At 41.5% G+C, this 72,089-nt stretch overlaps 2 long non-coding RNA genes across 2 annotated transcripts; one reads left to right on the forward strand and one right to left on the reverse strand.

Annotated features, from left to right (window-relative positions):
• The first annotated feature begins 1,892 nt into the window (after nucleotides 1-1,892).
• On the forward strand, nucleotides 1,893-40,170 carry LOC106573626 (uncharacterized). Its single transcript, XR_001321391.3, has 5 exons — nucleotides 1,893-2,013; nucleotides 2,480-2,562; nucleotides 2,683-2,744; nucleotides 2,863-3,027; nucleotides 39,956-40,170. It is a non-coding gene; the product is annotated as an uncharacterized LOC106573626 (long non-coding RNA).
• Nucleotides 27,247-40,048, reverse strand: LOC123727818 (uncharacterized). Its single transcript, XR_006759749.2, has 3 exons — nucleotides 39,556-40,048; nucleotides 30,487-30,557; nucleotides 27,247-29,402 (listed from the first exon to the last, which is right to left on the reverse strand). It is a non-coding gene; the product is annotated as an uncharacterized LOC123727818 (long non-coding RNA).
• Nucleotides 40,171-72,089: the final 31,919 nt, after the last annotated feature.

Consider the following 72,089-nt stretch of genomic DNA (forward strand, 5'->3'; position numbering starts at 1 on the left):
CAGTCATCAAGCCAGTCCTCCCCAATTAAGATGCCACCAACCTCCTGTACTAGGAAGTCACTTCTGCCTCTCCCAAGTTAGGCTACACTTTGCTAACTCATGAGACACAATCAGCTTAGTTAACACTTAAACTGCTGGGCCTCGCTACCCCCTTAACTACGCCAACGTGCAGCCATTTTGACTGCATCATTCTAACAGTCTAATAATTACATTTCATATATGCTGAGTGTACAAAACATTAGGAACACCTGATCTTTCCATTAATTTAATTTGTTAAATCCACTTCAATCAGTGTAGATGAAGGGGAGGAGACAGATTAAAGAAGGATTTCTAAGCCTTGAGACAATTGAGACATGGATTGTGTATGTAGAAGAATGGGCGAGACAAAAGATTTAAGTGCCTTTGAACAGGGTATGGTAATAGGTGCCAGGAACACCGGTTTGTGTCAAGAACTGCAATGCTGCTGGGTTTTTCACGCTCAACAGTTTCCCGTGTGTATGAAGAATGGTCTACCACACAAAGGACATCCAGCAAACTTGACACAACTGTGGGAAGCATTGGAGTCAACATGGGCCAGCATCTCTGTCGAACACGTTCGACACCTTCTAGAGTCTATGCTCCAACGAATTGAGTCTATTCTGAGGGCAAAAGGGGGGGTTGTAACTCAATATTAGGAAAGTGTTCTTAATGTTTTGAACACTCAGTGTATGCTATCAAAAAAAATAACCCTTTGGTTGTGTTTACAAAGATCTTGGGTAACAGAATACGAAGACAATTTTTTTCAAAGAACAGAATAGCATTTTTATTTTTTTATTTCACCTTTATTTAACCAGGTAGGCTAGTTGAGAACAAGTTCTCATTTACAACTGCGACCTGGCCAAGATAAAGCAAAGCAGTGCGACACAAACAACAACACAGAGTTACACATGGAATAAACAAACATGCAGTCCAACAGAAAAAAAGTCTATATACAGTGTGTGCAAATGAGGTAAGATAAGGGAGGTAAGGCAATAAATAGGCCATAGTGGCGAAATAATAATTACAATTTAGCAATTAAACACTGGATTATTTAATTGGAGTGTTTAATTTAACTGGAGTGTTTAATTTATATTTACATTAGTTACATTAGTTTCAGAGGAGGCTGCTGACTTGAAAAACTGAGGAGGACGGGAGACCCACGGTATAGGCACAGAACGCACGGAGACGTCAAAGTGTATTTCAAAAATCGTCAAAGAGTCATTATTTTAACATAAAGCATTTAATAAAAGACATTTATAGTACAATATTATAGGGAATGAGAGGGCAACTTATACCGTTTAAGGAAGGGATCACAGCAGTGATTGAATGAGGGTATGAGGCATGAGTTGAGGTGGTCAGAGGCTTGACCTCAGTGCAGGACAGGACTTTACTGGGAAGACAAAAAAACAATAACACAACACACTACACAGTTAGACAAAAGAACTAAGAATGAGTTTGTTCAAGCAAGGAGTAAAATCATTGATGTGTAATAATGTGATTGTGTTTGTGTATGTGATTGACTACATACAGTAATGAGAGAAAATTGATAGGGGTACTCACAGTGCTTAGAGAGGAAACATTAAATGTAACAGTGGATGAGCGGGCAGATGAGTCTTGGCTTCAGTTCATGTCAGGAGAGAGTTGACATTGGTAGTGGAGTGCAGGGACGTCGCTAGGCCTATTATAGGGGGGCATTAGCCCCCCTAAAATATTCATTACCCCCCCTAAATAAATCAATATATCAGTCAATATATTTTCTCTGTGATTTTTTTTTCTTCGTCAACCGTTCCATCGCATCTTAAACTTCTTACCGGGCGGGCACTAGGACCTGGGGGGGCTGCTGCACGCGCTAGTGACAGTTAGGTCAACTTGAAACTAACATTTTGGTTAACGTTAGCTACTGCTGTGGCTTGAGGCTGCTAGCTAACAGTAAACTGACAGGAAAAGGCTCTGACAGGACGGATTCATGCAGATAGGCTACGATGTGAATTGGAGGTAAGTTAGAACAGAGAGAGAGAGTTCACTACTATAGACTTTGGTCATAATCAAAGCTATGTTGACCAATGTTAACCATTTTATGTGAGGCTGCTTGTAAGTTACAGTGTAACAGACGTTGCGAGCTAGCTAACGGTAACGTTAACTGTGTCTTTTAATTAAATTTGACATAAGTTATGTGGCGATGATATCTAGTTAAAGTTGTATTTAATGTGGTTTTGTTATCTGTGCCAGGATATAAATGAGACAGATGATATCTAGTTAACATTGTATTTAATGTAGTTTTGCTATCTGTGCCAGGCTATAAATGAGACAGATGACGTAACATCATGCACATATCTTTTCATACTAAATTGCTTTCTTTCAGTAGGCCATTGCAAAACAATTATCAGTAGGTAATGTGTGGAAAAGGTGACATAGTGTTGATCCCAATGTCATTGTATTATCCTCAATTTCTCAACTGTAGGCTAGCTAACGACTAATGTTAGATGGATATATGGAAATTCTTCAAGAGAGGCAGTGCCAGCAGCTCTGCCGAAGGCCAATCCGGTGAGAAATTAAGATTTTACCAGTTTAAACAAACAAATTAAAACTTAAACTGATTAATCACCTATTAAGCCTTGAGTTATTGTACATATGAGTTTAATAACAATACATGTCAAAACACAGCAGACAAGAATGAGGGAAAGAAACTGGAGGCTGACAGGGCTGAGGGAGCATGGCTGATGAAGGTTAGTGATATACAAAGCAAGAAGATGTTTAAGCTTTCAGTTAAATTTGTACAGCATATGACAGCATATGTCTTACTTTTGTTAGGCATAAATAAATGATGTTCATGATATCTTAAAGGGTCATGCAGAAAGAGGCTTCTATGCAAGGCAGAGATAAACATGCGAGCTGTATAAGTGAGAGAGAGCAAGCATGCCCAGAGAAAGAGGGACAAGAAACAGATCCAGAGAGAAAGGGACAACAAACAGATCCAGAAAGGGAGGGAGAACAAACTGTTCCAGACAGGTAGGGACAACAAACAGATCTAGACAGGTAGGGAGAACAAACAGATCCAGAGAGAGAGGGACAACAAACAGATCCAGAGAGGGAGGGAGAACAATCCGATCCAGACAGGGAGGGATAACAAACTGTTCCAGACAGGTAGGGACAACAAACAGATCTAGACAGGTAGGGAGAACAAACAGATCCAGAGAGGGAGGGACAACAAACAGATCTAGACAGGGAGGGACAACAAACTGATCCAGAGAAAGAAAGTAATCAAGCCGCTGCAGCAACACCTTGAAATGAGAGAGCTATTTGGGTGACAAAGACACTGGGCCCAGACAAGTGAAGCTGAATAACTACCCACACGAAAGTTTCGGTACACAGAAAAGGGCATTTCAGCACTGCTGGTTTGAGAAATACAATTGGGTAGAGTACTCTGTCCACAAAAACGCAGCTTTCTGCTTTCCATTTAGAGTTTTTGGCAAAAACATTACATTTGATGATTTTTGTCAGCAATGGCTGCAAAAATTTGAAAAAAGCTTTGTTTATCCTCTCTGGGCTAGGCGGGACGAATTCGTCCCACCTACGTAACAGCCTGTGGCGCGATTTTCAAAACCTTAAAAATCCTATTACTTCAATTTCTCAAACATATGACTATTTTACAGCTATTTAAAGACAAGACTCTCGTTAATCTAACCACACTGTCCGATTTTAAAAAGGCTTTACAACGAAAGCAAAACATTAGATTATGTCAGCAGAGTACCAAGCCAGAAATAATCAGACACCCATTTTTCAAGCCAGCATATAATGTCACCAAAACCCAGAAGACAGCTAAATGCAGCACTCACCTTTGATGATCTTCATCAGATGACAACCCTAGGACATTATGTTATACAATACATGCATGTTTTGTTCAATCAAGTTCATATTTATATCAAAAACCAGCTTTTTACATTAGCATGTGACGTTCAGAACTAGCATACCCCCCGCAAACTTCCGGGGAATTCGCTAACATTTTACTAAATTACTCACGATAAACGTTCACAAAAAGCATAACAATTATTTTAAGAATTATAGATACAGACCTCCTCTATGCACTCGATATGTCCGATTTTAAAATAGCTTTTTGGTGAAAGCACATTTTGCAATATTCTAAGTACATAGCCCAGGCATCACGAGCTCGCTATTTAGACACCCTGCAAGTTTAGCACTCACCATAATCATATTTACTATTATAAAAGTTTGATTACCTTTTGTTGTCTTCGTCAGAATGCACACCCAGGACTGCTACTTCAATAACAAATGTTGGTTTGGTCCAAAATAATCCATCGTTATATCCAAATAGCGGCGTTTTGTTCGTGCGTTCCAGACACTATCCGAAATAGTAAAGAAGTGTCGAGCGCATGGCGCAATTCGTGACAATAAAATTCTAAATATTCCATTACCGTACTTCGAAGCATGTCAACCGCTGTTTACGCCATTTTTCTCGTAGAAAAGCGATAATATTCCGACAGGGAATCTCCTTTTCGGCAAACAGAGGAAAAAATCCCAAAGGCTGGGGCGGTCGGGTCACGCGCCTAAGCCCAGTGTCCCTTGATCGGCCACTTGAGAAAGGCGATAATGTGTTTCAGCCTGGGGCTGGAATGACGACATTCTGTTTTTTCCCGGGCTCTGAGCGCCTATGGACGACGTGGGAAGTGTCACGTTAGAGCAGAGATCCTTAGTAAATGATAGAGATGGAAAAGAAGTTCAAGAAATGGTCAGACAGGCCACTTCCTGTAAAGGAATCTCTCAGGTTTTGACCTGCCATTCGAGTTCTGTTATACTCACAGACACCATTCAAACAGTTTTAGAAAATGTAGGGTGTTTTCTATCCATATGTAATAAGTATATGCATATTCTAGTTACTGGGTAGGAGTGGTAACCAGATTAAATCGGGGAATGTTTTTTATCCAGCCGTGTCAATACTGCCCCCTATCCTAAACAGGTTATCTTCGGTAAACATGAAATGGCACAAACACACAGAGACAGTGTTGTGGCATGGCAAAGCTACCAGGCAACTAGCAGTCATGGGAACATTGCTCAGATTTTAACATCTGCCCATGCTAGTGATATTGCAGAGAGAAGGGAGTATCTGAGGAGAATTGTTGCGGTCACCGTTAGGAAGAAAGGGAAATTCTGTGCCAATGATGAATCTATTGAAAGCACAAATAGAGTGAACTTTCTTGAATGTATGGAGCTTTTGAAGGAGTTTGACCCTTTTCTGCAAAGGTACAATACTCCATCAAATGCGACGTATCTATCTCCAGAATCTCAGAATGACATGATCGAATGCTGTGCTCAAGAGATTATGGACACCATGGTCTCTGAGATGTCAAAGTCTGGAATGTATGCCATTATGGCGGATGAGGCCAGGGACAGGCACTCTGAACAGTTGGCTCTGTGTGTTAGGTAAGTGACAGAGGGGACAGTTAAGGAGTGTTTAGTAGCACTAGCAGATATCAAGTCATTTGAAGCCCAATCGATAGAAAATGAGTTGCAACAGCAGCTCCAAATGAGAGGGGTAGCAGGCCTAAAGTGCGTTGCACAGACCTATGATGGTGCAGTTGTCATAAGTGGGTCCAAAGGAGGTGTGCAAGCACATTTCAGAGTGCTGCATCCAGAGGCAATTTATGTACATTGCTATGCTCATGAGCTTAATTTGGTGTTGTGTCATACTTGCAGGGCTATTCTGGAGGCTGCTGAGTTTTTCAGTTTCTTGGAGAATGTGTATTCGTTTTTCAGTACATCCCTAGTTAACCACAACAAGTCCAAAGAAGCTCAGTCCAAACTTGGAATAGCGTCAGCTTAACTTGTACAGCTCTCAAACACTCACTGGGCATGCCAGCTGTGTTTCATAAATGCAGTGCTGGACACTTTAACTGCTATTTTGTATGGTCTATCTGCCATTGGATCCCCCATGGCTGTTGGTCTGAGAGCAAAGCTTCATAAGTTCTCCACCATGTATTTGCTACTGACATTTCAGTCCCTTCTTTCTATAACTGAGGGACTACATAAGTTCCTCCAGAAAGAGACTGTAGACCTGGCAAACGCTTGTTTCGGCAAACAAGCTGCATGTGACACACGAATAAGCAAACACACAGATGCATTTGCCACAGAACTTTATGACAGAACCAAAGCACTCGGTGGAATTCACAACATTCCAGAGGCAGATGCAGCAAGAAAGTGCAAACAAAGGAAAATGGGAGATTTTGTGGTGGAGACCTCCTTGGGTTTAGGCACAGAATTGTCATGTTCCCAAACAATGAAAACAGAGTTGTTGCTCCCCTGCTTGGACAGGACGGATTGTGAGCTTGACCAGCGATTCTTGACTGTAGATGTAGGTCTGCTTAAAGGCATACAGGCATGCAGCCCCAACTCAAAAAACGTCCTTGACACATCATGCTTAACTGAGTTTGCCAAGCACTACGGCATTGATGTTAAAACAGAAGAGATGTTGGTGGCCAGAAACTTTCTTAACCGGAAAAGAGAGGCTGGATGTCCTCCCAAAGATATGCTTGCTGTGTATAACCTCCTGGATGATCATATGTTTCCTTCTGTGAAGGAAATAATTCAGGTTTCCCTCACAATTCTTGTGAGCAGCTGCTCCTGTGAAAGGTCCTTTAGTGCACTGCGCCGGCTGCACTCCTGGTTGCGTAAGACAATGGGTCAGAGAAGGTTTGCAAGTCTTGCAGCTATCTCCATTGAGGGTGAAGTGCTTGGGCCGCTAAGCCACAATAGTGTTATTGAGGTAGGAGGAGGTACACTTTGATGCGTCCACCCACAAAATAAGCATCAAAAGAGAGAAGCAGGAGGAGCAGTTCTGTAATATAGGTTGTAATATTTGTTTGGGATCGTTTTTAAAATGTTATTTAGCTCATTCGTTGAATTTAGTTTTTCCCCATTGTGGATGATACTGTTTAAGATGTTCCATGTGTCTGAATTATTGGGTTAATTTTGAGCAACAATTAACAAAAGGGTGAAATTTAAATAAATATGTTTTTCTAATGGTGTAATATGACCTGTATGTCTTCACATTTCTCTCTCTCAAAATAACATCCAAAAAGTATTTGGGCTAGATAGTACAGCCATTTGTGTGCCTTTTGTTGGTGTTGGATGGATGGGGACAGAGTAGACTTTAATTTCTTTATTTGGATAGAATTTAAGTAAGTCATATTAGATCAGTGTCTAACAAACTATGAGACAGGTATACTTTTAGTCAACCTTGACCAAAAATAACCTTATTTTGATCGATTTTACACCCGTTGTTACTATAAAACAAATCTTGGGGGAGTATGCCCAGACCCCCCTAAAAGAGGCTTAACCCCCCTATCCATGAATCTCTTGTGACGTCCCTGGTGGAGTGGAATGGTCATCACTTCTTAAATCAGGGAACAGGAGGGGACTTAGCTAGAAATACAAAAAGCAGATATATTCCATTACAGCTGCGCCATTGTAGGTTTGAACAACACGTTTGTCCATGAAGTTAAACAAAGACTGTGCATCTCGCCCACATGACACATCAGAGTAACCCAAGAAACGTTCCTGAATAAAGCCCTGATCATCCACATACCTGGCGATATCTGACAACGGCAAGCAGACTGGTGGCACCATAGGTCCTAGAGTTGGGGGGGCAATTTTTACCCCCTGGGGCCCAGAGTTTTTCCTTATCTGTTAACCTAACCAGGTAAACTCTCTGGACCCTATACAGGGGTACTTGTTCATATTAATTATATTTAGACTAGATAAGGTGGGGGATTTCCTCTACCCAGACACAGAGACAACAACTGATAGACAATAGAACTCACAGGGCTGAGCTTGCTTTATGCATGTTTGCATCATGCAGGCCTATGCAGCTGTAGGCCTTATAAAAAATGTACTTACATCTGTCATCACTATTATGTTGATTGATTCATTCCAGTTAATAATTTTGGATTGAAAACGTATTCAAAATGCGCATGTGCCTCGAAGTGTGAGGGGGTATCAGTCTGAATATAACATCCAGGCCTCGATGATGTCCCAGCAGCGTAGCTGTGGTGACTGAAAGATAAAAAAGTAAACAAAAGACACACATTGATATTAATGTCCTTCGAATATTGCATTTTTACTGGCTATTGCTAATTGATGATGTTTCTCCCTGTCCAATCCATTACAAGTCCACAGTGGAAATATACTGGACTCATGGGAATTTCAATAGACTTCAACCAAAATTCAAACTTCAACCACATAAACTAGGTACAGTATGCATACAGACAATACTTTTATATTTATAAACGACTCATTGACAGTTTATAGTAATGATCAGACTTAAAGCTACTTCAGCTTTGACCATGTGACCTCAGACATGTTATTTGACAATTTCACTGGTCAATATTTAGAGTATGTTTTTAATAAATCCTCATTACTATCCTAAATGAAGGGCACCAGCATATGTCTATACCCAAGCCAAATGTTTTGGCGCCACTTCAGAATGTAGACCTCCTCCATATTCTCTGAACTCCCAAAGTTACATAGAAACCTTTGTATTACTTCTGGATACTGTTGACATTGTGAGTAGATGAGATGGACAAAGCAATAAAGTGTGTTTGAAGCTTTAAGGAATTTGACCGTTTACCTACCAGAGGAGCAGAAGACCTGGAGTACCCAAAGGCAGGCTGCCGTCCTCCTGGTATATTTTATATTCTGTATCAGCAGAGTCAGTGTCAGCAGCACAGCATCGGCCTTCTCTGCCTTCATCTCAATACGAGGGTCTGACCGAGACACACAAAACACCACAGACACAGCTATGAGTAACCCACAGATCTACTGAAAACTGACTGACCACCCACTGACACTGTTTGCACCGATGCAAATATTCACATGCTATGATGTAGAAAAAGTTATCGAGCAAAATAAATGTTTGATCAGTGGAATTAAAACAGTTTGTGTATACTTGTCATAGGGGTCGTTGAATGGAGACCAAGGCGCAGCGTGTATAGTGCTCATTCTTTGTCTTTAATGAAATCACTTTAACAACAAAACGACCAACAACAGTCCCATCAGGTACACTAGACTAAACGGAAACAACTACCCACAAACCCCAAAGGAAAACAGGCTGCCTAAGTATGGCTTCCAATCAGAGACAACGAAAGACACCTGCCTCTGATTGGAAACCATACCCGGCCAAAACATGGAAAACTAAACATAGAAATAGAATTCTAGCACGATCCCACCTAGAAACAGAAAACCACCCAAAACGACCACCTGTCACGCCCTGACCACTCCACTATGGCAAATGACCTCTTACAATGGTCAGGACGTGACAATACTGTATGTTTTGATTATTTCATCTATCACTTAAAATAACAAGAAAACACTTCTCAGTGAGAATCACCATAATGACATGAAGGCATTAATAAATGCTGCTTGGTAGCATGAGGGCAAAATTTGCACTGAATGATATGCAATGCCAATGATCATAAATTGTCAATTTGCTTGAATGCTTTCTTGGTGCTTTTACACATGTGAATTGCCTGTCGGTCCGAGGAGTGGAAAAGATTGCTTAACCAGGCACAGCAATCCTAGTTTATGAACAAATATCACAGCAATTAGTGTGGAAAAAGCTTCAGTGGCATTATTGGATAATGCCTTGTGCATAAATATTCCTAGCTGGAATTTTTTATGATTGGAGGACACCCATTAAATGTGAAGTGTCCCGTCAAAGGAATTCATTAGATGACTGTACTGTATGTTTTGGAGCGCAGACACAACAGGCTCATCAGGCCTTGGCGTGAGGAGCAAAGCTTTCCTTTCATCGTGAAGCAGATGAGACCAATAAATACAGTATGTGCTGTTTAGCAATAACATAATGAAAGCAATAAAATAAAGTGATTTGGGATCTAATGCAAATAGTAATGCAAGCTCAAATCAATTTTATCACACAGCACCATATAAAATCGACTGTTGCTTCGATGTGACCTTGCTCTCGAGTGGAAACACAAATGCATTTCCCAAAAGCTAGCTGGGGACCTTTGACATGGATGTCTAAATTTGCTGGTGAATTAGGTGGAAAGATCACAACAACTCAGCGCTGAAATTTGACCGTTGCTTCTCATTTTTGTGGAAATAGCATGACACCAAAATATGTTTTTAGAGACAAACAGCTGCTGATACCAGTTACCATAAATGCTTCATTAGTTTGGGTTGGGTAAGAATAAACATCTCAATGAATATGAATGGAGAAAGCCTATCCCCCAGCATCGCCCCTCACTCCTCCACTCCCCCCCACAAAAAACACCCTTGCCTTTCGTGAACTAAAACTCACACTTGACTTTTTCCTACTAGCACTGACTAAAGCTATACTTCATTAAGGAAATATGTTCATACTATGACTGAGATATGTGGCTGTCTCACTTGACTATCTTAAGATGAATAAGTAAGTTGCTTTGGATAAGAGCATCTGCTAAATTACTAAAATGTAAATGTAAAATGTCTATTCCTCCCTATTTTTTTTTATTTTTTTAATTTAACTAGGCAAGTCAGTTAAGAATAAATTCTTATTTACAATGGCGGCCTACCAAAAGGCAAAAGGCTTCCTGCGGGGACATGGGCTGGGATAAAACCTAAAACTAAATTAAATAACAATATAGGACAAAACACACATCACAAGAGAGACTACACAACACTACATAAAGAGAGACCTAAGACAACAACATAGCATGGCAGGAACACATGACAACACAGCATGGTAGCAACACAACATGACAACAACATGGTTCCAACAACTAGTGGCCACATGTCACTAATGAAGACATGAGGGGTGCATCCATGTCAGTTAAGTTTTGTCACATAATGGATAACATGGTTTGTTAGTCAGATAGACCTGTTGGCCTAGCCTTTCTATTTAAAGCTGACACCTCGGCCAATGAGGAGAAAGCAATGATGTCTCAATTTTTTGTTGTGTTGACATTCTAAGATGGAAGCTAAGAAAATCAAGCTACCTACAGTGTTGAAAGGTTAGGATCTACGAACCATTTGACAACCTCTCACTACAACATATAACTGAGACAAACAGCATCTTTCCTATGCCGCTCTGTCATTGCTCATCCATATATTCATATGTATATATTCTTATTCCATTCCTTTACTTAGATTTGTGTGTATTAGGTAGTTGTTGTGGAATTGTTAGATTACATGTTAGATATTGCTGCACTGTCGGAACTAGAAGCACAAGCATTTCCCTACACTCGCAATAACATCTGTGTATGTGACCAATACAATTTTATTTGATATACTGTACTTACATGACAACAGCTAAATAAATACCCCACTTACGATTCCTCTATTTTTGTATAATTTCACGTTATTGTAAACTATATTTCCACTCCAATCATTCAGTCGGAGCCTCACCTCTATGTCTGACCTTGGCCAGGAGGTGCAGCACGGGGAGGAGGATAGGGAAGTTGGGGGACTCATGAGGGCCTCGCTGCCCCCCTTCGAGATCATGTAGGTGATCCGTCAGTCTGTGCCTGGAATACACACAACACGGTGGCTAAAGGCAACTAAACCAAAAAAGGGTAATTGACTGTAGATCTCAAAGGAGAGTAGAGGTACTGTAGCGTTATATATCTGCATGTAATGACTATGAATCTGTTCTATGAAACTGAATCAACAACGAAGACTCACCAGCTGAAAGCAGCTCATCCAGCATGTTGACGATACTGAGGTAGCTCTCAATGTCCCCTGCATTCTGTGGGGAGAAAAGATCAACACTGCATCAAAACCTCAGCCAGGCTGCTGCTGTTGCTGTCTGTAATGTTGACTGTAGAGTGGCGACTTGAAAGAGAGAACTGACATTGGCATTGTTGTTACATTTCCATACCTATTTTAACTATGTGACTTTGCTCTTGTATTGCAACACAAATGCATTTCCCAAAATCCAACCAGGGACCTATGACTCGGACGTCTAATTTTGCTGATGAGTTAGGTGGAGAGATCCCTTAGGTCACAACATCCCAGCGGTGTGTGGGTCCCAAATACTGCAGCCAGCCCAGGGACAGGAAACCGAATGCCCTGGGTCCAGCAGGGGTTTGGGTGCTGTGTTTAAAAGCAGCAACAGATGACAGACCTTCTGTAGGGTGGGGTACTAATCCCCAGAGTGATGGTCTGAGTCGCAAATGACACCCTATAGAGTGCACTACTATGGGCCCTGGTCAAAAGCAGTGCACTACATGGGAAATGAGGTGCTATTTGTGATCCACCCAAGGAGCCACAGATGGAGCTTCTACCCTCTGCCTCGCTTGGCGGCTCTTTGTAGAAAGACAGCACCTAAACAGGCATGGTGGTGAAGTGTGAATGGATCACCTACACCAGTGGTTCCCAAACTTTTATAGTCCCGTACCCCTTCAAATATTCAACCTCCAGCTGCATACCCCCTCTAGCAGGGTCAGCGCACTCTCAGATGTTGTTTTTTTGCCATCATTGTAAGCCTGCCACACACACACATTATACGATACATTTATTAAATATAAGAATGAGTGTGAGTTTGTCACAACCCGGCTCTTGGGAAGTGATAAAGAGCTCTTATAGGACCAGGGCACAAATAATAATAATAATAATAATCAATAATTTTGCTCTTTATTTAACCATTTTACATATAAAAGCTTATTTGTTTAACGAAAATGGTGAACAACTCACCATAGGTTAATGAGAAGGGTATGCTTGAAAGGATGCACATAACTCTGCAATGTTGGGTTGTATTGGAGAGAGTCTCAGCCTTAAATAATTTTCCACACACAGTCTGCGCCTGTATTTAGTTTCATGCTAGTGAGGGCCGAGAATCCACTCTCACATAGGTACGTGGTTGCAAAGGGCATCAGTGTCTTAACAGCGCAATTTGCCAAGGCAGGATACTCTGGGCGCAGCCTAATCCAGAAATCTGGCAGTGGTTTCTGATTCAATTAAATTTTCACAGAACCGCTTGTTGCAATTTTGATGAGGCTCTCTTGTTCAGATGTTGGTAAGTGGACTGGAGGCAGGGCATGAAAGGGATAACAAATCCAATTGTTTGTGTCATCCGTTTTCCAGAAAGTACCTGCGTAATTGTGCACCCACCTCACTCAGGTGTTTCGCTATACCACATTTGACATTGTCCGTAAGCTTGAGTTCATTTGCACACAAAAATATCATACAATGATGGAAAGACCAGTGTGTTGTCCTTGTTAATGCAGACAGAGAGGAGCTCCAACTTCTTCATCATAGCCTCAATTTTGTCCCACACATTGAATATAGTTGCGGAGAGTCCCTGTAATCCTAGATTCAGATCATTCAGGCGAGAAAAAACATCACCCAGATCGGTCAGTCGTGTGAGAAACTCGTCATCATGCAAGCGGTCAGACAAGTGAAAATTATGGTCAGTAAAGAAAACTTTAAGCTTGTCTCTCAATTCAAAAAAACGTGTCAATACTTTGCCCCTTGATACCAGCACACTTATGTATGTTGTAAAAACGTTACATGGTCGCTGCCCATATCATTGGATAGTGCAGAAAATACACGAGAGTTCAGGGGCCTTGCTTTAACAAAGTTAACCATTTTCACTGTAGTGTCCAAAACGTCTTTCAAGCTGTCAGGCATTCCCTTGGCAGCAAGAGCCTCTCGGTGGATGCTGCAGTGTACCCAAGTTGCGTGTGCAACTGCTTTCACACGCATTGCCACTCCACTATGTCTCCCTGTCATGGCTTTTGCGCCATCAATACAGATATCAACACATCTTGACCACCAAAGTCCATTTGATGTCACAAAGCTGTCCTGTACTTTAAAAATATCCTCTCACATTGTCCTGGTTTCCAGTGGTTTGCAGAAGAGGATGTCATCCTTAATTGACCCCCCCATAAATGTAACGGCCATATACCAGGAGCCGTGCCGGGCCCGCTACGTCTGTTGACTCATCCAGCTGTAATGCATAGAATTCACTGGCTTGTATGCGAAGCAGTAATTGTTTCAAAACATCTCCTGCCATGTCACTGATGCGTTGTGAAACAGTGTTGTTTGACAAAGGCATTGTCTGTATAGTTTTTTGGGCCTTTTCCCCCAGCATTGTCTCAGCCATATCCGCTGCAGCAGGAAGAATTAAGTCTTCCACAACAGTATGGGGCTTGCCTGTCTTAGCCACTTGGGACGCTTCTAGCCCCTTGTTATTAATGGTATCTGTTGCTTTTATACATGTCTAACTACTCAAAAGTTGTCTTAATTCTAGCACAAAAAACTCCCAAGGCTTATTTTTCAAATTGGCATGTTCTGTTTCTAAATGTCTGTGTAAGACTGAAGGTTTCATGGAGTCGTGAGATAGTACTTTTTGCACATATAACACACTGTGGCTGAGGAAAGGCACTACTCCCAATATAAGTGAACCCCAAATCAATGTAGTTCTCATCATATTTGTGCCTTTTCGATGGTCCAACGTCCCTGTCTGTTCTTCGGTACTTTCCCGGGTAAGGTGGCAGTAGCTCTTCGGCTGCATCAGATTCACTACTGTCAGTGTCCATACTAAACTCAGCAAAAAAAGAAATATCCTTTCACTGTCAACTGCATTTATTTTCAGCAAACTTAACGTGTAAATATTTGTATGAACAAACACACCTTGTCTTCTCCGGACAAGCTTTTTTTCCGGATGCCCCAAACAATCGGAAAAGGGATTGATCAGAGAAAATTACTTGACCCCAGTCCTCAGCAGTCCAATCCCTGTACCTTTTTCAGAATATCAGTCTGTCCCTGATGTTTTTCCTGAAGAGAAGTGGCTTCATTGCTGCACTTCTTGACACCAGGCCATCCTCCAAAAGTCTTCGCCTCACTGTGCGTGCAGATGCACTCACCTGCCTGCTGCCATTCCTGAGCAAGCTCTGTACTGGTGGTGCCCTGATCCCGCAGCTGAATCAACTTTAGGAGGCGGTCCTGGCGCTTGCTAGACTTTCTTGGGCGCCCTGAAGCCTTCTTCACAACAATTGAACCGCTTTCCTTGAAGTTCTTGATGATCCGACAAATGGTTGATTTAGGTGAAAACTTACTGGCAGCAATATCCTTGCCTGTGAAGCCCTTTTTGTGCAAAGCAATGATGACGGAACGTGTTTCCTTGCAGGTAACCATGACTGACAGAGGAAAACAATGATTCCAAGCACCACCCTCCTTTTGAAGCTTCCAATCTGTTATTCGAACTCAATCAGCATGACACGGTGATCTCCAGCCTTGTCCTCGTCAACACTCACACCTGTGTTAACGAGAGAATCACTGACATGATGTCAGCTGGTCCTTTTGTGGCAGGGCTGAAATGCCGTGGAAATGTTTTTGGGGGATTCAGTTCATTTGCATGGCAAAGAGGGACTTTGAAATTAATTGCAATTCATCTGATCACTCTTCATAACATTCTGGAGTATATGCAAATTGCTATCATACAAACTGAGGCAGCAGACTTTGTGAAAATTCTCAAAACTTTTGGCCACGACTGTAATTGCTGCAAAAGGTGGCGCTACAAAGTATTGACTTTGGGGGGGGGATAGTTATGCACGCTCAAGTTTTCTTTTTTCTTCTTCTTTGTTTCATAAGAAAACATATTTTGCATCTTCAAAGTGGTAGGCATGTTGTGTAAATAAAATGATTCAAACCCCCCAAAAATCCATTTTAATTCCAGGTTGTAAGGCAATAAAATAGGAAAAATGCTAAGGGGGCTGAATACATTTGCAAGCCACTGTACATCTGGTTACATACGGACTATTAGTGGAATTCCCGCAACAGAGTAACCGATAATGTGATTGGATGTTAATTATTTGACTAGGCTACCTGTATTTCAACACTAGATGGTTTAATTTTATGTTTGGCAGTGAAACGAGGCTACTCAGGCGAGAAAAACAACTCACCCATTTGTATAGCTCCATGGGAAAATATAAATGGACTGTCTGATAATGTGAATAAAATCTTTTAATCTTTTTACATGTGAATCACATTTTTATTTGGCGTACCCCCGACGGCATTGCCCCAGTTTGGGAATACCTGACCTACCCGATCCAGGCCTGGAACCCTGACATTTATATAGCTGAGAGAATTCATATGATAGAAGGCATGCAAAATATTTGCCAATACAATACTGTACAGTATGTGGTGAAAAGGGAAAACTTTGTTTATAGACCAGCGGCAGTCTTATTATATTGTTGGGATGATTTTAGATCTGGAAAGGGATAAGGTGGGAGCTGTAAACTGACAACTAAATGCTAGATGCATCTCTCCTTTGCCAAGATATTCCATACCAGGAGAGAGACGTCATCAGAGTGCGCAACAGGACACTGTACTGTCTACACTTGGTTTGTTGTTTACATTAAAACTTTTTCATTAAATCGATTTTAATCCGAACTAAAGTTTTGTTACTAAGGATTCCACAACGCGGTTAGCCTTTACGGCTGGGACTGCAAGTTTGTGTTCCTTTTTTTTGCGTGGATTCCGCAAGTGATAGCTGGCTGTACTACAGACACCTGTCGTCGTCGTGGGAAAGACTCATTGTTATCTTTTCGTAAAACAACTGTTTGCAGTATAGAGCCAATCTGGATACCAAGCAGATCCTGAGGGAATTTGACAAGTACCAACAGCTTTACGCTATGGAGGAACAACACACTCCTTCGTGGAAAGATCCGACCACCTCACAAAATAACTTTAACCCGACAAAAAAAAGAAAAACAGATGAATCTACAGACACAGACGATTTACTTACCATTGAGGTAGAGGCTAGTGCTCTGGCAACAATGCAACAATGGAAAAGTTGTGTGAGGAGGTAGCAGGGCTGAGGGGGAGTTTGGAGTTCAGCCAGAGTAAAATTCATAAGCTCCAAAGAGAAAACAAGAGACTCACAGCCAAAGTAAAAATACATGATTCCAACATGGATTGTCTACTCAGGGAAAACAGGGTGATGAAGGAGACTCTACTAGACATACAAAGTCGTAGCATGCGTGAAAATCTATTTTTTTGGGGTATTCCTGAGGACGCATCCAATAATCCAGAGGGCGCGATCAGAGAATTCATGAAATCCGCATTGAAACTTCCTATAGAGACTGTAAACAAGGTGGCTTTCCACCGAGTACACAGACTTGGAGCTCGGAGCGACAAGACCAAGGGTCCCCGACCGATCATCGCAAAATTTGAACACTACCAACAAGAGGAGCTGATCAAAAGCAGAGGAAGGGAGCTTAAAGGGACCAAATTCGGTCTCAATGACCAATTTCCAAAGGAGATAAACGAACATCGTAAGAGACTGTATCCGGTACAAAGACAACAAAGGATGGATGGTAGGCATGCCTTTATCATTGTGGACAAACCCTTTATAGATGGACAGCTATTCCGAGACAGCTCCATAACACCGTGGCTTTACTAAATTCTACAGGGACTTCAGGTTACAAAAAAAGAAGGTATGGGAACTGTTTAAAATATCTGAACATTATGAAGTGGATATGAACACACGTACGCAACTACATGCTTGCTTACACATAAGGACTTATACACACACACACACACACACACACACACACACACACACACACACACACACACACACACACACACACACACACACACACACACACACACACACACACACACACACACACACACACACACCTGATCTCGCTCTCTTCTCTCACTCTCTTTCTCTCTTTTCTCTCCCTTTTCTCTCCCTCTCTCTCTATTGTCGAGAACTGTTTTATAATTGAATGTGTTTATTGTTTGTCTATCTTTTTTATGTATTTGTCTACAAGTGTTTACAACAAGCAAGGGGAATATCTCAAAATAGGGGCATTGGGGAATAATAACATATTGTACGGAATACATTTGTACTGTAGTGAAGCCGTCTCTAGAGTAATGCAAGGTCTCTTTCATGATCATGTGAAACGTCAATTGCTATGGAAATACTGGGATGTGATTTTTAATTATGTTAAAGGTAATTATGATGCAACTATGATGGTGATACGATATGGATTACAATTATGAATATTAAGGCTATACACACTACATGTTACACACATAGACACTAAAACATGCAAATTGGCAGAGTTATTATTTATTTGGACATCACACATTATAGTCTTACTCTTATACAGACATCATACACACACTCATTATATCATATCCAATATCATTCACATCAACCTACTCAGATTTGTTACACACATAATTTGTCTCAATTTTCTAACATCTGTGGCATTGGCTCATTATCAAACAGGCAGGGGAATAAAACAAATATTGCTAGAACCTATTTCTTGAATTCTAAATATCAGACATTTGAAAGCTCTAGTTTTGACCTTCATAATACCTCTGATGGCAGTATCTTTACAAGCACTAATTATGGTCAATTTAGCCTGGGAATAGTATCTAGTTATGGTAAGGGGTGACATAAGTATAGCTAGTTATAATTGTAACGGTTTGGCAGATTATAAAAAACATCAGTCTTTACATGGCTAAAAGAAAAGGAATATAACATATACTGTTTACAGGAAACTCACTCTACATCGTTAGATGAAGTTGCGTGGAAAAAGGAATGGGGTGGTGAAATAATTTTCTGTCATGGACAAAGGAACTCAAAGGGTGTGATGATATTAATTAACAAAAATGTCGATCTGAATGTGCAAATAATCAGGAATGATTCACAAGGAAGGTGGATCCTTTTGAATATGGTAGTGGATGAAAAAGAGATTTGGCTCATTAATCTATATGGTCCAAATCAGGATGATCCACACTTCTTCGAAAACATTTATACTAATTTATTGAACTTACAGGCAACAAATGATCTAATCATTATGGTAGGAGACTATAACACAGTGTTAAGTACCTCAATGGACCGTAAAGGTAATCACTCTACAAACTATCATCACTGTGCCCTTAAGGAAATCACAAATATTATGGACACATTAGAAATAGTGGATATTTGGAGACTAAAAATCCCCGACCTAGTGAGATATACATGGAGAAGACTTAATCAAGTTAGTCGTCTTGACTACTTTCTTGTCTCTTTCTCTCTTGCATCAAAGGTTAAAAAAGTTTTAATAGGAGACAGAATGCGATCGGATCATCATCTAATTGGCATTCACATAACTCTTATAGATTTTCCACATGGATGGGATATTGGAAATTGAATCAAAGTTTACTGGAGGACAACTTATTTTTAACTAAGACAAAATAATTTATAACTGAATTTTTCCAGTATAATATAGGTTCAGCAAATCCCCGTATTGTTTGGGATACCTTTAAATATACCTTCAGGGGTCACTCAATTCAATATTCATCAATAATAAAAAAGCAGTTTCTGGCTAAAGAAACAAGACTAACAAGGGAAATCCATGAACTAATAGTACAGGTAGATAGCAATAAAAATTATACTACAGAGATACAAAATAAGTTAGAGGAAAAACAAAAATAACTTGAGGAACTTATTCATCAAGAATGATCATTTACAAAAATTAAGCAAACTGGATGGAATATGGAGAAAAATGCACAAAATTCTTCAATACAGGACCACTAACAAAAAAAAAGTGCACTCGTTACTGAAGACGGAGTCATCTAGGATTCTTCAAATGATATTTTAAAAGAAGAAGCTAATTATTTTAGGCAGATGTTCTCTTTTCCGTCTCATCCTCTCCCACTGAATGAAGATTACGGTAAGGAATTCTTTCCAAATAATATAAAAAATGGAAAATTAACAAATGCACAGAAAGATCAGTGCGAAGGCCAAATTACAGAGTAAGAACTTTTTGAGGCTATTAAATCCTTTCAGTCTGGAAAAACCCCAGGCTTAATGGCATACAATGGTATATCAAGTATTTTTTTATATACTAAAACCCATTGTTAGAATGTTTTAACTACTCCTATAGAAATGGTAGTCTGTCAGGTACTCAGCAGGAAGGTCTGATTTCTCTATTATTAAAACAAGACCCAGATGGAAAATATAAAGACCCGGTCTATCTAAAAAACTGGAGGCCCCTTATACTTCAATGTTGTGATGCAAAAATACTAGCAAAATGCATAGCACTCAGAATTAAAAGGGTTTTACCAGGTATTGTTCATCCTGATCAGACAGGTTTTTTACATGGATGATACATTGGAGATAATATACGACAACTACTAGAAATAATAGAACATCAAACATATAAGAAGCCAGGAATGGTATTTATAGCGGATTTTGAAAAGGCATTTGATAAAGTAAGACTGGATTTTATTTATAAATGCCTGGATTTTTTCAATTTCGGTAATTCTCTTATAAAATGGGTAAAAATAATGTATAGCAACCCCAGGTGTAAAATAGTAAATAATGGCTACTTCTCAGAGAGTTTTGAATTGTCAAGAGGAGTTAAACAAGGGTGTCCGCTGTCACTATATATTCATTATGGCCATCGAAATGCTAGCTATTTTAAATCAGATCCAATAACAACATTAGAGGATTAGAAATCCAAGGCTAAAAACAAAGGTGTCCATGTTTGCCAATGACTCAAGTTTTATGTTAAGTCCGCAAGCTAGATCCCTGCAATGTCTCATTAAAGATCTAGATAACTTTTCTGTACTCTCTGGACTAAAACCTAATTATGATAAGTGTACAATATTACGTATTGGATCCTTAAAAATACAACTTTTACATTACCTTGCAGCTTATCTATAAAATGGACTGATGGTGAAGTAGACATACTCTGTATTCATATCACAAAAGATATAAATAAGCTCTCCACAATGAATTTCTATAGAAAACTTGTAAAAATAGACAAGATCCTGCAACCATGGAGAGGTAAATACCTGTCTATTTATGGAAAAATTGCCCTGATTAACTCCTTAGTCATATCTCAGTTTACTCACTTACTTATGGTGCTGCCTACTCCTGATGATTCGTTTTTGAAATCATATGAGCAAAAAAGATTTCACTTTATCTGGGACGCTAAACCAGACAAAATAAAACAAGCCTATCTATATAATGAATATGAATTGGGTGGGTTGAGATTACTAAATATAAAAGCACTAAACCTCTCTCTAAAAGCTTCACTCATTCAAAAGTTTTATTTGAACCCTAAATGGTTCTCAAGTAGATTAATAAGAAAAGCTTTGTTTAAAAATGGCCATTTTGCCTTTGTGCAGATTGCCATGTCTCATTTTTGATTAATTGAAAATGACACTTTTTTTCAAAGTATCTGTCTTTTTCAAACAAGCATTGCAGAGCTGGCTACAATTGCAATTTCATCCCCCTTTAAAGATAGATCAAATATTACAACAAATAGTATGGCTGAACTCAAATGTGCTGGTTGATAAAATACCTGTATTTATGGGAAAGATGTTTGAAAGGGGTATTTTGTTCTTAAATGGTATTGTAAATTGTAATGGTAGAGTTATGTCTTTCATGGAGTTATCAGAATTATACGGGAAGGTCTGCTCAATCCAAGAGTACAACCAATTGATTACAGCATTGTCCCAAAAATGGAGGAGGTGGGTGGCAGCGGGAGGAGGTAGGGAACTGGTCTGTCTGCCCAATATAAAGGATCAAAACTGGCAGAGGAATAAAAATAGCATAAATAGGAAAGTAACCAGTTTCATTTGAGGACCAGGATGTTGACAACTGTGCCATACAGATTGCAAAATAGTTGGGAAGAGATTTTTGATATACCGATTCCATGGTACAGGGTGTATGAGTTGATATATAAAACAACACAAGACTCAAGACTTTGTGCTTTTCAGCTAAAATTATTATATAGAAGTCTTGCCATCAACAAAATGTTGAATATTTGGGGCATAAAATCATTGAAGTTCTGCAGATTTTGTTGTGAGGATACAGACTCAATAGACCATTTATTTTGGTATTGCCCTCAGATAGCCTGTTTCTGGTGTCAGATTCAGGAATGGCTGAAAATGCATAGCATTGATCTAAAATTGACCCTAGAAATAGTACTGTTACAAGATCTGGAGAGACCGGGTCAGTCAATTACTAATATACTAATATTCTTAGTAAAATATTTATCTTCAACACGCAATCTGTAGATTCTATTTGATTAGATAGATTGAAATTGTACGTAAAACATCATAGCATAGTTGAAAGATATGTGTTGCATAGAAACACGAAGTGGGTGGCCAGCAGAGATAGACGGGATGGACTGAGGGAAGCTGAGGGTTGGTATGTGGAATTGGAGACAAGTGGGAGTGGAGTTGCTGTTTGAGAGAGAGAATGATGGTCAAAAGATAAAGAAAAAATGTCAAAATAAAACATAATAAAAGTATATTTCAATGACACTAAGTGGCAGTGTTTTTACAACTAATGCCGGTTTGCCTGAGGCTGATGCCATGCAGGTGTTTGTACACATGCGTATACAGACACTCTCATTCAAATAAACACATACAAGAACACACACATACATGTAATAGTGCCAGACATGCACACAAACATTTAAAGTAGGTATTACTGTTATGATTTCAGTTGTCCTTGATGTACTTTGTTTTAAATGTATTATTATTTGTATTTGTTTTGCATTGTTGTTTGCTGTTTTCTTCTGTCTTTTCCTTTTTTCTCTTTAGTTCATTCTCTTGGTTGCTGCTGCAGCATTCTGTGGCACGTTAGTGCTAGTTTGACAACCAGAGGGCATCTTTGAGAAGCATTTGACAGTCTTCCATATTGGCATTACTAGAGAATTTAAAACCTTTTTTGTAATAACATAGTATATGGGATTGATTTTAAGAAAGTTGGCTTAATTCACTTGATTATTATGATGTTTCTATTCTGAGAAAAACCCAAAAACGAAACCCTCAGGGTTTCCATTAGGATGGAATGAAAAACATATGGCGATGTATAACGTGGCGGTTGGGAGTAGGGTACAGCATAAGAGGATTGGAGGATTCTAAATGATTTGCCTTCATTAGACAACTTTGTTCCAATATTTCTGTAAATCAGTGATATTTAGTCCCATAGTAATTCGTTATGGATCCATAACGAAACAACATCTGCATTTTGAAAGACTATTTTTATCATTATTTTATTAACGAAAGCAAAAAGATGCTGATGAAGAAATACAGTACTCTACAGTATATACTTTTACATTTGGATAAAAAAAAGCATTTTGAATATGTAAGCCACCTGCATTTGTTTATTAGGCTACTGTGCAGTATGACAAGTAAACATAGCCTATAATACATACTGTAGTAAACATGGTAAAGTGCCTAATTCATTACATAAGGGAGAGCAGGCCATGTCTGTACTAGAGAATGCAGGCACCCGGGAGACCGGGGTTCAATTCCACGACGGGGAGGAAGGAGTTAGGATGTCCTTGTAAATAACAATTTGTTCTTAACTGATTCCATGTGTTTTTTCATAGTTGTGATGTCTTCACTATTATTCTACAATTTAGAAATTAGCAAAAATAAAGAAAAATCCTGGAATGAGTAGCTGTGTCCAAACTTTTGACTGGTACTTGCGTAATTAATTTGATTAATATTATGGTGTTTCTATTCCAAGAAAAATGAAAAACCCTCTGGGTTTCCGTTAGGATGGAACGGAAAATATGGTGCTGTACAACGTGACGTCGGCAGTACAGTACCTGGCTATTTAGTGAAAGAATCCCTGTGCCCTGCAGGCACGGCACTTGGGAGACCGGGGATCAGATCCCCAATGGGGAGGAAGGACTAGGCTGTCCTTGTAAATAATAATTTGTTCTTAGCTGACTTGCCTAGTTAAATAAAGGTTATACTAAGAGCATAACATTTCAGCACCCTAAATTTTCTAATTCTAGTGTAAACAATACCCAACAATACAATCCCCATGCTTGTCTCAGAGCAGTGCGAAACGGTGCTAAAATAGTTGTAGGCTTTTGCTTAAAATCCTATTGCTTCTTTAAATAATTACGATATGGTTGTCCTTGTTCAATAGAGCCATTGGACTTAAACTAGACAATTCAATTTCCAAAAGCAATTATAGCAATTACACTAGCTGTCCAAGTAATACTAGAGTGATCTATGCCCTGTGCTGATTTGTCGAACAGTAGCTGGTTGGCAAGTGAAAGTTGTAAACATGTTTCCAGAATACTTGTTATCACCATTTATCTTCCTCTTTCAGCGATACTTAGGAAGTGCCTGTTGCTAGCCTAGCGTCCCAGTCCCATTAGTCAGCAGCATCCCTGCCTACTTTTATTTGGAGCATTCCACTTTAGTCTGCCTTATCAGGGAACCTGAATAAACAGAGACACAGTCACACAGCACAGGCACAGCCACACATACAGTCCTTGTCCCAGACCCTGTGCATTCCTACCTGCAGCTTAGACAGGAGAACCTCTAGTCCGCTGGAGCTGCCAGGGGCTGCCATGCTGGGCCGTACTCGCTCTGGAGGCACACAGAGGTAAACAGAAAGGAAGATCAGACTAGAGCCAAGCCCACCTTAACAATACACACAGCCATCAAGCCATGCTAAGGCGACCATCAGCAGCAAGGACACATTGTCTTCCTGTGGATTTACTTAACAAGGAAACCCAGTGGAGCTGTGAGAGAGGGGCGTTCAGCTGTAGGCTGAAAATCTATCTCCACGGATCAATCCCTGTACTCTATTTGTTGCTGGACGTTGAGATTAGTTTCCTATAAAAAGGGCATGACAAGACTCATGGATAAAACAGAGCCTCTCACTCCACAGGAGTGTGCCCATTTTTATTTAGGGAAACACACAGGGTCTAGAGAGAGGAGTGGGTGGATGTGTGTATTATGTTTTGGTGGAGAGGTGTGTGTGGGGATGGCAGGAAGTGGACATTTGGACTGGCAAATGGGAAACAAAACAATGCACAAGTGTCATCATCTGTCTTGTTAGTGTTACGTCAGATGCAATTAAAAACATTTAGGGTGTAGGTTAGTAACTATAGAAGTCAACATGAATGACACACAATAAGAACATGAAAGACAATACAACTATCCTCTCACTTTTAACCTATGGTAAAATCTTCTGTGTTATCTATTTTGTAACACTTACGAACAATATGTCACACACATCCAGTGGTAACAAATATTTAAGAAACAGCACACAACCAACACACTGAGGATGCATAAGAAACACATTCGGTATTTGACTGCTTACAATGCCGCCTTCTTGGGCAGAATGATCGATTCACACTTACAGGGGCTAAATGTCTCACATGCATAATGGTGTTTTAAATGTCTCACATGCAGTGTTATTTAAAATGTTTCACTCGCATAGTGTCATTGGCATAGGGATGTTTGTGTTTGGGAAATATTGCATAGTGTGATTGGCGTCATGGGGAAAGAGTGGTGTAACGAATGGGTCAGTGCTATCTGGGATTCTTGAGACGTCCCTACCCTAACCCTAATCTTAACCATAACCCTTTTCTTACCTTAGCCTTACATCAACCATTTTACATTTCAACTTCAATGGGATAGGGACCAGTGGAGGCTCCTCAGAGGAGGACCTTCCTACTCAGTGAATTTCTTTAAAAAAAAAAGACATGCTTTTTAGATAAACCGTTACTTAATATATTCATGTCACCAAATAATTGCTTAAAACACTGTTTTGCAGTGAAGGTCAACAGTAGCCTCAACAGCACTCTGTAGGCTAGCACCATGGTGTAGCCGCAGGACAGCTAGTTTCCGCCCTCTTCTGGGCACATTGACTTCAATACTAAACCTAGGAGGCTCGTGGTTCTCACCCCCTTCCATAGACTTACACAGTAATTATGAAACCTTTCGTATGACGTACTCCAACCTATCAGAGCTTTTGCAGCATGAACTAACATGTCCACCCAATCAAAGGATCAGAGAATGAATCTAGTACTGAAAGCATAGCTACAGCTAGCTAGCACTGCAGTGCATAGCATGTGTTGAGTAGTTGACTCAAAGAGAGAAAAGACAATAATTGAACAGTTTTGAACAAATTCATTAAAAAAATGAAGGACAAGCAACAGAGAATGAGAGAGAGAGCTAGCTGTAGTTCATATTTTTTTCACTTTCATTTTCCTTAGCTAACGAATGCAGCTAGCTAGTTTAGCCTACTCAGACAACCGGCTCAAACAGAGAGGGATGCTATGTTACCTAGCTGGCTATGACTATCCAACACTGGGACTCTTCCAAGTCGAGGTAAGCTTTTGATTTTATTAATTTATTGCCACTGGGGACTGCCGGTGTAACTGCTAAACTACTTGTTAACACTTTACTGCATGATTGTAGCAGGTTTACTAAACGCGTTAGTTTTAGTAGCTATGCTGACTTGACGTTAGCTTTTATGGTGACAATGATTTAGGCTGTGTGTAGCGGTTAGAGGTTATGATAAGGTTTGGCTTGGAAAGGCTTTTTGCCTGGTCACAGACAGTTGATGTGTTGTGCACTGAAGTCCACAAGCAAAGGGAAATGGTGAGAGGAGGAGAGCGTGTAGATGTGAGAAGGAATTATCCAACAATCAAAGGTATAATGGTGTTCGTATGTGGCTACTATGAAAGTGAACTGAGTTTTCGTGTGATCAGGAGTGTATGCATTCCGTCGATTCTGGTGAAAAATGTTTCTTAAACGGAAGCAAACAAAACGGGAATAAACATATCTGAATTTGTCCAATAGATTCTCTTGTTTGCAACTGTTGGACTAATGATTACACCCTAGATCAGCTAAATGCAGGCAAGAAAGATTCTCCACATAATGCAAGGTGTCTGCATAACGAACTATTGAAGACAAATTTGTGTGACGCATAGAGGGGTACATTATGCATATTTTCCCATGATCATGTATGTCAATGTCAAAGGAGTTTGGGTCATTCCTACAATGCGGTTACTTTTGGACCTCATAACTTTTGGGGATGTTTTTGTATTCTATCAGAAAAAGGACGTTTGACAGTCAGAAAAACATATTGGTCAAGCTCGGGCACTTTTTTTAGATACATTTTCCAAACTGTTAGGTACATAATTCTAACAGGGTGGAACCACTGGTTTACCGGACACCCCATGAGCCTGTCATCAATGTCTATTCTTTTTATTTAATAAAACATATTGACAGTAACCCTCCAAAAAGTAATTCATAAACCTTTTTAATTTCCATATGTTCTGGGAAGCTGAGTGTTTGTTTCTTGGGCTTCAGGAATGTGACAGAAAAAGTGAAAAATAACAAATAAAATTAATAAAAGTGTCGTAACTTTACTTTCATTAATCTGATAACTGTTATTTATTTAATCCATTAACTATGTTTAGTTGTTACCCGATTAAATTAATCATGTAACAACTAACTCATTAGGAATTTGGGGCACCACAGAAGAGTTTGTTTAAAGAGTCACCATCTCACGAATTAAACTCTACGAGATATATATATATCTTATTAAGCATTACCTCTAATCATATCCTAACTCTGAACGTCGTAACCTCATGCATCAGGAAAAAAAACCTTACTCATGATTCAGTACCCCAGCAATTGGTTTATTTATTTACTAGCTAATTAAAAAGAAAACAGGATAACATACACACAATACATGAGAAGAAAGGTCCCTAGTGGACTGACAAAATATGGCAGCTTATACACAACAAATGAAGAGGGGTGGGGAGGAGAGAGAGAGAAAAACGACAGTCACTTATCAGCGATACATTCTAGGACTGTCCTCACATTAATCATATACCTGTATTAATCATTAATGTATTTATGTGTTAATGCTGTTCGCTGTTTCTCTGTCGGAGCCAATCACTTTAAGCACTCTGGTCGAAAAGGACAGTTCCATCATACTGACATGCTCTTCTGACCTCACTCAGGGTGAGGCTATATAATGTGAAAAGGATATGATTAGAAGTTCTCTTATGACTCCTAAAATCTCATTCCTATCTTAACAAAAATACTTTAATAAATGTTCATATCACACAGACAACTTACTGGATGGAAATTTGACAAAGGGATTATCCTTGCCAAATTACAGGATTTCGTTCATACAGTTTTTAATGACATCACAAAATGAAAAACAATGACATTAGTTTTCTACATCTACCCACTGACCATTCCCCAAATTCTTTGTTAGAATTATTGTTCCATTATTCACTTTTTGGGCATTAGAGTTTTGGGTGTGCAACAGTCTCTGAAGACAAAATACATTTCTTTAGCCCAGTGGTCACCAACCTTTTCTGAGTCAAGATCACTTTCGCAGTCAAAAAGCAAGCTGAGACCTACTGCTCAGATTTTTTTTTTTTTTTTTACATTAACCTGATACAAACCAGTTTTGTAGGAATGAGGTTTGGGCAGTTGGCCTAATACATTATCCCTGGATATTGGCTATATGATTGCCTGCCAATATTGTTAATCAGACCATATTATATTTCAAATCTCGAGCTTTGATAACAAAATAGATCAGTTGGTTTAGCACTTGTGAGGCACTGTGGAGCATGAATGGAAATTAATTGCTTTTTTATTTTAATGGACTGATGGTACACGAGGTCAAATCACGAGGTCAGTGATCTTCAGGTCGAAAAGTCAGAGCTCTAGAAAGATGCCCGAGTTTCCAACTTGGAATTCAGAATTGGATGACTGTTCAAAAACATTTTCCCAACTGCCTCTCACGTTCCCTGCTCTCTCCTTCCTTTCCTCCGGTGAGACTGATCAGAGAGAGGGGACAGTCTTCCACCTGATGGCGAAACTCGAGTCGCACCGCATCTGCCTCATGCACAAATTCATGTTATGACCAGAGAAAGTTAAATATTCCTTAATATTAAAATCGACATGACGAGCTGCTAATAACAATAAAACGCAGGGCTATCGATACTTGGCTACTCATTCATTGCAGCTGTGGCCTGAGCGGAAGTACGGAGAAGCACGTTTTGTAATAGTGTTGAATAAAAACAGTGACAGTGCTGAATATAAACTTAAACTCACTCATTAAAACAGCAGCTCTTCGTTGTATTCATTGACAGTCTCCCTGTGGTCATGGTTTTAAAAGTTATTAAATCTTACATAGGCTTGTAGCCTATTAAACCTGGCAGTGGCCAGGGTCATGGAAGCTCTGTAGCCACGGTGATTTGAGCTATCTGATTGGGCAGCACAGTAGGTGCACTCGATTTAGTCACAGATTTTCCGGGTCCACCGCAGAGTTTGACTCATGGGAACACTTTGCTTACCCGTTGTGCAGGACATTTGAATCAAGTGCACCTAATGGCAACAGTTCAACACGATTTAAAAAAAGGAGCACCAGCCTTTATCGTTCGTTGGCTTTTCTACAGAAATATTTGGTGATCAACTAGGAATGCCTTGAGATCAATCGCGATCGACTGGTTGGCGACCACTGCTTTAGCCAATACGAGAGTGAAAAGAGAAAGTTTCCCCCTCTAGAGATTTACAGCAGGGTGTGAACGGTGACCATCCAGCAGCTCCCCCTCTCCTCTCTGTGGGAAAGAGAGCAGCCTGGTTACTAACACCCCCCCACCAGTCTGATCTAACCCATTCTGATCTGACCCAGTCATGACAAAAGTATAAGGGGATATCAGTGAACAAATGCAGTGGTCAAGGCTACGATGGCGCTAGTGTAATGAATGGCGCTTACTCAGGTGTTCAAAATTCATATCAGACCAAGAGCTTAATGCTTCTTAAGTACTTGCTTATGAGTTTTAGCAGAATCGACAGTTACAGGGATGGTAAAAACATCTTGATTGCCGTAGCAACATCAGGGAAACTGGGAAGAAGGGAGTTGTGCTTCAAATACAGCAGTTCAGTAACATTTTCAATTGAGCCTCTCATTCTCTTTAGTTGCCAGCAGCCAATAAATTGGCAGACACAAACAGATTAGCATCTTTAGCAGACAACAGTTTGAGGGCATGAACAAAAAAAAGCTGTTTGCCATTTCATTCATACTGGTATATCTTGGCATGCATCATTCAAGACTAAGTTTAAATTGTGTGCAGTGCAATGGACATATAGTATAATGTACAATGTTGCAGGAAAGACTACTACTTTTCTATTTAAAGTGTCATTTTTATAAAACGTTTGTAAAAAGCGGCTAAATATGGTATATAGCTATAGACAGTACACAGCATAACGAAACGATCCCTAGTAACCTAGAGTTTTGAGGGTGGACTGGCTGTATTATTTCGCATTAATAGACAGGTTTTACACACAACTTTCTATCCAATCTGGGAGAGTGTGTGAGGATGTGTCACGTCCTGACCAGTAAAAGGGGTTATTTGTTATTGTAGTTTGGTCAGGGCGTGTTTTTCTGTGTGTTTTGGGGTTACATTCTATGTCCTTTTTTCTATGTTTGGTATTTCTTTGTTTTGGCCTGGTATGGCTCGCAATCAGGGACAGCTGTACATCGTTGTCGCTGATTGGGGGCCACACTTACGTAGCCTGTTTTCCTTTGGGTTTTGTGGGTGGCTAATTTCTGTTTAGTAGACCTGACAGAACTGTTTGGCTGTCGTTTTCTCTTTGTTTATTGTGTTCTCAGAATATATATATTAAATGATGAGCACTCACCACTCTGCGCCTTGGTCTACTCCATTCAACAGCCGTTACAGGATGGCTCATGTCATGCAGGTTCAGGTAGCCTATACAGGACAGTTGTATATAAAAAATGGTAGCTGATTAGTGTTCTGTTGCATTTAACATTTATTTTTCAATCTGCAATGTTTGAATGTAACTTTAATTACTGAACGAGTAATTACATTATTGCCACCCGCCAGCTGTCTAAAAATGGCAGCATTGCGACACCGTGTATAGCTTCCTGAAATGTTAGGCTTAACATGAGAAAAAGACAACCAAATAGGCCTACCAATAAAAAAAATCCATTAGCTAATGCAAAGCCCTTGCAACGCAAAGCCTATTATTGAGTCGATAGGCATGCAGCCGCATAGACATGCCACAATTTCAGCACCATGGACAGTGAATTCCAACGTTGCAGGGGACCAGAGAAACTGCGTTACGCCAGTGGGTGGTACCTAACAGGGTGGAAATTTGGAGCCTAAATTAGCCATAGCTCTGTGAGTGAACAAGACTGAGCTAACATAATGAACGCTTGGACAGGATTTTAACTTCTCTATCAAACACATTTTTACATTTTAAAATGATAATTCTCTGTAATTTATCCTAACAGGGCAGAAATGAGTGGGACATACAGAATATCCACCTGAAAAAAATTGCTAAATTAATATAAAAACACTCAGTTTTAACTTTGCACCATTGTTTTTCCACCAAAGAAATTATGACACTTCCTGAATGTGGTGTCATTGTAGGAAGGGGTTGATTTCTTAAATGGAGAATTTTAACAAACTAACAGGGTGGAAAGTGATATTAGGCACGCACAGAAAATCTTCATAATAATAAAAGACAATAATCATGAAAAAAACATTGAGAGAATTTATCTAGGACTAAAATCAATGAAGAAAGATTTTAAATTTTGTATCTTACGGCTAATATTTCTTGTGGAAGTTGATGAATAACTCCAAAAACGCCTACATACACTGAAAAGAAAGTGTTCAAAATGCATAAAATTCCCTTTTAAAGATCCATATTTTTGTGTTAAGGTAAAGGACACCTCACCTTAAATTTAAAGTCTTTTGGAATCCACATTTTACTCTAAATAAGAAGCAATATTTCCTGGGGACAGAAAAGGCACCGCACAGTAGCAATGTTTATACGAGGTACATGACACTTTAAGAAATGTTTCAGGCACCACATTCAGTGCAAAATGCTGTTCCACAAGTGGTCAGTGCCAGTAGGGATATCAGTGAAGATACAGTTACAAAAGCCTGAGTTACACACACTCTCATGAGAGAGATCATACAAAGGTGAAGTGTCCTTGCTTTTGAAAATGTATCCTCTTCTTCTTTAGGTTTCCCTTATGTTTATAGTGGTTGGGATTGACAGGTCTTTGACTCAGGCCCTTGTGAAGAGAGCAAAGTCTTGGTAGAGAGAGGGGAGGGAACCTGATGCCAAAAAAGGCAGACTCAAGCCCAATTGGTGGGCTAACACAGAAATCATTGCCTCAGTTCGTACACACCGACTTCCCCCCCAAAAAAACTCCCTTTAGAGGCCCACAGTAAGAAGATCCTATCCTTATGACATGGGCCATCCTCCCCAAGCCCTGGCTCATCTTTATTAAGTACTCATTAAAAGATCATATGAAGACAGTGTTTCATCTAATCATATGACAACACTGTAATGGGCCCTATTCCTCCTCAAAACCCAATCAATGTATGGCTCCATGGTGAAGAGAAAGGCAGAGTAAGTATGTAAGAGCTGGCTATTTCTACCATGTGAATTAGAGAAAGGATGGAGAGGAGAGGCTGTAAATTATGAGCGATGACAGCAGGGTAGGCCAGGAGGAACTTTCTGGACATAATTGATTCATTTAACTTTGTGTTTTTTCTGCAGGAATATGGAATTCTGGGGATAATACTGATCTGGTATCAGTTTAACGGAAGTCCCACTCACCCGGCCTAGGACATAAACAGAATAGGACCATGGGGGGGGGGGGGGGTTGGCATTGCCCACCCAAAATGTAATGTACACTTTCAAAAGTACTATCATGCCACCATCTTCACTACCTTTATACTTTTCAGTGTTGCAAGAGGTCTTAGAAGACAGTATTTAGCATTAAGTTTGAGTGTAAAGCCTTTGACTTCTTGAGATATCTAACAACCTACACAGAGTATACCAAACATTAGGAACACCTAATATTGAGTTTCACTTGCACCCACCACTTTAGCCCTCAGAACAGCCTCAATTCGTCGGGGCACGGAATCTACAAGGTGTCGAAAGCGTACCTCAGGGATTTTGGCCCATGTAGACTCCAATACTTCTCACAGAATCTGTTGAGCATGAAAAACCCAGCAGCGTTGCAGTTCTTGAGAGAAACTGGTGCGCCTGGTAGCTACTACCATACCCCATTCAAAAGGCACTTAAATCTTTTGTCTTACCCATTCACCCTCTGAATAGCACACATACACAATTCATGTCTCAATGCTTAAAAATCCTTCTTTAACCTGTCTCCTCCCCTTCTTCTACACTGATTTATGTGGATTTAAAACAAGTGACATCAATAAGGGATCATAGCTTTTACCTGGATTCACATGGTCAGTCTACGTCATGGAAATTGCAGGTGTTGGTAATGTTTTGTATACTCAGTGTATAGGCCTACTGTTGATGTGTCATTAGAGAGCATAAAGGGCAATTCCACGATAATGGAATCATGCTGAAAGACAGATTTTTCACTTTAAAATGTATTCCAAACAAAAACCATTGATTTAAAAAGTTTTACAAACCAGACAACTCTATGCACCATGACTACCTTGAACAATTTACAGAGTAAAATAAAAAATATTTTAAAAAAAATACTGGAAAAACTGTGCAGATGCAAAGTTTGGTAACAGAATTATGGTAAAATCTCCTTCATTTTTATTCTGTTTGCTATCTGCACAGTTCTTCCAGTAATTGTGTTTTTGTAAAAAATCTGTGAAAATTGTAAAAAGTAGTCCTTGTGCATAGAGTTCTAAGTTTTATTAAATATTGAAATCAACGTTTTTGTTCGGTATACATTTTAAAGAGTCAGCATAAATCCGTTGCCATGGAAAAGCTCAAACATAATCAACTGTTTAATCAACTGCTTTTATCTCAGTTGACTGGCCTGGCCTTAGAACTGTTTTCCTGTGACCTCTAACATTAATTAAAGGACAACCTCTATGTCCATACTTGAGGTTTGTCAGAGATACTGTAACAACCACTACTGTACATAGCACATACTGTAGCAAATCCTCTCCATAAATATGTCATCCAGATAGACACGCGTCTAGGGAAACAAGGTGCCGTATTCTCTGATAGCAGCGGCCGAGGTCAAACTCAAGGCTTAATGATGTGCTATGATGCTGGATGATAAAACGGGAAGGCTTAGCTTACCCATCCGTATCACTGATGAGCTCTGACTGATGAATGACTAAGGTGTTTTCTAACGCCATACGTATTTCAGCTGTTCATCAGAGGGTACATGTCCTTAGACGTTGCTTGCTATTGAGCTAAAACAAGACTCAAACCAATAATGTCTATCATGATGGCCAATGTTTAACAGACTGATGGACCACTTTTGAATGAACTTTAGGATTGCTTTTTCTGGATTGGAATTAGGTATCAATATACTAAAATCAGTCTAAAGAGCTGTCTTTGGCATTTCTAGCCTCATGACAACGTCCTTGAAGAGTGATTCTTCTTGTATGTCCAGTTCTTTCTATAATCTATATAAAACTATTGCTGCTTAGCTTAGAAGAAAATTCATATTAATTGATCAAAATCATCCAGTAAAAATGTGGTGTAACTCTGGACAAACTCTGGACAGGTAGATAATATATCAGCAGCTATGAACTTTCCTATCCATTTTCCATTGAATTGACATGTCATGTTTTGGCATATTTCCACAGGTGGGGGCTTGGGATGCACGTATGGCTTGTCCATGTGGTCCCTAATGTGTAAGTTGCATATGGTGCCCGATCTAAATACTAGACGGCAGTACACCTGTCCTTGCTCAATCCAATCACGGTGGTAGTAATGTTATACAAGCGGTGTACAGATTATGCCAACTTTGTTACAAAAGGTGTTTACCGTTATCCAACAAACAGATTGGGAAATAGTTGTGTGTGTGTGTGTATGGGGCTATCTATAAATAAATGGGGCCAATTTGTGACATTGGGATCGAAATTTCAAAATGGTTAGAAACAAAATAAATAGGATTTTCATGCAGTTCCACATGTATACTTAGAAGAATAAAAGTGAATATATGCAAGTTGACCCATAGGCCTAGGACAATATACTGAATAGGGATGCACCGATATTACATTTGGGGCTGATACCGATACTAAACATTTTAGAGGCCTTTTTTAAGCATTCTAGTACAAACACACACCAAAAAGCTTTGTTGGCATTTACCTATGTCCCCATTACCAATATAATCAAAACTTATTTCTTTCACTTATTGCTGTGCTGTTTCATTGTTTTAATTTGTTCAGTCTCAACCAGGATTTCATCCATACATGTCAGGCAGTGAAGTGTCAGCTCTGTCTGTCCGAGGCCTCTCTTCCTTCCTCAGTGTGCACTATCACTGTGTCCGTTTCCATCTTGTCCAGCTGTGTCTAACATATAATGTAAACCCCGTTTCTTGTCTGCATCGAAGTAGCGGTCTTTGTACCTAGCATCGAGCATAGTGGCGACACAGTAAAGAGGCTCAGAGAGAATGCCACCAAATCGCTTGTTCACAGCCTCTTGTAGAGTACTTTTGCAAGTTAACCCCAGGTCTTTGTCGGCAGTTTTTTGAGACGGCATTTCAATGCCATTACATAGGGTATCACGTCTGCTACAGACGCAGTTGATGAGCTTATTTCTTGAGTCAGTTGTTCGAATGGAGCTAGGAGCGTGTTCTAAATTGTATTTTAATGTTTAAGGACTCTTGGAAGATTAGTCCAAATGGGGACGAAAAGAGATTCAAATAAATCAATACTGAGTATATAAAATTTTGTGCATCCCTAATACTGAAAACATTTATAACACCTGCTCTTTCCATCATATAAATTGACCAGATGATTCCAGGTGGGAGATATTTTTATTTTTTTAAATCATCTTTATTTAACTAGGCAAGTTAGTTAAGAACACATTCTTATTTTCAATGATGGCCGAGGAACAGTGGATTAACGGCCTTGTTCAGGGGCAGAACGACAGATTTTTTCCCTTGTGAGCTCAGGGATTCGATCTAGCAACCTTTCGGTTACTAGTCCAACACTCTAACCACTAGGCTACCTGCCGCACCTATGATCCCTTATTGGTGTAATTTGTTAAATCCACTTCAAAATCAGTGTATATGAAAGGGAGGAGACAGGTTAAAACATTATTTTTAAGCCCTGAGACAATTGAGACATGGATTGTGTTTGTGTGCCATTCAGAGGGTGTATGGGCAAGACAAAAGATTTAAGTGCCTTTGAACGGGACATGGTAGTAAATGCCAGGCGCACCAGTTTGTGTCAACTGCAAAGCTACTGGGTTTTTCACGCTCAACAATTTACCGTGTGAATGTTCCACTACCCAAACGACATCCAACCAACTTGATACAACTGTGTAGCCTATATGGGCAACGCAGATACACATAAAGCCATGAATAGTGGTATCATTAACATTTCAGTAAAAGCATTCTTCCCCAATACATGAACACAAATATGACCAAAGAAACTAAACAAAAACACAAATGTGACCATACATTGTGTGCATCACACCAATTTGAAGCCAACATTAGATGTTGTCGTCCTCATAATAACCGCATGTGGTTTCACCGCAACAGAGTAGCGCAACACCCTTCAATTGAAGCAGCGGTAAACAAACGAAAGTGGCCACATCTCTTACAAAACTTGTTTTTTTTTTATGAAATCATGGACAATAAGGGAGCAGGAAAACGTATAAATTGGCTACAATAATTACAAGGACTTTTCAAGCACCAAATTTAGTTTCAAGGTAGGTCTATTCCAGTACTTGCATTTCTGAGCTCCACATTTAAGTTCAAGTAGGCTAATTCAGGCCCCTTGTATTGTTTAAAATTGCAGGTGTAACATGGAAAACAAAATGTATGTCAAATTATTTCATTACCAGATCATAATGTGAATAAGCCTATGCTATGTCATTTGTCATTATATCCAGAATAAGTAATAGGAATAGCGTTGGGTGTTGTGCAATAGTCTATCCTATACACATGCGCACAGTAGAATCGGTGTCCAATCCGAGGCACAAGAACATATTACCTGGGTGCTTTCTGTTATATCTAACGAGGCCATGCTGTAAATTAAGCATACAACAGATGATCAACCTCAATTCACTAGGGATAATAGATCCAATGTGGATCTAGGCACAACCGTCTTCACTGGCATAATGAATGAGACACCAAAATATTCTGGACATTCCTCACAAACAGTAACGGACTGGCCACTGGGAGCACCAGGAGAATTCCAGGTGGGCTGGTCAATCTCTGGGCCGGTGGTCCGCCTGCATTATACATGCAGGCGAACCCCCCCAGTGTTCAAACCGGCTAGCGGAAAAACTCAAATTTGACACCTAACAAAGCTCTGAATGCCTAGATGTCACCATCCTGTGGGGATTTTGTGGGAAATGGCAATCACTTGATGTTGTATACATTTTAGCATTTTCATTTGATTCTGATTGCTTTTGCCTTGTCGTTCTAAATGCTAAATTTTATTAGACATATACAAACGTTGATTAGCGAATTTTATTTCATGTCTATACAGCCATTGGTGGCAAATAGTATACATATTGTAAAACCAATGAAGTCCTTTCCCTCTCAAATTCATATTTTGTGCGGGAGAATATGGCTACAGTGATTTGCTAGCTATGATCCTCATCACCACGGTTCCTACCACTTCGCCTCTTACTAGACAACGCATTGAAACTCAACATCATGCCAACAGTCCGGTGTGAACGGTGAGTAAAGACACAAAAAAACGTGTTGTGTTGTCATTCATTCACTTGATATGAAATAGTGGGGCTGCTGCTGTGTTTTTGTAGTTCTCCAAAATTGGGCCTTTATATATTATTTTATTCATATCCAAGTTGATGGTAGGTCCAGTCCAGTTTCAGTGGATGTGAGCATTGATGTTGATGACAGGCCCAGTCCAGTTTCAGTGGAAGAGAGGAGTCAGGGAAGGCCAGGATGCCAGACAAACTTTTGATTATTTCAAGAGACCCAAGTCAGATGACCTAAAAACAACAAAATTGTTTCCACCCTATGCAGGAATAAATACAAAATAAATAAAAAACTGTGGTACAGAGGGTTTTCTGTTTTAAAGACGGCACCAATCGGAAATGGCTGTCATACAAAGAAAGCCATGTGTTCAATTTGTATGGCATTTGCGAAGTCTGACAGCAGTATTTTTATGAGTGGAATGACGGATTGGAAACATGTTCACCAAAGGGTAGAAGAGAATGAGAAGAGCAACATGCACCGAAGTAGTGCTGAGGCATACTTTTTAAGGTCCTCCAAAGCAGACATTCAAAGTCTGCTCAGTGGCAGTCAGGTGTCTGCCCACAGAGAGCAGGTATGCAGGAGAAGGCAGGTGTTGGAACATGTCGTAGACATAGTGAAAGTCATTGGCAGTTACAAGGGGATGCCGTCTGAGGCTGCGTATACATTAGAAGACACCAGTATCGATCACAGTCATTTTTTGGAGATGATATTACTGCTGGGAAAGTATGACATCTGCTTGAAAGACATTGCTGTGTTACTCCGTGAATGCTACCAAAGGATGGATGTTTGGGAGAAGAAGAGCCAGGACACGTGACACAGACACCTATCTCCAATCGGAGAAACACGCTGGTGGGCTAAGGATAGTGTTTTGAAGAAGGTCTTTTGATCCTTTGGAAAACCAGACCAGGGTCTCTATGTTGAAGTACTCCTCACACCATCAGCCATACAAGGACAGGCCAACATGAAGACAACTGTTTGGGTGAAGGCAAGAGGATTTATTGAGGCTCTTCTCTGGTATGAGACGATACCGACAGCTCAAATATTTCTTCAGATATTTGAGAACACGTCACCACTGTCCAAATATCTGCAGACAAGTGGGTTGGACATCATGTCTGCCCATCGAATGGTTGTGGCTACACAGGAAACCCTGAAAAGGCATGTCAAGAGACTGACACCATTAAGGCAGTTATAGACACATTTGTTCAGTTTGCAAATAAGAAGATCAAAAGAACAGGATGAGGACACAGAGCTGGAAGAGGTGGAAGCCACTGCCACAGAAACAGGCCAGAAAAAAGGAAATCATGTCTGGAGATGTGGCTCAAGATGAAGGTTTGACAGAGGCAGAGAGTGCCTATAAAGGCCACAATCAAATTATGGATACAGTCACAAATAGAAAGCGCCTATGGATACTGTCTCATGGTACTCTATATGCTGATCTAGCCCTTCTGGACCCTAGAAACTTCTCCCAAATAACATCCAATGGTCTTCCAGAGACAGCCCTTCAAGAGCTCAGCAAATGTTTTCTACGATTTGATAGCCGAACTGTTGACAATTTGCAGTGTGAGCTGAGGAGCCTCACTGTACAGTGGGAAAGACCGAAAAGTTCAGGATTGGAGAAATACATGACCAGGACAGGGGAGGATGGCCCTGATGGAAATGAAGGTGAGGTGGAAATGAAGAATAAATGCTGCTCATCCTGCAAAGAATGTCCACTGTGTTACCAGATGCAGACACGGTACAACCTGCTGACTGATGCATATCATATCCTTGGCCTTGGATACAAGTTCTTACTCACCCTCTCAGTTACCCAGGTAGCTTGTGAGCAAAGTTTCTCTACTTTAAAGTATATCAAGAGCAGACTCAGGAGCACTCTCTCACAGAACACCTAGAGGCCTTCATGCTGATGGCCACCAAGAAGGACATCCTAATAGCCCTAGATACTGACATGGTGATCGATAGAGTTGCAGAGAAAAGCAAGCTGTTGAGAAAATTGCTCCTCCACAAGGTAGTTGCGACATATTTCCTGTAACTTGCTTACTTACCATTATTTTACTCCTACATTTCTTATGTCTCTTTTTCTTTCTTTCATTTTTGCTATCCAATACTTTGACAGCGTGGAGACAGCCACCTGACACTGAGCAGCAGTTAGACAGTTCTATGTTTCAGTGAGTATTGTGGATATTATAGCATCTCTTTATTACTTCGGGCTTCAGGTGATGTAGATGAATCATGACTCATGATGGCTTGTGCTGCTCTCTTATAGGTTACGTTGGTCACGCCCTGATCTGTTTCACCTGTCTTTGTGATTGTCTCCACCCACCTCCAGGTGTCACCCGTTTCCCCATTAGTCCCTGGGTATTTTTTTCCAGTGTTCCCTGTTTTCTGTTACCATTTTGTCTTGTCAAGTCAACCAATGTGGTTTTCTTATCTCTCTTTTTCTAGTCCTCCTGGTTTTGACCTTTGCCTGTCTTGACTCTGAACCCACCTGCCTGACCATACTGCCTGCCCTGACCTCGAGCCTGCCTGCCGTTCTGTACCTCCTGGACTCTGACCTTGCTTATGATCTTTTGCCTGTCCACGACCATTCTCTTGCCTGCCCCTTGGATTATAATAAATATCAGAGACTCGAACCATCTGCCTCCCGTTTCTGCATCTGGGTCTCGCCCTGTGCCCTTATAACGTTCTATGTTTGGAGAGGTGTTCAACCATTGTTTTTTGGAAGGTGTACTCCCATGACTTAAAGCCAGCCAGCTGACCCTGAGCAGCAGTTACAGTTCTATGTCTCAGTAAGTATTGTGTATATTTGAGTCTCTTTTTCACTCTAGGCTTCATGTGATGCGAGGTAGTTCAATCATGACAAATACAGTGTGTTCTGTAGAAGTTTTATAACAATGTGCAGCGTTTGTGTGTGTTCTGCAGCCTTTTTAAAGTAGTACTGCATAGTGATCAATGGTTGTGATCCAGCTATGTGGTTGTATTAGGGGCTGATCGTGTGTGTGTGTGTGTGTGTGTGTACGTGCATTAGCAGGGCAGCCGTGGTGGAGTATACGGAGGCCGGTTTTGGTGGTCCGGTCTGGATCAAAGTCCAGGGCCTTTTTTTTTCTTCTTTTTTTAAATTATTTTTTTTACTCCCAGTTCGTCCCTGCTTGCAAACACCTTTTTTACAGCACTTGTGATAGTGCATGCAATGCAACAGCCCAACAGCTCTTCGTCACTTGGCAGTCATTCGGAAAATTCCTTCCTGGATCAGATGATTTGTGAAAGTATCACGGTGTAACTAATCAGCTGGGAACCAAACGTGCCTCCAAGTATTATGCATAATTGTTGATGAACCACGTTAATGCCCACATCGATTTAGGTTTTAAGTATGAAGGTAAGGTGACTCTCTTCGGTTAGCAGCATTCTATTTTGACAATTGCATTTATTTCGGATTTGTGTGCCCTAAAATGTTTTCACCCCGTAACATAAGGAGACACAAAATGTTATGTAATACTCTCTCTGCTATGCTAAGCCACGGCCATGTTTTTACTATCTTCAGAGACCAATCACAACTGTCTGTTGGACCTGTAGCAGGACCCATAGCGGGGAAACACTGACAGAAAGGATTCCTTGGACAGAATGGCTTGAATGATGTCAGGTTGGGATTAACGCTGTGAACTTTTAACGGGGAAGCAAAGGGCATTGTGAAGTTCATGGGCTAAAGAGTTGGCAGTAAGCTGGGTGGGTGACAGCAAACAATTAAGGTGGGAAAGGGGAGAGCGCTAAGGCTTCAAAGATCTCAGGGGGTCAGGCTGAAGGGCAGGACACAGGGCTTGAATAAGAAATAGGGTGGAAAAAAACTCTACTGTACATTCAACACATACACTGAGTGTACAAAACAGTAGGAACACTTGCTCTTTCCATGACAGACTGACCAAGTGAATCCAGGTGAACACTATGATCCCATACTGATTTCACTTGTTAAATCCACTTCAAATCAGTGTCGATGAAGGGGTGGAGACAGGTTAAAATATGATTATTTTTTTTTTTAAGCCTTGACACCGCTGAGACATGGATTGTGTATGTGTGCCATTCAGAGGGTGAATGGGCAAGAAAAAAGATTTAAGTGCCTTTGAATGGGGTATGGTAGTAGGTGCCAGGCGCGCTGGTTTGAGTGTGTCAAGAATTGCAGCGCTGCTGGGATTTTCACTCCCAACAGTGTCTGTTTTGTACACTGTGTATAGCTAGGCCTATATATAGTCCATCACATTTTAACATATTCAAAAACCACATCAGCTGTTGTGAAATATTATCTTGCTGTAAGCCGTTTCTAAACATGTACGTGAAATGCAACCGCTAATCAGATGAAATAAAGAGCTTATATTTGTTTCTTTAATGGAAGGTAGGTGCATGGATTTAACCTCGCCAGCCATTGACTTGCAAATACAACAATAAATCAGAAATAACTGAATCGATCTGAGGATCTAACGTACGTGTGTGTGTGTGTGTGTGTGTGGGGATAGAGATTGGGTGCTATGTGCCTGTGAGAGCAGGTGTTTTTTTAAGCGTACAGCTTATGTGCTTGATGTATAGGCTTCCTGTACTGAACTTCCTGTACTGGTGGCATCAAAATGGAGACGCCAGTGAGGTTGAGAAGTCAACCACATACTTTTTTTCTCCCTGTCACCCCTGTTGATGACACAAGCCAGGACAGCAGCCCACTGGCAGGGAGATGAAACTGGCTGTGCCGAGGACGAACCAGAGAGGAGAGCAGCCAGCTGCTGGATCAGATAATGTTATTACACCGTAAGCAGCCTTGAGAGCATGGGTCAGGTACACGCTCTTCCTCACATCAAGGAAAACACAGAGGAGGCCAGCTACACTTTTTCTCAAGTCAAGGAAACCTGTACGAACCTACAATGAACCCGAGGGGTGTGTATGTTGTAACGCATAATTATAGTGAGGGACAGGATTGATATTAAACTATTGTTTGCCAAATTACATCCCTTATTCAAAGGGAAAAAATGACAGTGGTCAGCCAATATGTGATCATGCACCAAATGGCTGACTATCATTTTAACAAAATATAACTTTATATGTAGACAGACACCTCACATGTTATTAAACATCAAAGATGTTCTCCATTTAGTTTGGCCTGTGAAATGTGTGCAGTGAAATTAATCTTCACCCCCCCAACACCAAAAAGGGCATTGAATACAGTCATCAAGCATATGCAGGCAATAAAATATGAATGGTAGTATGAGTTGTATAATTCTGAAATTTAATGGACGAAAGGGACAAAATTGTTCCTATAAAGCTACATTCATGCCTCATAAAATATTGTAATCCAGCTAAAGTGAGAATCCAAATATTTCACATCAAAGTTTGTCACGTGCTCCAAATAGTCTTACAGTGAAATGCTTACTTACAGGCTCTAACCAATAGTGCGAAAAAAAGGTGTGTGTGTGTGTGTGTGTGTGGGTAAGTAAAGAAATAAAACGACAGTAAAAAGACATTTGAAAATAAGAGTAGGAAGGCTATATACAGACACTGGTTAGTCAGGCTTATTGATGCAGTATGTACATGTGGGTATGGTTAAAGTGACTATGCATATATGATGAACAGAGAGTAGCAGTAGCGTAAAAAGAGGGGTTGGCGGGTGGTGGGACACAATGCAGATAGCCCGGTTAGCCATTGTGTGGGAGCACTGGTTGGTCGGGCCAATTGAGGTAGTATGTACATGAATGTATAGTTAAAGTGACTATGCATATAAGATAAACAGAGAGTAGCAGGGGGAGGGCACACAATGCAAGTAGTCCGGGTAACCATTTGGTTACCTGTTCAGGAGTCTTATGGCTTGGGGGTAAAAACTGTTGAGAAGCCTTTTTGTCCAAGACTTGGCACTCCGGTACCGCTTGCCATGCTGTAGTAGAGAGAACAGTCTATGGCTGGGGTGGCTAGGGTCTTTGACAATTTTCAGGGTCTTCCTCTGACACCGCCTGGTGTAGAGGTCCTGGATGGCAGGCAGCTTTGCCCCAGTGATGTACTCAGCCGTACACACTACCCTCTGAAGTGACTTGCGGTCGGAGGCCGAGCAATTGCCGTACCAGGCAGTGATGCAACCGGTCAGGATGCTCTCGATGTTGCAGTTGTAGAACATTTTGAGGATCTCAGGACCCATGCCAAATCTTTTTAGTTTCCTGAGGGGGAATAGGCTTTGTCGTGCCCTCTTCAAGACTGTCTTGGTGTGTTTGGACCATTCTAATTTGTTGTTGATGTGGACACCAAGGAATTTGAAGCTCTCAACATGCTCCACTACAGCCCCGTCGATGAGAATGGGGACATGCTCGGTGCTACTTTTCCTGTAGTCCACAATTATCTCCTTAGTCTTGGTTACGTTGAGGGATAGGTTGTTATTCTGGCACCACCCGGCCAGGTCTCTGACCTCCTCCCTATAGGCTGTCTCGTCGTTGTCGGTGATCAGGCCTACCACTGTTGTGTCGTCAGCAAACTTAATGATGGTGTTGGAGTCGTGCCTGGCTATGCAGTCGTGGGTGAACAGGGAGTACAGGAGGGGACTGAGCACACACCCCTGGGGAGCTCCAGTGTTGAGGATCAGCGTGGCAGATGTGTTGCTACCTACCCTCACCACCTGGGGGCGGCCCGTCAGGAAGTCCAGGATCCAGTTGCAGAGGGAGGTGTTTAGTCCCAGGATCCTTAGCTTAGTGATGAGCTTTGAGGGTACTATGGTGTTGACCGCTGAGCTGTAGTCAATGAATAGCATTCTCACATAGGTGTTCCTTTTGTCCAGGTGGGAAAGGGCAGTGTGGAGTGCAATAGAGATTGCATCATCTGTGGATCTGTTTGGGCGGTATGCAAATTGGGTGGGTCTAGGGTTTCTGGGATAATGTTTTTGATGTGAGCCATTACCAGCCTTTCAAAGCACTTCATGGCTACGGACATGAGTGCTATGGGTCTGTAGTCATTTAGGCAGGTTGCCTTTGTGTTCTTGGGCACAGGGACTATGGTGGTCTGCTTGAAGCATGTTGGTATTACAGACTCAATCAGGGACATGTTGAAAATGTCAGTGAAGACACCTGCCAGTTGGTCAGCACATGCCCGGAGCACACGTCCTGGTAATCCATCTGGCTCTGCAGCCTTGTGAATGTTTACCTGTTTAAAGGTCTTACTCACGTCGGCTACGGAGAGCGTGATTACACAGTCGTCCGGAACAGCTGATGCTCTCATGCATGCCTCAGTGTTGCTTGCCTCGAAGCGAGCATAGAAGTGATTTAGCTCATCTGGTAGGCTCGTGTCACTGGGCAGCTCGCGGCTGTGCTTCCCTTTGTAGTCTGTAATAGTTTGCAAGCCCTGCCACATCCGACGAGCGTCGGAGCCGGTGTAGTATGATTCAATCTTAGCCCTGTATTGATGCTTTGCCTGTTTGATGGTTCGTCGCAGGGCATAGCGGGATTTCTTGTAAGCCTTGAAATCGGCAGCTCTACCCTTTAGCTCAGTGCGAATGTTGCCTGTAATCCATGGCTTCTGGTTGGGGTATGTACATACAGTCACTGTGGGGACGACGTCCTCGATGCTCTTATTGATAAAGCCTGTGAGTGATGTGGTGTATTCCTCAATGTCATCGGAAGAATCCCGGAACATGTTCCAGTCTGCGATAGCAAAACAGTCCTGTAGTTTAGCATCTGCTTCATCTGACCATTTTTTTATAGACCGAGTCACTGGTGCTTCCTGCTTTCATTTTTGCTTGTAAGCAGGAATCAGGAGAATAGAGTTGTGGTCGGATTTACCAAATGGAGGGCGAGGGAGAGCTTTGTACGCGTCTCTGTGTGTGGAGTACAGGTGATCTAGCATTTTTTTCCCTCTGGTTGCACATTTAACATGTTGATAGAGATTTGGTAGAACTGATTGAAGTTTCCCTGCATTAAAGTCTCCGGCCACTAGGAGGGCCGCCTCTGGGTGAGTGGTTTCCTGTTTGCTTATTTCCTTATACAGCTGACTGAGTGCGGTCTTAGTGCCAGCATCTGTCTGTGGTGGTAAATAAACAGCCACAAAGTATAGCTGAGAACTCTCTAGGCAAGTAGTGTGGCCTGCAATTTATCACAATATAGTCTACTTCAGGCAAGCAAAATCTAGAGACTACCTTAGATTCTGTGCACCAGCTGTTGTTTTCAAATATGCACAGACCGCCCCCCCTCGTCTTACCAGAGTGTGCTGTTCTATCCTGCTGGTGCAGCGTGTATCCCGCTTGCTGAATATCCATGTTGTCATTCAGCCGCGATTCCGTGACATATAGGATATTACAGTTTTTGATGTCTCGTTGGTAGGATATTCGTGATCGTACCTCGTCTAGTTTTATTGTCCAATGATTGCACGTTGCATATTGACGGTAATGGCAGCTTTCCTAGTTGCCTTCTTCGGGTCCGGACAAGGCATAATTTCTGAGCCATGTTATAGCTATAGGCCTAGTTGTAGTCATACTAGCATCCAGACAGTCCCTCTGCTCTCGTTGCTCTCCATGACCAGGAGCACCCAATAAAAAGCCCTGGAAAATAACACAGGTGATCAGGTTGTCTCGTCATCTGAAAAGTTACACCATCTCCTGGGCTACTCACTTTATGATGTGAAACACATCTTGGTAGTCATTACATCCAGAGGCCCCATCTCAACCGTCATCGGTACGCACTCTACTTTTACTATAACAGCTTAAATTATATCGATGTTTCCTATCCATGCACATAACACACTAAGACAGACAGGTGTCAAATCATAAAGGATGTTCACTCCTAAATCTAGCCTACAACCTGTGGCTGAGAATGAGTAAGGCTTTGCTCGGAGGTTGTGGTTGTAAACATCAAATTACTGCTTACTGGTTCAGAAATCGCTGAAGCATATCATGTATGTTTAGTGGGTTAAACATCCAGTTCCTCAGGTCAAAACTGATGACAAGGTGATCAGATAGTAAATTCCTGTTTTGGCTCCAGCAGTTATATTTAGGTCAGATTGAAACCTAAAATCTGTCATAAAACAAAGGTGAGGAGGAATGCAGTGGCATTAGGGGGCCTAGGCCTCATTAAGGTTCACTGGCTATCTGGCAAGTCAATATCAGCAAATATCAACACCCCAAGAAAATGCTACTAATATTTCAGGAGAAAAAAAAAGTAATTTTCAATTTTATAGCATTGTTTCCTTGGGTGAGTTGTCCGTTGTTGAAAATCAATTGAGGAGGAAGACAGGGTAAACTCGACCTTGAACCACCTCCAGGCTGTCCTTACAGAGCAGAAGTGCTCTCCTAAGCACCAGCCACAGCTAATAGTCCACAGCCACAAAGCAGCAATATCACATTGCATATCTGCAAAAGCCAAAACAGAGCGACACAGTTGTCCAGTTAAAATACATTAGATGTTAAGATCCTACATTTGAAGTCGGAAGTTTTCATTCAGCTTAGCCAAATACATTTAAACTCATTTTTTCGCAATTCCTGACATTCAATCCTAGTAAAAAATCCCTGTCTTAGGTCAGTTAGGATTACCACTTTATTTTAAGAATGTGAAATGTCAGAATAATAGTAGAGACAATGATTTATTTCAGCTTTTATTTATTTCAACACAGTCCCAGTGGGTCAGAAGTTTACATACACTCAATTAGTATTTGGTAGCATTGCCTTTAAATTGTTTAACTTGGGTCAAATGTTTTGGGTAGCCTTCCACAAGATTCCCACAATAAGTTGGGTGTATTTTGGCCCATTCCTCCTGACAGAGCTGGTGTAACTTTGTCAGGTTTGTAGGCCTCTCTGCTCGCACACGCTTTTCCAGTTCTGCCCACACATTTTCTATAGGATTGAGGTCAGAGCTTTGTGATGGCCACTCCAATACCTTGACTTTGTTGTCCTTAAGCCATTTTGCCACAACTTTGGAAGTATGCTTGGGGTCATTGTCCTTTTGGAAGACCCATTTGCGACCAAGATTTAACTTCCTGACTGATGTCTTAAGATGTTGCTTCAATATCTCCACATACTTTTCTTCCCTCATGATGCCATCTTTTGTGAAGAGCATCAGTCCCTCCTGCAGCAAAGCACCTCCACAACATGATGCTGCCAACCCCGTGCTTCACGGTTGGATGGTGTTCTTCGGCTTGCAAGCCTCCCCCTTTTTCCTCCAAATATAACGATGGTCATTATGGCCAAACAGTTCTATATTTGATTCATCAGACCAGAGGACATTTCTCCAAAAAGTACAATCTTTGTCCCCATGTGCAGTTGCAAACTGTAGTCTGGCTTTTTTATGGCAGTTATGGAGCAGTGGCTTCTTTCTTGCTGAGCGGCCTTTCAGGTTATGTCGATATAGGACTCGTATAGATACTTTTGTACCCGTTTACTCCAGAATATTCACAAGGTCCTTTGCTGTTGTTCTGGGATTGATTTGCACTTTTTGCACCAAAGTACGTTCATCTCTAGAAGACAGAACACGTCTCCTTCCTGAGCGGTATGATGGCTGCATGGTCCCATGGTGTTTATACTTGCGCACTATTGTTTGTACAGATGAACGTGGACATTCAGGTGTTAGGAAATTGCTCCCAAGAATAATCCAGACTTGTGGAGGTCCACTTTTATTCTGATATCTTGGCTGATTTCTTTTGATTTCCCCATGATGTCAAGCAAAGAGGCACTGAGTTTGAAGGTAGACCTTGAAGTACATCCACAGGTACACCTCCAATTGACTCAAATTATGTAAATTAGGCTATCAGAAGCTTCTAAAGCCATGACATAATTTTCAGGAATTTTCCAAGCTGTTTAAAGGCACAGTCAACTTAGTGTATATAAACTTCTGACCCACTGGTATTGTGATACAGTGAATTGTAAGTGAAATAATCTGTCTGTAAACAATTGTTGGAAAAATTACTGTGTCATGCACAAAGCAGATGTCTGAACCGACTTACCAAAACTATAGTTTGTTAACAAGAAATTTGTGGATTGGTTGAAACACTTAGGTTGGAGTCATTAAAACTCGTTTGACCCCAATCAATTTGATTGTTATTATTTTTAGAAAGCATTTCAGGCATTGCAAGCCCTATTGCCCCAGTTTTATTGAATAGGAAAAAAAACATTTTCATAATATTTGTACTATGAACTTGAGCTTGTGTCCTCAAATGTGAGTACACCTCAGCAATTTATAACTATTTTGACCTGAAAGGTGACTTCCAGACCTTCCGAAAACTATGCAACATGACCAGTTATTGTTTATGGCCATCTCAAGATGCCCTATCATTCATCTTGTTGGTGCATGTATAACAGGTAACTTAAATCCCAGCTAATTAGCACATTAAAGGCTAAACCAGGACTTAACCGGCTCGTTGGCAGTGGGATATGATGGGAGCCACCTTTCATCAAACTGATTCCTCTCGAACGACACAGAACTTTTGGCCTGTGAATAAGTTGGTATTAATGAGAAACAATCTGACCCTAGAGTTGAATTACCCCGGCACAGGTGTCTAGTGTTGGTGACACACAAGTCAGTGTTAAGTTCAAGGCTTTTACTGACAAAGACACACACAACCCAATTACTTCTTCTTAAGGAGGAGTTGCTACCATTTCATAAAACTCTCATCCCTACAGGCCAGCAAATATGGCTAGGTGACTGACTGCCTGTCACAACAGAACTAATTCATAAAAAAAAGTTATAAAGGAATTATAGTAACTTGAAAAGTATATACACTACATGTAAGAAGTCTCCATCCTCAACGTTGTATGAAATATGAAAAATTAGTGTTTTTGTTAACTTCTTTGGGATAGGGGGCGGTATTTTGACATCCGGATGAAAAGCGTGCCCAAAGTTAACTGCCTGCTACTCAGGCCCAGAAGCTAGGATATGCATATAATTGGTAGATTTGGATAGAAAACAAAACTGTTAAAATTATGTCTGTGAGTATAACAGAACTGAAATGGCAGGCGAAACCCCGAGGACAAACCATTAAAAAAAGAAAATCAGCATACCACTGATTCCAATGGCTAGCACTTTTATTATAGGGCGAAGTCGTCCCCGATTGCAGTTCCTAGGGCTTCCACTAGATGTCAACAGTCTTTAGAAAGAGTTTCAGGCTGGTTTTTGGAAAAATTAGGGAGAAATTGTAGTTTTTTTAAGTGGCTCCCATTTTGGCTGTAGTGTTTCCAAGCGCATGGCCGAGAGAGCGCGTTCTTTTAGTTTATCTCCGGTAAAGACAATAACAATTCTCCGTCTTAAATTTTTATCATTTATTTGCGTATTAGGGTACCAAAGGATTGATTATAAACGTTGATTGACTTGTTTGGATAAGTTTATTGGTAACGTTTGGGATTCATTTTGTATGCATTTTGAAGGAGGCCAGCTAAACTGAGTTTTTATGGATATAAAGGACTTCATCGAACAAAAGGACCATTTGTAATGTAACTGGGACCTTTTGGAGTGCCAACAGAAGATCTTCAAAGGTAAGGCATATATTATATCGCTATTTCTGACTTTCGTGTCGCAACTCCCGGGTTGAAAATGATTTGTTATGCATTTCTGTGCTGGGCGCTGTCCTCAGATAATCACATGGTTTGCTTTCGCCGTAAAGCCTTTTTGAAATCTGACACAGTGGCTGGATTAACAACAAGTTAAGATTTATTTTGATGTATTGCACTTGTGATTTCGTGAAAGTTAAATATTTATAGTACGTCCAAATGATCCGCAAGAAGTTAAGAGAGGGATGTGATCTTAGAAACTAGAAGAGGAAATTCTTTCTATAACTTTATACAAGTGAGTAGTCACCGCCCCTTGAGTGGGGTCAGAGAGCGAGTCAGCCTCACGAACCACCCCTTTCTGAATGAACTGTATAAAATGGTGGGTTAAGAAATAACATATCCAACCAGAGAGGCTTTTAGCTGCAGCTCACGTCCAAAGTGGTTTGAACTCTGAAATCTCAACACATGGTAGAGATGATAACGTAACCTCCCGGACAATCACTGGTACGGCTGATAAGCTGTCTTTAGTAAATTATCTAGAAAAGCGAATTTAAGTGGGTCCATTCTCACCATAATATGCTACTCTCATCACCCCACTGAGAACCATCGACACGGCTGGCTAGCCTATCTTCAAAGAATTATCTTCCAGAGCAAGTGGAAGTAGATTGAGCTCTGTAGTTCTGTTCAGGACTACACAACTGGTCGCCGGATGCCAGCAGAGGACAGCAATAGTAGGAGACGGGTGGGACCCCTTTAGGACAATCAGAGCCTTACAAGCATGCCGCGGAAAGGCACAACAATCTTTCCAAGAAGGCCTGTTCCAACAGAGAAAATACGGCAAACCAAGGCATTTACACATAAATACATTCATGATTTCTTACCCCAAGTGGATGGTGGTTCGGGTGCAGAGTATATGATTACTGTGAGAGTAGTTTCTAAATGTACCAAAGTATTATGTCTCTGTCCCTCTCTGCCCCCTCCCCCTCCATCTCTTTTGTAACAAGACACCATATTGTGTCAGTCCGCTAGTTCTAATGTATTAAGTGTGTATGTTTATCCTGTGTTACCATTTAGTTAGCTTGTACATAAATAATGAAACCAGCGTGTGTAGTACTGAATCATAAGGCCGTGGTTTTTGCAGATGCAGGCGGTTACGACTGTTCAGAATTATGATATGAGGTCATGATTAATACATTGACTGTTTATGGATGTGATAGGTAAAGACGTTTAGAGATTAATTCTGGAGATGGTAACTCTTTAAAAACCGCTATCGTGGTGCCCCAATTCCTAATGAGTTAATTGTTACATGATTCATTTAAATCGGTAACAATTAAACATAGTTGACTAGATAAATAACAGTCATCAGATTAATGAAAGTAAAGTCACAACACGGTGTTAAACACTTGACTCATACAGTATAACCTATTGTGACTTTACAATATGGAAACAGATCACAGGGATAGCGCCATAGAAGTAACTGGGTGAAGAGGAGAAGTAAGGGCATTTGTATTGCAAAGCCTGACACGATAGCTTTCTAGTGAGGTGCATCTGAGAACTGAGTTCCCAGTGAAATGAGTTCACAGAAGCCTCCTGAAAGGAAAACTGTAGCAAGTGCTTCTTGAAAATCCAATATCTTGAAAATGTTACTTCTGACATGCAAAACATTTTGAGACCAAAATATAGTTTTTGAGTGGATATTTCTTATAATTCATGGGCCTGTAAAGATACTGGACAAGATTATACACATTTATATACATATCCATTATACTTGAATATGCTAGAGGGACATTCTGTGTATATAGTCCCAAGTGTATCTCTAAATAAATTATACTGCTGTTGTGCAACATCTTGGGTTCCAACAGGAAGTTAATTAAGTAGCAGATTTTTTTATTTTTTATTATTTAACCAGGCAAGTCAGTTAAGAACAAATACTTATTTACAATGGACGGCCTACCCAGCCAAACCCGGACAACGCTGGGCCAATTGTGCTCCGCCCTATGGGACTCCCAATCACGGCCGGATGTGATTCAGTCTGGATTTGAACCAGGGACTGTAGTGACGCCTCTTTAAAAAATATATATATATTTCACCTTTATTTAAGCAGGTAGGCCAGTTGAGAACAAGTTCTCATTTACAACTGCGACCTGGCCAAGATAAAGCAAAGCAGTGTGACACAAACAACAACACAGAGTTACACATGGAATAAACAAACGTACAGTCAATAACACAATAGAAAAAAGTCTATATACAGTGTGTGCAAATGGCGTGAGGAGGTAAGGCAATAAATTGGCCATAGTAGCGAAATAGTTACAATTTCTGCAAATTAACACAGGAGTGATAGATGATGAGTGTGCAAGTAGAAACACTGGTGTGCAAAAGTGCAAAAAGTAAATAAAAACAATATGGGGATGAATTAGGTAGATTGGATGGCTATTTACAGATGGGCTGTGTACAGCTGCAGCGATGGGTTAGCTGCTCAGATAGCTGATGTTTAAAGTTAATGAGGGAAATATAAATCTCCAACTTTTTTGCAATTTGTTCCAGTCATTGGCAGCAGAGAACTGGAAGGAAAGGTGGCCAAAGGTGATGTTGGCTTTGGGGATGACCAGTGAGATATAGCTGTTGGAACACGTGCTACGGGTGGGTGTTGTTATCGTGACCAGTGAGCTGAGATAAGGCGGAGCTTTACCTAGCAAAGACGTGCACTGAGATGCAGTGCCTTAGACTGCTGCGCCACTCGGGAGCCCAGATGTTACTGTAAATATTGCCAAGTAGGCATAATAGCTGACACCATACTGTATTCATCCTTTAGAGTATGTATCTGTTCCTTTAGGTAACCGGAAGGACATTGAAGAACTGCTTTTTATAGAAAATACGAACTTTCCTACACACCTCATTAAATAAAGAATCAACTGTAATTGGGAAGATTTACATTGAAACTACTAGGCTAGATATCAGTAAGCTAAAAATCTTGCAAGCGCAGTGGTGGCAGAGTTTATTGTGGAGACAGAAGTTGGGAGAGGCAATGGCATGCAGACTAATTAAACTGAACCCATCAATGAATTAGAATCACATATCTAAGTAGCATGTAAGCTAACATTGTGAAATTCAAATCTATGCTGGGATCCATTCTTGCACTGATACAAAAATAATCATGTCTGTGACATAAAACAATTATATGCATGTGTTACGTTCCCCAGTTTCTGTGTTGTTGTGGGTTTGTATGTGTGTGTATTTCAGGAAATGGCTTTCTGGAATCCTAAAGCAGCTGATTGGTCGGCCCCATCGCTGATTGGAGATGTGACCCCTCCCTCCTGTCAGGGGAAACAGCTGTCTATTCAATTACCAACTCCTTCTACAGCTTGATAAAAGCCAGTGTTCCTTCATCAGGGAGGAGAGCTTATTTTTATGTCCTGTGCTGGTTGATGGTCAGTGAAAGTTTTGTTGACATTATTTTGTAGCCACTCCTTCAGAGGTATGTGTACGCCAATAGGACTTAGTGTTTTTGGTTATTGAAAGTGTTCACGGAAATTATTGATAAATTATTCTGTTTCATTTGTTCCTGGGGGGGGGGTTAGGCAAGAGGACTGCGGGCATATATAACCCATAGTAAACTCAGCAAACTCAGGACACTGTCTTTCAAAGATAATTCATAAAAATCCAAATAACTTCACAGATCTTCATTCGAAAGTGTTAAAAAGCTGTTTCACATGCTTGTTCAATGGACCATAATCAATTAATTAACATGCACCTGTGGAACGGTCGTTAAGACACTAACAGCTTACAGACGGTAGGTAATTAAGGTCACAGTTATGAAAACTTAGGACACTAAAGAGGCCTTTCTACTGACTCTGAAAAACACCAAAAGAAAGATGCCCAGGGTCCCTGCTCATCTCCGTGAACGTGGCTTATGCATGCTGCAAGGAGGCATGAGGCAATGTCTGTACTGTGAGACGCCTAAGATAGGGAGACAGGATGGACAGCTGATCGTCCTCGCAGTGGCAGACCACGTGTAACAACACCTGCACAGGATCGGTAGATCCAAACATCACACCTGCGGGACAGGTACAGGATGGCAACAACAACTCCCCGAGTTACACCAGGAATGCACAATTCCTCCATCAGTGCTCAGACTGTCCGCAATAGGCTGAGAGAGGCAGGACTGAGGGCTTGTAGGCCTGTTGTAAGGCAGGTTCTCACCAGACATCACCGGCAACAACGTCGCCTATGGGCACAAACCCATCATTGCTGGACCAGACAGGACTGGCAAAAAGTGCTCTTTACTGACGAGTCGTGGTTTTGTCTCACAAGGGGTGATGGTCGGATTCGCATTTATCGTCGAAGTAAGTAGCGTTACACCGAGGCCTATACTCTGGAGTGGGATTGATTTGGAGGTGGAGGGTCCGTCATGGTCTGGGGCGGTGTGTCACTGAGCTTGTTGTCATTGCAGGCAATCTCAATGCTGTGCGTTGCAGGGAAGACATTCTCCTCCCTCATGTGGTACCCTTCCTGCAGGCTCATCCTGACATGACCCCCAGCATGACAATGCCACCAGCCATACTGCTCGTTCTGTGCGTCATTTCCTGCAAGACAGGAATGTCAGTGTTCTGCCATGGCTAGCGAAGAGCCTGGATCTCAATCCAATTGAGCACATCTGGGACCTTTTGGATCGGAGGGTGAGGGGGCTAAGGTCATTCCCCCCAGAAATGTTTGGGAACTTGCAGGTGCCTTGTTGGAAGAGTGGGGTGACATCTCACAGCAAGAACTGACAAATCTGGGGCAGTTCATGAGGAGGAGATGCACTGCAGTACTTAATGCAGCTGGTGGCCACACCAGATACTGACTGTTACTTTTGATTTTGACCCCCCTTTGTTCAGGGACACATTATTAAATTTCTGTTAGTCACATGTCTGTGGAACTTGTTGAGTTTGTCTCAGTTGTTGAATCTTGTTATGTTGGCCATGATTGTCAGTTATGTAGCTGCTCTACTGATAATCTTAGTGCATCCTTGCTGGGATGACACAAATCTACTGCCGGAGAATATCAACACCAAACACATTGGTTCACCGTTCCACGGGAGAGGACAGTACACAGCATACCATAATGTTCTGAATAATGGCCAAGTCTACCTCGCTCCCTATTCCACTGAACCGCTTAGGCGTAACAAACACAAGTCCAACATATATCGGAAACTGTTAAACTACCTGTTCACGGGGATGTGCAACTCAATCCTGGGCCTAACATCACCGAGCCAGCGATACTCCACGGAGTGGAAAGCAGTGGATGGCCTCGTCCACTGATCGTTGCCGCTGTGGAAGTGGGTGAGTGGTATGGTCCCATGGTTTCTCTCGACTCACCCGGCTCCAGGATAGATTTTGATTCTTCAAACATGCCCAACCCGCTATATACAATCCCTGACTTTGCTTCTGGTACGCAAGCTGTTTTAATTAGTTCTCTGCATCCAGTGCAAGCGGGAGGGATTGTTAGTTTCGCTACCGAACTGCCCCTAATCAAAACTAAACAAAATGGCCTAAACCCAGCCGTCAGAAAACACAGAAAATGTAACTTTTTTCAATGTGTCAATAACTCTTGAGTCATCTGGGACCCACGAGCTAAGCCCAAGGGACTACTAAGGGGGCACATGAACATTCATAGTGTCATTCCAAAAAGTTATCAAATTCAACATCTACTCACAGACTCCAACCTTGACTTCCTCTGCCTCTCAGAGACATGGCTCCATAAAAACTCTCCATATGCTGCTTTGATTGTGCCTGGCTACAATGTTTTCAGGAGAGACAGGATTGAAGGAAGAGGAGGGGTCTGATGATTTACATTAAAGAACATATCCGATGTAAACAAATTGAGTGGTCAGTGATAATGAACTAGAATGTATTGGCCTGAACGTTACTGTCTCCCCAAATGTATTTTACCCTTATTGGAATGTATAGACCACCTTCCACCAAAAGTGTTTTTTGATCAGTTTAATAACATGCTTAGGGAATGTGATTTTGGGAAAGATGTCATCTTAATGGGAGATTTTAATATTAATTATGAAGACAACTCTTGTAGGAAAACCCTCAAACAGATCACTAATAGCTTTGACCTTACGCAGCTAGTTAAAGGGCTAACCAGGGTGACTTGTTGCTCTTAAACACAGATTGATTTGGTGTTCAGTAATAAACCAGAGAGAGTGACTAAACCATTCAATATGGTTACTGGGCTATCTGATCATAATCTGACACTTATAGCCAGAAAGCTGTCTAAGAGCTGGTTTAACCTCTCTACTGTTAGAAAGCCGGATCAACTAAGAATACCTAAGAGTGAATTAAACTATTTTAAAAACGCAATTAATGGAATGATCTCTTGTCCTATACAGACGTGGAAGCTGATAGTCAGGTTTTTCTATCCACAATCCAGACTACAATAAATGGTTTCCTAAAGAAAATCAAATCCAATCCTGGCCAAAAAGGCACTCTTCCTTGGCTAAATGGAGAAATCTGGAAATTGATGAAATAACGAGATTTTGCTCTAAAAACAGCCCTAAAATCCAAATTAGAGCATGACAGATGTAGGTTTACCATGTTGAGAAATAAGGTGATGAAAGAAATCAGACAGGCCAAGGCAAAATGTTTTATTAACATAATTGGTGAGGCAAAGGGAAATTCTAAACTGATCTGGGAGAATCTAAAAAGGTTAACAGGGAAAGACCATAGTAACACTGCAAAAAGACTAGAAATCATGGTGAATAACAATCTAACACAGGATGCAGTTGAAATAGCAATAGCCTTCAATTCCTACTTTATTGACTCTGTCAGGGTACTGACACAGAACCCTCCACTGGTTTCTTGGGCTCAGTGCTAGTGAATGATGCTCAACCTGTCTTCATCATAAGGGAGATTTCTGAGTCAAAGGTGAACAAGGTGATTAGCTCACTAAAGAAGTCTAAATCCAAAGATGTGTTTGGGCTGGACTCTACCTTTCTTAAAAACTACAAGGAGTCACTCATTGGCCCCATTACTAAGGTCACCAACACATCTATTGGTCTGGGGGTGTTTCCAAGGGTATGGAAGTCGGCCATAATAACGGCCATCTTTAAATTGGGCGGCCCTGCTGACGTGAGTAACTACAGGCCCATTAGTATACTACCTGTGGTGTCGAAGGTTGTTGAAAAGTATATAGCAGAACAACTGATTGCCCACCTCAACAACAGCCCCTTCACATTACACTCCATGCAGTTTGGCTTCAGAGAGAGACACTCCACAGAAACGGCCAACTGCTTTCTTCTGGAAAATGTGAAGTCCAAGATGGACAAAAGGGGCGTTGTTGGGGCTGTGTTTCTGGACCTAACGAAGGCTTTTGATACTGTTAACCATGTGATTCTCATTACAAAATTGTCCAAGTTCAACTTTTCCCCCGATGCCTTGAGATGGATGAAATCATACCTTGAAGGCAGAACTCAGTGTCAGAGTGAGCAATGAGCTGTCGCCCACTCTTAGCTATGATGTGGGCGTGCCCCAAGGGTCAATACTGGGGCCCCTCCTGTTCAGCCTGTACATTAATGATCTGCACTCTGTCTGTACTGGGTCTGAAGTTCAAATGTATGCAGATGATACAGTGATATATGTGCATGCAAAGAGCAAACAACAAGCTGCACAAGAACTCACTACTGTAATGGTCCAGGTTACAAAGTGGCTCAGTGACTCGTGTTTGCATCTCAATGTGAAAAAAACTGTTTGCATGTTCTTCACAAAGAGTGCAACAGATGCTACTGAGCCAGATGTCTATGTGTCAGGAGAGAAGCTTTTTTAAAAGCATGTGAAAAAGGTAATTCAAATAACCAAATTCAACCTAGCTAATTTCCGATTTACGAAATTGTTTGACTACAGAGGTAGCAAAACTGTACTTCAAGTCTATGATACTCCCCCACTTAAAATACTGCTTGACTAGTTGGGCCCAAGCTTGCTGTACAACATTAAAACCTATTCAGTCTGTCTACAAACAGGCTCTCAAAGTGCTTGATAGGAAGCCCAATAGCCATCATCACTGTTACATCCTCAGAAAGCATGAGCTCCCGAGTTGGGAAAATCTTGTGCAATACACCGACGCATGTCTTGTATTCAAGATCCTAAATGGCCTGGCTCCCCCTCCACTCAGTATTTTTGTAAAACAGAAAACCCAAACATATGGCATTAGATCCACAAGGTCTGCCATGAGAGGTGACTGTATAGTTCCCTTAAGGAAAAGCACCTTTAGTAAATCCGCTTTCTCTGTGAGAGCTCCCCATGTCTGGAATACACTGCCATCAGACACACATAACTGCACCACATATCACACTTTCACAAAATGCATGAAGACATGGCTAAAGGTCAATCAGATTTGTGAACATAATCCCTAGCTGTGTATTGCCACTTTCCATGTTGTCTGTTGTCTGTAGCTTGTGAGGTGTGGAAACACTTTGTTGCTTTTATGGAATTTGTCTTGTTGCTTTTTGTTCTATGTTGCTCTGTCTGTATGCTACATCTTGCTTGTCCTATGTTGCTCTGTTTTTATGCTATGTCTTGCTTGTCCTATGTTGCTCTGCGTGTGCTCACTGCTCAATGATTGTCTATATTGTAATTGTTTTTAATAACCTGCCCAGGTACTGCGGTTGAAAATTAGCCGGCTGGCAAAAACCGGCACTTTTACTGAAACGTTGATTAATGTGCACTGTCCCTGTAAAAATAAACTCAATAAACTCAATACAGATATTTAAACGTTAAGTTTGCTGAAAATAAACGCAGTTGACAGTGAGAGGACGTTTCTTTTTTTGCTGAGTTTATTTAATCTGTCTATGCACACTAGGTAAGACCTGGGCGGACCACCCCTGTATTTTGGTTAGCACGCCAGGTGGCGTTAAATGCTAGGTAAGAAGGTGGAAGGCAGGTAAGGTAGGAGGAGGAACTTTTTAATTTGTACTTTCTTTGCTTTGGTTCTGTCCAGCCCCTTTTCCCCACATTACCGTGTTAAGGAATAATAAATTCCCTGTAAACAGTATTTAATCTGCCTCTGTCGTCCTTCCCCGCACCTACGATCACATACTTTTTCAATTCCACAGGGAGTTGAGATGTATCAGGGTGTTGCGTTCCCTCCTCCAAGAGGCGTAAGTAACAGCATGAATTGTTATTGCACAAGACATTCTGTATCAAGGATGCACATCCTGCTTACCACTGCAGGAGTAGTTCCATCTTTCTTAGGGTTCCATTCCAGGTACAATTACTGCATTTGCTGTAGCTGTGCATGGCTTGTGCTGTTTCTAACCCTGAAGGGGAATAAAGGACACATGTAAAATGGGGCCTCAGTCAGTTCCCCTTTCTCTTACTACTGTCTGTGTGTGTGTGTGTGTGTGTGTGTGTGTGTGTGTGTGTGTGTGTGTGTGTGTGTGTGTGTGTGTGTGTGTGTGTGCGCGCCAGGGGCAGCCCACCCATTGAGCTATGACTAGAAGAATACACCTGGCTGTGTTAAAAAGGCCCTTGTGCGTTAACTCTACCATTGAACCACTGCCCAAATGTCAAACAGTGACACGGATAAGTGAACTCGAGTGTAGGTGGAGTAAATCACCCCAGCACACTCCCTTGTCATCAAGATCAGCTTGTGGACTCCAGGTTGTAGCACACTGTTACAGAGCCTCAGTGTTACTCAATGTGTGTGTGTGTGTGTGTGTGTGTGTGTGTGTGTGTGTGTGTGTGTGTGTGTGTGTTAATCTATCTTTGACGAGATTCCAAAACTCAACATGCTTGCAATTCCTGTGCCTTCCTCACAACACAAATAGTGGAATGGAAATAGATCAAAATTGCATTAGATATACAGTTTGCAGACAGGCAACACATTTAACCTTTGAACTAAATATTTTGTAATCAATCATTCATAATTATGTAAGATAATTCCAAAGCAACGCATATGCAGTTGTTTCACTGTACCTGTGCAGTGAATTGTGGCAGTTTGCAAGAGAAATGGCAACAATCAAAACAAACACGACCCTAATGTGCCAAACTATTCAACCTGAACTTTCTAGGACCAGCAGGGCGATCGAGGAAAACCATGGGCCTGTTCCATTCAGAACATATCTAGGATACAAACCCTCAGTACGAATTAACAATGTTTAAAGCAGTGCTGCCTCAGTAACGAAACAGACATAACTCACTGCCACACCACACCATTACTGTCAGACTAGGTGCCAGGAACCAGAGCAACAAAAAAACAGTCATCCAGTAAATGTAATGACAAGGCCTTGAGGTCTGAGCAGGAGAATATTGCAGCTCTGGTCTTTCTACAGGAAGAGTGTTACAGGCAACATCATGTCCTGAAGGCAGAGAACTGATCAGTAGATCTTTACAGTGAGACCTCTGGCCACAGATAACAACTGTCCGGCTGTCTCGCAACCGGTTAATTTGTTAATTAACACTTTACATCCTTAGAATGACTGGGCCAGACTGACATGGATGCCATGAAAGGAACCACATCTCTCCCGTTATCTGTCATTCTCTTTCTCTCAATATTAATCCCATTAGATTTACTAGCTCACAACACTTTGATCTGCATAATTAGACCAGGTTTGGCCCCTGGTGTGAACGTTATTAGCTAAGTAAAGATCATCAAGACCCAAGATGGCGTAGCAGTGCAGACGTGTTTTGTTCCTCCTCTCGTGTACTTTTGTATTTTTTGTCCTTTTTTGTATATATTTTGATTTTTATTTTCAATCTCTTTCCATTTTAACTCAATTATACCTTCCGGTAACCTGCCTCACCCAAAGTGATACAGAACCGCTATTATTTTTAATGTTTAGACCTTATAGCAAGAGCCACCTAGCCATCAGAAGCTAACCAACTAATTTAGGTACAAGCTATTTAGTCATTGTTAGCCACTGCTAGCGGCCTTTACCTTCTGCACAGATACCAGCCCTTTTTTTTAGCTTGGATAATACTCGCCAGCCTACCAGTATCGGACTGTCTCTCCACTACAATGCCGGATTCCTGCCGTAATCCCTGGACCATTACTCCTGATCTTCACAGCTAGCTAGCACCCACCGAGTTACCCAGTACCGAAGCTATCCCTGAGACCCACCTCCCGGCCTACTCAGTTGTTCACCCCAACCCCACCCAAACACGGCTAGAACCCACTACTCCACCGGATCCTTGCCGTAAGCTCTGGACCTTGGCACCGGATCACCGCTGCTACCGAGTGGCTATAGTGGCTAACGCCCCATGCCCTGAAGCTAGCACCAGGTACCCGTGAGCCAGGCGCATCCCCCGGCTAGCAAACTAAATGACTACATCTACAATACCTCTTTCGCCATCAGGCTTGGATCCTTTGTCGACACGGCGCCCAGCCGCACCACCACGACTGGTCTGCCGACGAATACTCCATCCGCTGTGCCTCCAACCGGCCTCCGTCGGCCGTCAGAGCAGACGCTTCTACTAGCCCCGGGCTACTAACTGTAAGCGCCGTGTCGCCCGCGTGCTAGCGTAGTAGCGACTACTCTGCGGCCTTCCTGTTCCATCTACCGCTGCCCCCTGGACCCTATGATCACTTGGCTACATATCCTCTGTTCCTCGGATGATGTGGAAGTAAACCCAGGCCCTGCATGTCCCCAGGCACCCTCATTTGTTGACGTCTGTGATCGAAAAAACCTTGGTTTCGTGCATGTCAACATCAGAAGCCTCCTCCCTAAGTTTGTTTTACTCACTGCTTTAGCACACTCCACCAACCCTGAGGTCCTTGCCGTGTCTGAATCCTGGCTTTGGAAGGCCACCAAAAATTCTGAGATTTCCATACCCAACTACAACATTTTTCGTCAAGATAGAACTGCCAAAGGGGGAGGAGTTGCAATCTGCTGCAGAGATAGCCTGCAAAGCTCTGTCATACTTTCCAGGTCTATACCCAAACAGTTTGAACTTCTAATTTTAAAAATGAATCTCTCCAGAAATAAGTCTCTCACTGTTGCTGCTTGCTATCGACCCCCCTCCGCTCCCAGCTGTGCCCTGGACACCATTTGTGAATTTATCGCCCCCCCCATCTAGCCTCAGAGTTCGTTCTGTTAGGTGACCTAAACTGGGATATGCTTAACACCCCAGCAGTCCTACCATTTAAGCTATATGCCCTCAATCTCACACAAATCATCAAGGAACCCACCAGGTACAACTCCAAATCCGTAAACATGGGCACCCCCATAGACGTTATCCTGACCAACTTGCCCTCCAAATACACCTCCGCTGTTTTCAATCAGGATCTCAGCGATCACTGTCTCATTGCCTGTATCCGCTATGGGTACGCAGTCAAACGACCACCCCTCATCACTGTCAAATGCTCCCTAAAACACTTCTGTGAGCAGGCCTTTCTAATCGACCTGGCCCGGGTATCCTGGAAGGATATTGACCTCATCCCGTCAGTCGAGGATGCCTGGTCATTCTTTAAAAGTAATTTCCTCACCATCTTAGATAAGCATGCCCCATTCAAAAAATGCAGAACTAAGAACAGATATAGCCCTTGGTTCACTCCAGACCTGACTGCCCTTGACCAGCACAAAAAATCCTGTGGCGGACTGCAATAACATCAAATAGTCCCCGTGATATGCAACTGTTCAGGGAAATCAGGAACCAGTACACGCAGTCAGTCAGGAAAGCAAAGGCTAGCTTTTTCAAGCAGAAATTTGCATCCTGTAGCTCTAACTCCAAAAAGTTTTGGGACACTGTAAAGTCCATGGAGAACAAGAGCACCTCCTCCCAGCTGCCCACTGCACTGAGGCTAGGTAACACGGTCACCACCGATAAATCCATGATAATCTAAAATTTCAATAAGCATTTCTCAACGGCTGGCCATGCCTTCCTCCTGGCTACTCCAACCCCGGCCAACAGCTACTCGCCCAAGCCTCCCCAGCTTCTCCTTCACCCAAATCCAGATAGCAGATGCTCTGAAAGAGCTGCAAAACCTGGACCCGTACAAATCAGCTGGGTTAGACAATCTGGACCCTCTCTTTCTAAAACTATCCGCTGCCATTGTTGCAACCCCTATTACCAGTCTGTTCAACCTCTCTTTCATATCGTCCGAGATCCCTAAAGTTTGGAAAGCTGGCGCGGTCATCCCCCTCTTCAAAGGGGGTGACACCCTAGACCCAAACTGTTACAGACCTATTTCCATCCTGCCCTGCCTATCCAAAGTCTTTGAAAGCCAAGTTAATAAACAGATCACTGACCATTTCGAATCCCACCGTACCTTCTCCGCTGTGCAATCCGGTTTCCGAGCCGGTCACGGGTGCACCTCAGCCACGCTCAAGGTCCTAAATGATATCATAACCGCCATCGATAAAAGACAGTACTGTGCAGCCGTCTTCATCGACCTGGCCAAGGCTTTCGACTCTGTCAATCACCGTATTCTTATCGGCAGACTCAATAGCCTTGGTTTTTCTAACGACTGCCTCGCCTGGTTCACCAACTACTTCTCAGACAGAGTTCAGTGTGTCAAATCAGAGGGCATGTTGTCCGGACCTCTGGCAGTCTCTATGGGGGTACCACAGGGTTCAATTCTCAGGCCGACTCTTTTCTCTGTATATATCAATTATGTCACTCTTGCTGCGGGCGATTCCCTGATCCACCTCTACGCAGACGACACCATTCTGTATACTTCTGGCCCTTCCTTGGACACTGTGCTAATTAACCTCTCTGGGCTAGGTGGGACGAATTCGTCCCACCTACGTAACAGCCAGTTGAATCCTGTGGCGCGATTTTCAAAACGTTTGAAATGCTATTACTTCAATTTCTCAAACATATGACTATTTTACAGCTATTTAAAGACAAGACTCTCGTTAATCTAACCACACTGTCCGATTTCAAAAAGGCTTTACAACGAAAGCAAAACATTAGATTATGTCAGCAGACTACCCAGCCAGAAATAATCAGACACCCATTTTTCAAGCTAGCATATAATGTCACAAAAACCCAGAAGACAGCTAAATGCAGCACTAACCTTTGATGATCTTCATCAGATGACAACCCTAGGACATTATGTTATACAATACATGCATGTTTTGTTCAATCAAGTTCATATTTATATCAAAAAACAGCTTTTTACATTAGCATGTGACGTTCAGAACTAGCATACCCCCCGCAAACTTCCCGGGGAATTCGCTAACAATTTACTAAATTACTCACGATAAACGTTCACAAAAAGCATAACAATTATTTTAAGAATTATAGATACAGAACTCCTCTATGCACTCGATATGTCCAATTTTAAAATAGCTTTTCGGATGAAGCACATTTTGCAATATTCTAAGTACATAGCCCGGCATCACAGGGCTAGCTATTTAGACACCCAGCAAGTTTAGCATTCACCATAATCAGATTTACTATAAGAAAAATGGTCTTACCTTTCCTGTTCTTCGTCAGAATGCACTCCCAGGACTTCTACTTCAATAACAAATGTTGGTTTGGTCCCAAATAATCCATCGTTATATCCGAATAGCGTCGTTTTGTCCGTGCGTTCCAGAAACTATCCGAAATGGTAAATAACGGTCGCACGCATGGCGCATTTCGTGACAAAACATTTCTAAATATTCCTTTACCGTACTTCGAAGCATGTCAACCGCTGTTTAAAATCAATTTTTATGCCATTTTTCTCATAGAAAAGCGATAACATTCCGACCGGGAATCTCCTTTTCGGCAAACAGAGGAAAAAATCACAAAGACGGGGGCGGCCAGGTCACGCGCCTAAGCCCACAGTCCCTTGATCGGCCACTTGAGAAAGGCGATAATGTGTTTCAGCCTGGGGCTGGGATGACGACATTCTGTTTTTTCCCGGGCTCTGAGCGCCCATGGACGATGTAGGAAGTGTCACGTTAGAGCAGAGATCCTTTGTAAAAGATAGAGATGGCAAAGAAGTTCCAGAAATGGTCAGACAGGCCACTTCCTGTAAAGGAATCTCTCAGGTTTTGACCTGCCATTTGAGTTCTGTTATACTCACAGACACCATTCAAACAGTTTTAGAAACGTCAGGGTGTTTTCTATCCATATATAATAAGTATATGCATATTCTAGTTACTGGGTAGGATTAGTAACCAGATTAAATCGGGTACTTTTTTTATCCAGCCGTGAAAATACTGCCCCCTAGCCTCAACAGGCTAACCTCCAAACGAGCTTCAATGCCATACAACACCCTTTCCGTGGCCTCCAACTGCTCTTAAACACTAGTAAAATCAAATGCATGCTTTTCAACCGTTCGCTGCCCGCACCCGTTCGCTGCCTGCACCCGCCCGCCCGACTAGCATCACCACCCTGGACGGTTCCGACCTAGAATATGTGGACCACTGCAAATACCTAGGTGTCTGGCTAGACTGTAAACTCTCCTTCCAGACTCATATTAAACATCTCCAATCCAAAATCAAATCTAGAATCGGCTTTCTATTTCGCAACAAAGCCTCCGTGACACGCCGCCAAACTTACCCTAGTAAAACTGACTATCCTACCGATCCTCGACTTCGGTGATGTCATCTACAAAATAGCTTCCAATACTCTACTCAGCAAACTGGATGCAGTCTATCACAGTGCCATCCGTTTTGTTACCAAATCACCTTATACCACCCACCACTGCGACCTGTATGCTCCAGTCGGCTGGCCCTCGCTACATATTCGTCGCCAGACCCACTGGCTCCAGGTCATCTATAAGACTATGCTTCGTAAAGCTCCACCTTATCTCAGTTCACTGGTCACGATAACAACACTCACCCGTAGCACACGTTCCAGCAGGTATATCTCACTGATCATCCCCAAAGCCAACACCTCATTTGGCCGCCTTTCATTCCAGTTCTCTGCTGCCAGTGACTGGAACGAATTGCAAAAATCGCTGAAGTTGGAGACTTTTATTTCCCTCACCAACTTTAAACATTAGAGCAGCTAACCGATCGCTGTAGCTGTACATAGCCCATCTGTACATTGCCCACCCTATCTACCTACCTCATCCCCTTACTGTTTTTATTTTATTTACTTTTCTGCTCTTTTTGCACACCAGTATCTCTACATGCACATCTTCATATGCTCATTTATCACTCCAGTGTTAATCTGCTAAATTGTAATTATGTGCTCCTATGGCCTATTTATTGCCTACCACCTCATGCCTTTTGCACACACTGTATATAGACTTTATTTTTTCTACTGTATCATTGACTTGTTTATTGTGTTATTGGCTTGTTTGTTTACTCCATGTGTAACTCTGTGTTGTTGTCTGTGTCACACTGCTTTGCTTTATCTTGGCCAGGTCGCAGTTGTAAATGAGAACTTGTTCTCAACTTGTCTACCTGGTTAAATAAAGGTGAAATAAAAAAAATAAAAGTAGTGCCATAGGCCATGGCTGATGACACACGATGTTGCAGCAAACAAGGTTGAGCTGTCCTGTCAGACGGCATACAGTATACTAGGACTTAATGGGTTCAGTTTCCTATAGGAAAAAGTGGTGTGCAGCTTGTAGTAAACATCTCCATAAGTAAATCACCTATACAGGCAAGAAACCTCTAGTAGGGCTGCTATGTCCATAATAAATAACATGTCTGGTTCCATAACAAAGTGTGTTTAAAGTAACTGTCCAGTGAAAATCTCACTTTTAAAAGTTCATATTCTGTTAACACATACCCAAATAATGTTGTTGATGTAATGGCTAGCTAGTTAGCCATGCGCACTAGTGGCATTTCAATAGGTGATATCACTTGCTCTGAGACCTTGAAGTATTTGTGCCTTTTGTGGAGCGATAGGTAACTATGCTTCGTGGGAGACTGTTGACGATGTGTTCAGAGGGTAGCTGGTTCGAGCTCAGGTTGGGGCATGGAGAGGGACGGAAGCAAGACTGTTACATTGATGCTGTTGACCCGGATCACTCAGTTTGGCTCTGCCCAGCTGCTGGGTTTGCTGCTGCTGCGGAGATCAAAGGGGGTGAGTGTAACTTGTGTGAAATGGCTAGCTAGTTAGCAGTGCGCACTAGAGGCATTTCAATCGGTGATGTCGCTCGCTCTGAGGCCTTCAAGAGCCACGGCTTTTGTGGAGCGATAGGTAACATTGCTTTGTGGGAGGCAGTTGTTGATGTTTTCAGAGGGTCCCTGGTTTGAGACCAGGTTGGGGCAAGGAGAAGGACAGAACAAATGCTGTTCAATTGACTCATCCTATACTCGTATTTGTGGCCAAAGCATAAATTGGACAAAAAAACACCTCAAACTTGTATCTCAAACAGACCATTTCAACAGTGCTTGCTATTTCCTCAGAGGATGATGTAGTCCTTCTGAGGAGGATGACCTGGCCAATCAGCACCCTACTCGCGTTAATATTTTTTATGACCGGTATACGCCCACACCATTCTGTTGTTTAGGTTAAGCTCACACCATTCCAAAACAGAAAATCTGCTTTTTAACATACTTAATGACCATTTCATTGAAATCTGGAAACACTGGTCAGTTACTTTAAGGCTGTCCTTAGCCATGAAGGTTAATGAGGCTCCTTGTCCGGTCCACAGCAGGCAGTAGGGACCAGTAGACAGTTTAATCCCTGCTGCAGAAAGGAGAGGAGAGACAGAGCAGAGCAATGCCCATGTGTAATCATGTCCTACTGGGGTATCCCTTATACCCCAATGTTACTAGCGTACCAGGCAGATTAAACCTCCCCCATATGGAAAAGATATAGGAGAATTTAACAAGATTCTTACAGTATAATGTTCTACTTGGAAATTGTAAGTAATACATATGGCAGCAAATACACTTACAAGATTCATAGAAGATTATTGTAATATCTGACTTATAAGGGTGGTTAACATTTAGACATAACATGTATTATATGAAAAACATACCAGAGACATGTAAACTCAGCCTTCTAATGTCTCACATACATGGGACATACACATTTCAAAGCACTTGGATCATAGTAATAAAAAGCTGTTGCATGTAGTAAGGGCAGTTGTGGTTTGGGGCAGAGATAAATATGAGCAACAAGCTCATCGTCAGTGTAATAATCCCCACTATAACTACACACAGCAACAACAAAAAAACGTCCTCTCACTGTTAACTGCGTTTATTTTCAGCAAACTTAACATGTGTAAATATTTGTATGAACATAACAAGATTCAACAACTGAGACAAACTGAACAAGTTCCACAGACATGTGACTAACAGATGGAATAATGTGTCCCTGAACAAAGGAGGGGTCAAAATCAAAAGTAACAGTCAGTATCTGGTGTGACCACCAGCTGCATTAAGTACTGCAGTGCATCTCCTCCTCATGAACTGCCCCAGATTTGCCAGTTCTTGCTGTGAGATGTCACCCCACTCTTCCACCTAGGCACCTGCAAGTGCGCGGACATTTCTGGGGGGAATTGCCCTAGCCCTCACCCTCCGATCCAACAGGTCCCATGTGCTCAATGGGATTTAGATCCAGGCTCTTCACTGGCCATGGCAGAACACTGATATTCCTGTCTTGCAGGAAATCACGCACAGAATGAGCAGTATGGCTGGTGGCATTGTCATGCTGGAGGGTCATGTCAGGATGAGCCTGCAGGAAGGGTACCACTTGAGAGAGGAGGATGTCTTCCCTGTAATGCACAGCGTTGAGATTGCCTGCAATGACAACAAGCTCAGTCCGATGATGCTGTGACACACTGCCCCAGACCATGACGGACCATCTACCTCCAAATCTATCCCACTCCAGAGTACAGGCCTCGGTGTAACAATATAATGGTCATTCCTTTGATGATAAACGCGAATCCAACCATCACCCCTTGTGAGACAAAACCATGTCTGGTCCAGTGACAGTGGGTTTGTGCCCATAGGCGACGTTGTTGCCGGTGATGTCTGGTGAGGACCTGCCTTACAACAGGCCTACAAGCCCTCAGTCCAGCCTCTCTCAGCCTATTGCGGACAGTCTGAGCACTGATGGAGGAATTGTGCGTTCCTGGTGTAACTCAGGCAGTTGTTGTTGCTATCCTGTACCTGTCCCGCAGGTGTGATGTTCGGATGTACTGATCCTGTGCAGGTGTTGTTACACGTGGTCTGCCACTGCGAGGACGATCCGCTGTCCATCCTGTCTCCCTGTAGCACTGTCTTAGGCATCTCACAGTACGGACCCAGGACATCTTTCTTTTGGTGTTTTTCAGAGTCAGTAGAAAGGCCTATTTAGTGTCCTAAGTTTTTAGAACTGTGACCTTAATTGCCTACCATCTGTAAGCTGTTACTGTCTTAACGACGTTTCCATAGGTGCATGTTCATTAATTGTTTATGGTTCATTGAACAAGCATGGGAAACCGTGTTTAAACCCCTTACAATGAAGATCTGTGAATTCGTAAAAATCCAAATAATTTATCTTTGAAAGACAGGGTCCTGAAAAAGAGACGTTTCTTTTTTTTGCTGAGTTTACTATCAACCTCTCTCGTCTAATCCCATGGAATATATGAAATGGGAGATTTTTTGGGATGTCTAGAGAAGAAATATGTATTACCAAACAAGAGGATAACTTTTTGCTCCTTACTAATCCTAGGTTAGCAGCTTTCTATATGCTACCCAAGGTGCACAAGGAACTACATAATCTGCCTGGAAGGCCCATCATTAGCAACAATTACACGATTAGAGCCTGCTTCCAAGTACGTTGACTTTCATATTAAAACACTAGTATCCGAACTACCTTAATTTTTGGAAGACACCACCTATATATATACACACTGAACAAATTAGCTGATCTTAACAACATTGGCTCCTCTTTTCTTGTGACTATGGACGTGGAATCCCTTTACACTTACATTAATATAGTAAACAGTGAGGGTCAATGCTCTAAAACACAATCTTCAACTCAGACCACAACAGATTTTCTCTTACAACTAGACTGCTGGAAATAGACAGTCAAATAACACATACTTTATAGGCTGAGCATTCATATACTGTAGTACCAATCCTCATACCAAGCACCAGCACTTTCCATAAATACATCAGAGGAGTGTGCAGAGTCATAGGAAGGGTATACATGACTCTAATGCTACAATTTATGAATTATCCAGCTTTAACCCCCAATGTGCACTAACCTTCAAATTCCGAACAAGGTATACACAGATCAGCAGCCTAACTACAGAAATAACAATCACCTACCCCCTACAGTATAAGTGAAATGCAGGATGGTTTCAAGTAAAAGAGAGACCAGTTCCATTTGGGATTCAAACTTAAAGCAGGAGCTTGGTAAAAGTGTGGTTGTCCTAAGGTTATTTTGCATACAACCTTCCCACAACTTCTCTGGGAATGGGGCAGGATAGTTGCTTGACATTGGAACATTCAGCACATTTAAGGAACTTAACAAAAATATATATTTTCTTGGTATTTCCTTACTTTAATAAAATGTTTAGTAAAAGTTCAAAGACGGTTTCATTTCAATTTTGGTAATGTTCTAGTAACGTTCTCCAAATGGTTTGACATTCTTCTGTGGGAATTACAGTACTTCAGCATAACATTTCCTACAAGTTTCAGGATTTTTTTAGAGTTTTTGCATTTTAATTTCAGAAAATGTTCATTGTGTTTCACAGTATTACTTACCCACCAGTGTTATGATTGCCGGTGATATTCGCCTATTTGTATTTATATTTATTATAGATCCCCATTAGCTGCTGCCAAGGCAGCAGCTACTCCTCCTGGGGTACAGCAAAATTAATTATAATTTTAAAAACATCACAATACATTCAGACTGTGCCCTCAGGCCCCTACTCCACCACTACCACATACATACAGTACAAAATCCATGTGTACGTGTGTGTATAGCGTATATGCTATCGTGTGTGTATGCGCCTATGTTTGTGTTGCTTCACAGTCCCCACTGTTCCTTAAAACCTGTTGGGGCTAGGGGGCAGTATTTGCACGGCCGGATAAAGAACGTACCCGATTTAATCTGGTTACTACTCCTGCCCAGTAACTAGAATATGCATATCTTTAGTAGATTTGGATAGAAAACACTCTAAAGTTTCTAAAACTGTTTGAATGGTGTCTGTGAGTACAACAGAACTCATATGGCAGGCAAAAACCTGAGAAGATTCCATGCAGGAAGTGGAAATCTGATTTGTGGAATCACCAACACTTTGCCTATGAAACACACCGTGAGTTAGGATTCATTTAGCACTTCCTAAGGCTTCCACTAGATGTCAACAGTCTTTACAAAGTGGTTTGAGTCTTCTCCGGTAAAAACTGACCGAACGAGAGGCCTGGAAAGTTGGTCATAGGGGGAGGGCCATTACTACTATGACGCGGGCACCCGTGGGTACCCTTTCATTCCGAAACGTTTAGTAAGACAATGCAATCGTCCGCCTTGAATATTATTGAAGCTCTGATTGAAAAAGGCCCTAAAGATTTATGTTATACAATGTTTGACATGTTTGAATGAACGTAAATATATATTTTTTGCACATTCGTGACGACAAGTCCCGCGCGCCTTGTACATTATGAGTAGCCTTCAGAACGCGCTAACAAGAAGGAGCTATTGGGACATAAATTTAACTTTTTCGAACAAAACTACATTTGTTGTGGACCTGGGATTCCTGGAAGTGCCTTCTGGTGAAGATAATCAAAAGTAAGGGAATATTTACAATAGTATATTTGATTTTAGATGGTTCCAAGATGGCGCTAACCTGTATCGCCTAGCCTATTATTCTGAGCATAGCACCTCGTTTATTGCAAAGTGTGATTTCCCAGTAAAGTTATTTTTAAATCTGGCAATGCGGTTGCATTCACGAGATGTTCATCTGTAATTCTTTGAATGACAATATTATATTTTACCAATGTTTAAGAATAGTAATTTTGTAAATTGTAGCGCTGGTCCACCGGAAGCATTTGAGGGAAAATATTTTCTGAACGTCACGCGCCGATGTAAAATGCTGTTTTTATATATAAATATGAACTTTATCAAACAAAAAATGCATGTATTGTGTAACATGATGTCCTAGGAGTGTCATCTGATGAAGATTGTCAAAGGTTAGTGCTGCATTTAGCTGTGTTTTGGGTATTTGTTATGCATCCTAGTTGCTTTGAAAATGGCAGTGTGATTATTTTGGCAGTGTACTCTCCTAACATAA

The sequence above is a fragment of the Salmo salar genome, chromosome 16 (genome assembly GCF_965601325.2).
Source record: "Salmo salar chromosome 16, fSalSal1, whole genome shotgun sequence".
NCBI lineage: Eukaryota > Metazoa > Chordata > Actinopteri > Salmoniformes > Salmonidae > Salmo > Salmo salar.